Raw genomic sequence first — 72,089 nt, 5'->3', positions numbered from 1 at the left:
GCGCAGTCCTTGGCAGATTTTGTTACTGAAGTGCAAAAGCTCGAGCCCGAAGCTATGTGGAAAATATTTGTGGATGGATCGTCGACTCGGCTCGGGAGCGGGATTGGTGTATTATTACTCTCTCCCCAAGAAGAAAGGATGTACCTATCCATCCGATTGGATTACAAGGCCTCAAATAATGAAGCGGAGTATGAGGCTCTCATAGCCGGTTTGCAGGCAGCTCGGCATGTAGGCGGCGGTCGGATGACACTCCATTCAGACTCCCAGTTGGCCGCTCAGCAGCTCTCGGGCACTTTTGAGATTAACAATGCTCGGCTCAAGCTTTACGCTGAGGCCTTTGAAAAGCTCAAGGCCCACTTCAGAGAGGTCATTATCCAGAAGATACCCCGAGCGGAAAACCAGGCAGCAGACGAGTTAGCCAAGCTTGCAAGTTCAATATCACCGGTCGTCATTCAGTAGCCAATTGAACAAGTATCTTTGGTGGCGCACGTCGACCGGACGCAGGGCATCGCGTTTCCGAGCGATTGGAGGACAGCCATCATGGAGTTTCTGAGATCAGGGGTAACACCGTCCGATCGGGAAGAAGCCCAGCTATTACGGAGGAGAGCCGGTCGGTTCACACTCATTGGAGACCAACTCTACAAGAAGGCTTTCTCCCACCCACTGTTGAAGTGTGTGAGCTCGGAGGACGCGGAGTACATCCTCCACGAAGTGCACCAAGGATCGTGCAGGGGACATCCGGGTGGTCGATCGTTGGCTAGGAAGATCCTGCTAGCCGGGTACTTCTGGCCAACACTGCAAGCAGACGCCGCTCGGACCGTCGCGACGTGCCTCTCCTGCCAGAAGTACCACAACTTCTCCCACCGACCGGCAGAGGAGATGAAAGCGTCTGCGGTATCCTGTCGGTTCGATCAGTGGGGAATGGATATCGTGGGTCCGTTCCCTATGGCGACCGGTCAGCGGAAGTTTCTACTGGTGGCAGTCGACTACTTTTCCAAATGGGTGGAGGCCGAGCCACTGGCCAAGATCACCGAGCAGATGGTCAAAAAGTTTATTTGGCAGCATATAATCTGTCGGTTCGGTGTTCCTCGTCGACTCATATCTGATAACGGGCGATAGTTCGTCGGGAAGTAGCTCAAAAAATGGTGCAAAAGTTATGGCATTGAGCAGCACTTTACTTCCGTGGCGTATCCCCAAAGCAACGGACAGGCGGAAGTAACCAACAGAGAAATACTCAGAATTCTTCGGGCTCGACTTGACCACAAAGAAGGAAGTTGGGTGGACGAGCTGTCTGGCGTCTTATGGGCTATCCGCACGACTCCAAAGGAAGGAACGGGCGTCACGCCGTTCCATTTAGTGTACGACGGCGAAGCGGTTATCCCGGTTGAAGTTGGCATAGAGTCCGTCCGGATCCAGAACTATGATGACGACAATGCTGAGCGGAGGAACATGGAGCTGGACTTAATCGACGAAGAACGAGCCAAGGCTTCTGTCCGGCTGATGGCTTACCGGCAGAGGATGAAGCAGAATTACAACCAGCGCGTGATCCCCAGAGCGTTCCAGGTCGACGACCTAGTCTGGAAGAAAGTAAAGTCGGTCGGGGACGTTGGCAAGCTGGAGGCTCCTTGGGCGAGTCCCTTCAAGGTCATCAAAAAGCTCCGCTCGGGTGCTTATTATTTGGAGGATGAAGACGGACGGCGGCTGGATCGACCATGGAGCGCAAATCATCTCCAGCCGTACCGAGCTGGGTGAGAGGTGCGCTGATGTAATTCATTTTGTGTTTCTCTTGGTCGCCTGTGTTCTTTTAATGCAGGAAGCAAAATGATAAAAAATGCATTTGGCAATCTTCGCCGAACGGCAGTGTTGAAATTAGCCTTAAAAAGGTCGTCGAGCTCCGACGTTAAATATCGAGAGTCGCGCCGGCGACTATAAACCCTCCGGCCGGAAGACGGTCGAGCTCCGACGTTAAATATCGAGAGTCGCGCCGGCGACTATAAACCCTCCGGTCGGAAGACCATCGAGCTACGACGTTAAATATCGAGAGTCGCACCGGCGACTATAAACCCTCCGGCCGGAAGACCGTCGAGCTCCGACGTTAAATATCGAGAGTCGCGCCGGTGACTATAAACCCTCCGGCCGGAAGACCGTCGAGCTTCGACGTTAAATATCGAGAGTCGCACCGGCGACTATAAACCCTACGGCCGAAAGACCGTCGAGCTCCGATGTTAAAATCGAGAGTCGCACCAGCGACTATAAACCCTCCGGCCGGAAGACCGTCGAGCTCCGACGTTAAATATCGAGAGTCGCGCCGGCGACTATAAACCCTCCGGCCGGAAGACCGTCGAGCTCCGACGTTAAATATCGAGAGTCGCGCCGGCGACTATAAACCCTCCGGCCGGAAGACCGTCGAGCTCCGACGTTAAATATCGAGAGTTGCGCCGGCGACTATAAACTCTCTGGCCTGAAGACTGTCGAGCTCCGAGGTTAAATATCGAGAGTCGCGCTGGCGACTATAAACCCTCCGGCTGGAAGAGCGTCGAGCTCCGACATTAAATATCGAGAGTCGTGCCGGTGACTATAAACCCTCCGGCCGGAAGACCGTCGAGCTCCGACGTTAAATATCGAGAGTCGCGCCAGTGACTATAAACCCTCCAGCCGGAAGAAGACAATAAAGAGGTCGACTCTTAAGTCGTTTGTCCAATCGTCCAATTAACCAAAAGTACTTCGTGAACATCTGGAGAAAATCCTGTTTGCGAAACAGGATATATTCCACCGAGCGGACTAGCTACACAAAATACTTCGTAAAAACCCCTTTCGAGCACAAGAAAGGTGGGATGAGAGGCGAATAACGAGGAGAAGCAAAGGAACATGAACAACGGTAGTTGGCGAGCCGAGCGGACAACACTCATATTGATTAGCAAAAGAAAAAGAAAAAGCAAATAAAAGGATAGCATTCAAAAAATTAAGGTCGAGCGGCAGAATTACAAAAATAGATAAGTGTTTGGCTGAGCGGCCGAGTTACATAAAAACTTCCTATTCAAGGAAATCATAAATGTCCTGGGGGATGGTGCCGAGAAGCGCCGCTTGGTCTTGGGCCGGGATGAGGACGGAGTCGGCAAGATGACCCTTGGACTTCAAATAAGTTGTGGTGGCAGTCATAACGAGCTCGAAGGCAATGTACATCCGTTCGCAGACTTTCTCCGAGAACACTTCCGAACGGATGTAATTCAGCCTCAGGGCTGCAACTCGGCCAGCAGGCTCAGCTTCTTGATACTCCTTGAAGGCCGCTTGGGAGGCTGCGAGGGACTCTTGCAGAGTTTTCAGCTCCTCCTTATGCTTATTTGCCTCCGCCGAGCGGGCCACCTTCTCGCCGGCCAGCTGGTCCATCAGCTCTTTAACTTTTTGCTCCAGGCCCCGAGCTTCGAGATTCTTCTTCTCCATATCAGAGATAGCCGTCTTCTTCCGCTCGGTCGCCAGGCTTATTTTGCGATCCAGTGATTTGTTCTGGCGATCAAGTTCGGCCAGAGTGTGAGCCTGGTCGGCCGTCTTCTTTCGTTCGGCCTCCAACAGATTTTGGGTCTTTTTAAGCTCCTTCTATAGCTCGGCATATGATGGGCCTTGGGAAGGAGCGTCGCCCAAACTCCGTAACCTCTTGAGCTCCTCGTCCACCATCGCCAGATGATTGGAGACAGCAATCTCCTCCACCCATCTCTGATAAAAAGAAAGATTGTTAATAGCCGATCGGAAAGAATGCGTAAAGGACTTGAGAAAAGAAACTTACCCCCGTGGCCTGCTGCATGTGGCTGTTGGCCAGATTGCTGAGGGGGATCATTGTGACGCGCCCTCGAGCGTCGGCCCACATCTCGGCTAAGGGCCCCTTCATTGTGATCATGTGCTCGGGCGCGGTTGGCCGATCGGCCTCGGGCATTAATTCCTCGGCGGGGAGATGCAAAGATACCCGGATGGTACGGTGCCGACCGGGGGTCGTCTGGGCAGAAGCTGGGGAAGGATCGGAGGCCGGCGCAGATATCTGGGACAAAATTGCTGAACGTTGAACTCGGCGGGCAGTAGGCGGAAGGACGCTGACTGGAACGACCTCGAGGGGGTCCGCGGACGCGTCCAATTGTGACGGGGTCCGATCGGACGAGATGGCCTCCACCGCTGGGGCTTTTCCGTGGGAATCAGCGGTGGTCCGCTCGGAAGGCTGGACCGCGGAAGTCGCCGATCGAAGGGGTGTCTCCACTCGGCGCCTCTTTTGTCGAAGAGGGCGCTCGTCCTCCTGAGCCAAGCCTTTCTCCCGGACGGAAGGCTCTCGACTAGCAGTTGTGCCAGCCTCTTGTTCCGGGAGAGAAGCCTGAGCGGCCGATTCCCCCGTGTTCGTGTCGCTCTCCCCTTCATTAGAGCCGATCGGCTGAATGCCAAGCATCTCCATCTCTTTGGCCGCCGCGGCCTCGAACGCCGCCGCCTTCCTCTTCAAAATTCCAGCCATCACCGACTCCATGACAATGTTCGCTGCAAAGGAAAAAGGAGAAAATCAGTTAGCAATCAAGGCAAATGTACAAGCAAGATTCTTACCGAAGCCGCTCGGGAGGGGGGTCCTGATCGGACTCAGGCCGAATATGTACATCACCCCTTCTGGCAGGAACTTATTGATGTCAAACCTCAGACCTGCTAGCATGTTGGCTGCGTGAAGATAGTCCGGTAGGGTCTTGAATCTTCTTAGTTCAGGGGAGGTTGGTGGTCCGATCTGCCACTGCGTTCGGAAGGGGGCTAACTCGGGCATCCGAATGTAGAAGTAGAATTCTTTCCAATGCTTATTGGAAGAGGGCAATTTATTGAAGAAAACTAAACCGGGTCGAGCCTGGAACATATATGTGCCCAGCTCGGACTGTTTAGGGTAATAAAAAAAGTAGAAAACCTCCGGTCGGAGGGGGATATGGTGGATTTTAAACAGGACGACAATGCCGCATAAAAGGCGGAAAGTGTTGGGGACTAGGCTTCCGAGCGGAATGCCGAAAAAGTTGCAAACTTCAACGATGAAGGGATGAATGGGAAATCGTAGACTGGCTATGAACTGGTCGCAGAAAACACAAAAAGCTCCACGCGGCGGTTTGTGTGGCCGAGCGGAGGGAGAGGGTAAGATAATTTCGAAGTCGGATGGGATGTCAAAATTATCCATCAAAATATCGGCATCACGCCGATCGAAGCGCGACTCCATGGTGGTATACCATGGGCAGAGAGTTTGGTCTTGAGGCTGAGAGGAACTAGCCATTGTCCGAGCGGACGAAACCAAAAAAGGGCGAAGAAAGGCAGAGGATAGAAGAAAGAAGATGGCAAATGAAATAGTGCCCCGAGGACCAAAACTTGGGAAAAGAAAGGCAAAGAAAACACAAAAACCAAAGATAGAACAGGAAAAGAGCCTTACAGAGAAGAAGGAGGATCGACGAAGAACGAGGGATCGCCGAAAAAAGAGAACCGAAGCTGCCGGAGCACTGAAACGCCGAAGGAAGCTTTTGGGGCACGCGAGAGCAGAAATGCGGCGAAGGCAGAGAAGGCGAAGGATTTATAGGGTTGAGGCCGAGCGGCCTCCACCGTCGGATTCAGGTCACGAGAACCGGAGCACGCATCGCGCCATCCATTTCGAACTAAGGCGGTCCCATCGAAGGTAAGGCCGCCGCCGTACGCTGACAACATCAGGGGTGCCACGTGGCATTCCATCACGGGAGAGCATTTAATAAGCGTCTTATCGAGGCACAGAGCGCGTGCTTGGCCTTAATGTCGAAGGTTAGCGCAAATGCCGAAGAGATCCGAGGAATGTTGCCGTTGACTGAACGCCGTAGCTACCCACGTGGGGGTCGAGCGGAAGATAGTTTCACGGAGACGCCGCTCGGTGCTACTAACAGTCCAGTCAGTCGGACTAATCGCCTCCTTTGACTAGACTTGAAGGGGAGGCAAGTGATCCGGCAGTAAGGACGGGGGACCCCTTTTGAGGGAAGTCAACGTCACGTGGAGGTCAAAGGTCAAACGGCCGACCGGAAAAGGGGGGGCCGACCGGCCGAATGGGGACTAAGCGGAAGCAAAGAACCCGACGGGGAGTCAGGTCTCTGACGCTCATGGTGAACAGGGTCGCCGGGCCGATCGGGTAGCCCGCTCGGCCGAAGCATAAAGCAGTAATGCTGTGAACAGTTTCATCTGAGCACACGACTTGAAATCTCCCGAGCGGATCAGTACCTACGTCCGGTCAGACGTGATGGGACTGCCAAGCGGCCAGACGCTCGGCGCGGGAACAGAAGAGACAAAAGGACACATCGGGGGACATCTTCTGACAACAAGCGTGTTCGACGACTAACCCATATGCAGAAGTCTATGACGGAAGGTTTTACTGTCCCATCAGAGTGGTGCTCGGACTGTAGCAGTATGGTGTCAGACAAGCTCCTCTGACAAGCCCATACTGAGGTATGGTAAGAGGACACGTATTCACCTCGGTATGTGTGCATAAGCTTCTTCACAGCCCTATATAAGGGTCCTCACACTTCGCCGGAGGTACGCATTCTCCGATATTCGAAGCCACTTCCTAGTTTCCTCTTGTCTGACTTGAGCGTCGGAGGGTCGTCGCCGGGAACCCCTTCCCGGCCCGACTTCCTTACAGGTTCGCCGGAGACCCCTACGACCGGTCGGAGATCCACGTCATCAGTTCGGAGAGCGCCACGTGCCCAGCGTCCGTTGATTCAGTGTTTGGACAGGATCAATTGTGAAGGGCAAAGAGCATCTTATATGTAAGCTCAATCTGTCTATCTATGGACTGAAGCAAGCTTCGAGATCTTAGAACATCCGGTTTAATGAAGTGATCCAATCTTATGGATTTATTCAGTATCCGGATGAGTCTTGTGTATACAAGAAGAGTGACGGAAACGTGGTGGTATTTCTTGTACTATATGTAGATGATATTTTGCTCATTGCCAACAATGTCAAAGTGTTGTCAAACGTAAGGGTATGGTTGTCCAAGCAGTTTGATATGAAGGATTTGGGAGAATGTGAACATATTCTTGGGATCAAAGTAATAAGGGATCGTAGGAAAATAATGTTGTGCTTATCCCAAGCTTCATACATCGATATTATTCTAGCTCGTTTTAGCATGCAAAACTCCAAGAAAGGTTTTCTACCTTTTCGGCGTGGAGTACCTTTATCTAAAGAGATGTCTCCTAAAACATTAAAGGAAATAGAGGACATGTGTTGGCTGCTACTCAGAATATCATTCTAGTTTTCCCTGTACAAAAATTTGTACAAGTATAGAACTATTCTAGCTACTCATGTGTTCTAGTAAAGTTAAATTTGGATTGCAAACGATGCTTAACATTATTAATCCAAATTTTCCTTTAGAAGTTAAACTTGCATTAGGAACGAAACTTAACATTCTTACTCCAAATTCAACCGATGTGATCTTTCTAAGTGAAACCATATTACAGAAGTTATCAAATATCTATTTCAAAGATCGGCTTCCAGGTTAAACACGGCGAGGCACTAGGCCTTCTTGGGTATGGGATCATCCACCACATCCTAGACAAAGTCTCACAAAGAAATCAGATATTTAACTTCTTACAGTAAACTAGGTTTAACTATAGAGACCTTAATAGAAACACATTATCGAAAAATGAAATCGAAAAATAAAATCGATAACAAAAATGATAACTTAAAACCGATAACCTCTTGTGTTTGATTTTTCAAGATATATACAAAAGATGAATTAGTTGTTGGGTTTTTCGGGCCGCGAAAACCGCTTTTTCGCGTCGCGGAAACCCCGAAACCCTAAGCCACCGGATCCGTGCGAAGTAAAATAAAACAAAAAATACGAGTACGAGTTTCATAAAGCCTAGATCTACACTAGAGAAGGAAGTTACCCTCGATGTGAAGCCCTTCGCAATCCCGCTCGTCCAACGGTTCCCCGGATCTCAAGATCGTCAAGCGTACGATCCTCTAGAAGTATCCACACGAACAAACTAGGTGGAGAGGCCAAACAAAAAAGGTGTGCTAGCACCTATGGAGTGTTCGGCCAAGAGAGGAGGAGAGGGAGAAGAGAATGAGAGAAAAGAGGAAGATGAAGGAATAAAATGCCTTGAATGAAAAATGAATTTCATTCACTAACAAAAGTGGTCGGCCACCTCTTAGAGTTGTAACCTCCATTCTCTTTAATGTGGTCATTAAAGAGGGAATTTGTAACCTCCATGAGGTGGCACACACATGTGCCAACTATGATGATGTGGCACATCATCATTAGTCCTCGTAATGTCAACTCACAAATGAGGTGGCAAATAGTCAAGTCAAACATGACTCTTCCTCTTCCTCTCAAGTCAAGTCAAACTTGACCAAATCTCTCTCATGGTTGATCAAATCCAACCATTTGATTCAAGACAATTTAATATAATGAATCTAATTCATTTAATTAAATTGATTCAATGAGTCATAATCTAAATTAGACTCATTGAACACATGAATCAACTCGAGTCCAACTTAATTAGCCTAACTTGGATTACTCTTAATCCAATTTGGTTCAATGCATGAACCTAATTCTCTTGGTTCATCATATGAATCTAATCTCCATCTAATTGTCCTTAGTGTGTGACCCTATAGGTTCTTGTAACGTTAGCAATGCCCCTAAACCCATTTAGGAGCACAAGTAATGAGCGGTATCTAGCAACACATCATTAATACCCAAGTTACAAGAATGTTGAGATCCAATATCACCTTGTGACTACTAATTGTGACTCCTCACAATATATGACAAGTGTCCTTCTATCCTAGACATCTAGATTGATCAATGTGAGGCATAGACCGTGTCATCCTCTAATCAATCTAAATCTTGAACTCCAAGTAGACTCACTAAATCAAATGAGCTCAATATCTCATATTGACTCATTTGGGCATGGTCATGCACTTCGTGGTCTCACTCTATCAAGAATATCGATGTCACTCCCGTCATATAGGAGGGATAGATCCCATCTACATCACTCACATTCCTCCGCATAATTTGTTACATACCCAGTAATCGCCTTTATAGTCCACCCAGTTACGGGTGACGTTTGACGAAACCAAAGTACGTAACTTCTTATGTAGGGATCCATGGTGACTTCTGGTCCAAAGACTAGTAGTCATACTAATAGCCACATGAGAAAGTATATGACACTCATATAACGATCCATGATACTTTCTCATGGCGGGTCATTCAGTATACATTCTCCAATGCATACCCATGTGTCAACTTGATATCTCTATATCCATGACTTGTGAGATCAAGTCATCGAGTTGACCTACATGCTAGTCTCGTCGTATTAACATTGTCCCTGAATGTTAATACTCGACTAGGAATGATTAAGAGTAGTGTGTTAGAGTGTATACTAAAAGCCTAGCTTTTGTAAACATTTATTTGTTGAAATAAAAGAATCACATTGGTCAATATCTACATTTATTTATTAAATGTAATTGTTCAATTAATTTATATAGTAGACAACATGGAGTGTGGTGTCACACTCAGAAGATCATGTTGTCGGTTCTCTATAAATTATAAACAAGTTGCTCACGACTAAAATGGAAAGGAACAAACCATCATAATAGTCGTAGTGTAATTAAGTATTAGTTTATCTTGACTAATAAATTACACTGATACACTTTAAGTGTAATGAGTAGGATCATTTAGGTATGTTCTTTTTGTACTGACTTAGTAAAAGAACTAGACCTTAGTTATTATGGAAGTGTGTGCTCTTAATCCTAATATAATAACAAGCACATATATTTAATATTTATTTCTTTGACTTATCAAAGGGTGAGGTTTAGCTCGATAAATCAATATGCCCGATAAGTTGGGAAATGATATTACTTATAGTGTGTATTGTTGATTATAGAAGAAATCTGTGTCCTAGTTATCTAGGTTGAGAATGTCCCCAAGAGGAGCTCATAAGGATTGTCATGTTAAACCCTGCAGGTGGACCTAGTCCGACATGACAATAAAGTTGAGTGGTACTACTCTTGGAGCTAGATATTAATTAAGTGAGTTGTCAGTAACTTACTTAATTAATGGACATTCGTAATCTTAAACACAGGGAGACTAACACACTCATGATAAGAAGGAGCCCATAATGTAATTTGGGATTGGTGCGGTAGTGCGGTAATAACTCTCTAGTGGAATGAGTTGTTATCGATGAACTTGAGTTGTGTGTTCGGCGCGAGCACGGGATACTCAAGCTCATCGGAAGGCCAAAACCAATTTCTCCTCTAGGTCCCTGTCGTAGCCTCATTATAGCCTCAAGTCCATCCAAATGTAAGACTCTTCTTGGTGTCCAAGAAGGGGGTCGGACCATTGCTTGGTGACCAAGCAATGGCCAGCCACATCCTCTTGTAGGGGCCGGCCCTATAGCTTGGTGACCAAGCTTGTAGGGGCCGGCCATAATAATTCAAAAAGGGAGGGTTGTTTTGAATTTTTAAAATCTTCTCTTTGTAGAAAACTATAAGTTTTAAAAGAGAGATTTTAATTTTTAAAATTTTTCTTATTTGAATTAGGCCACATGTTTAAATAGAGAGTTTAAAAGATTTTAAAACTTTCCTTTTTTAACCATCCTCATGGTTTAAGAAAAAAGGGAAAAGAAGTTTTAAAATTTAAATTTTCTATCACCATGTTAAAAAAGGAAATTTTATAAGAGAGTTTTTAAATTTAAAACATGGTTTTAATTTTTAGAAACTTTCCTTTTTTAACTCCTACTTTAGGAAAGAGAGCTTGTAAAATTTTATAAGAGTTTTTCTCTTGTAAAATTTTTTAAAAAAATTATTATTCCTTTCCTAAAACATGGTGGCCGGCCACCTTGCTTGGTGCCCAAGCAAGGGGCCGGCCAAGCTTAATCCTAAACCAAATAGGATTGATCTCAACCATTGATTGATGATTGATTCAATCAAGAGGAAAGAAAAGGAAAAATATAAAAGGGAAAAGGAAAAACTCTTCGATGATTTTATTTTTATAAAAGGTTTTTCCTTATCTAACTTGGGCAAGTAATATAAAAGAAGGGGTGAGGGGGCTTCATGAGACACAACTCTTATTCTTTTGCTTGGGTGATCTCTTGGTGTGGCCGGCCCTCTCCCTTCTTCCTCTCCCTTTGCTCTCTTCTCCTTGGTGGTGGTGGTGGACGGATTTTAGAAGAAGAAGGAAGAAGCTTTTGGGTGATGTTCATCTTGGAGGATCGTCGCCCACACGACGTCCAAGGCGAGGCGAGGAATACGGCAGAAGATCTCGAGGTCATTAGCATACAAAGAGAAGGTATAATTAGCAATTGTTTTCCGCATCATGCTAGTTTTTCTCTTTGTAAGAATTCTAAATACAAGAGGCAATTAGATCTAGTTTTTCAAAATAGTTTTTCGAGTTTGTGTTTTCTTCTTTTTCGAACTTGTGATTCGATTGTTCCTTTTGTTTAACCTAGAGTTATTTAAGGAAATAAATATTAGCTTTCCTTAAAAGGCTTTGCCTAGGCGGTGGTGGTTGCTCCCCTATCCAAGAAGGCCATGTGCCTCGCCATGCAGTCCTGGAAGCCAATTTTAGAAATTAATATTTATGGAATTAATAGCCTAGGTAGATTTGAATCAATAGTGTTAAGTTCCGCTTGCGATTCAAACCTAAACCATTAAGAACAGATAAGTTAAATTTGGAATCAATGATGTTAAGTTCCGTCTGCGATTCCTTATTTAACTTCTAAAGAACACAATAGGTTATTTAAGGAAAGGTTCGACACTTGTACAAAATTTTTTGTACAGTGGAACCGGTACATTTTCCTAGGTTTAACCAACAATTGGTATCAGAGCGAGGGTTTGCCTCTGTGTAATTTTAGAATTCAAATAGGTTATGCACATGTCATACATAATTTAGGCAGGAAAATAGTAGGATGTGCTAACTCTTTGGTTGCAGACTCCAACTATTATGGCTTATTGATATTGTGTGTGATTTGACCCTTGGACATGTCAAGGGCATTATTTGTGTGCATGATTGTATGTATAAAATACAGCAGGAGCTGTATTATTTTTAGAATTTTATTTTTGTTCGATCTAGAATACATGTACATTCCCTCGTGGAATATAGGATCGATATATGTAAAATTCTATTTTTGTCGCGGATCAGATTCTTGCGAGGCGAGGTACTTTTGGAGCACCAGAGGCGCAGCGAAATAAGAAGCAAGAAGGATGTGACAACTCGACCCCATGGCGGTGGCTAAAGATGGCAGCAGCTAGGGTTGGAGCATACTGAAGACAATGATGGAAAAGGCCATAATAGTTGGAAAATTAATTTCTAAATTTATTGCTTTTATTTACTGTGATGTTTATAAGCATGTGATGAATGCTAGCATAGGTTAAAATCCTCATTTTTAAATAACTAAGTGGGAGAGGGATTTTAATAAATCCCATGGTCTCCATTACTGGTTTGTAAGTGATGCAACAAGCTTGCGTGTTGGCTCTGAGTGCCATCCTCCACAACGGATGGGTTTGTTGCGGATCACTAGATCAAACTTCCTTTTATGGATGGTTAAAGGAAATTATTTAGGAGCGTGTGATCTTCTCCAACTGAAGGGGCACAATCCTATTTAATGGACTTAGTATCAAGTAATGGTATACACTTAGACGCATTCAATAGTATCCTCCCCAACGGAGTCACTGCTATTGTATTGTGTGACCAAAGTGAAACCAACTATTAATTTTATTTGTCATGAAGTTATGATGACAAGATAATAAAATTAATGGGTCACACCCTCCTCTTACAAATGTTGAACTTGTATACGTCCACACTAACGTGGCATGCAATATTCACGGTGATTTGAGGTGTTGGTTAATTTATAATAGTATTATTTGAGGAATCAATATTATTCTAAATTTAGAGTCTTGACCAAAGTTTATTTTTATGATTCTTAGGATGACTTTCAACCCACTAGCCATTATACTGAAAGAGAACAAACTTACTGGTCCCAACTATATTGATTGGAAAAGAAACCTGGACATTGTTCTTACTGCAGAAAGCTATAAGTTTGTACTAACTAAGGCTTGTCCTGATGCACTTGACGGTGACTCTACCCCAGAGGAGATTGAGTATCATAAGAAATGGGTAAAAGCTGATGAGATGGCGCGGTGTTATATTTTGGCATCTATGTCAAATGTATTGCAACATCAGCATCAAGATTTACCAACAGCTTATGATATAATGAACAATCTCAAAGAACTCTTTGGGCACCAGAGTCGGACTGCTAGGCAAGAAGCAATGATGAAGCTAATGATAGCCACCATGTCTGAGGGGACACCCGTAAGGGATCATATCCTCAAAATGATGGCTTATCTGAATGAAATACAAGTCCTTGGAGGAGAAATCGATGGGGAAACCCAGGTCGATATAATTCTCCAAACGCTACCCAGAAGTTTTGAGCAGTTCCGCCTGAAGTATAACATGAACAAAAGAGAGTATACGTTGGCAGAACTTCTGACAGAACTACAGGCAGCACAAGGAATATTTCGTCATAGTTCTCTGATTCACTATGCTGAAAATGGTTCTACTTCTAAGTCTAAAGGCAAGAAGAAGAAGAAACAGGTCTTTTCAGCAAAGAAGGTGAATAAACCTCAAAGTACAGGACAGAAAGCTGGAATGAAGAAGCCGATGGGCAAATGCTTCATCTGCAAGCAGTCTGGACATTGGAAAGCAGACTGTCCTCGTAGGAACCAGAACAATAAAGGTATATCTCATACTCTAGTAGTTGAAACATGTTTAGCGGTGTTATCTACCAGCACCTGGTGTGTAGATACGGGAGCCACTGATCATGTCTGCAATTCTTTGTAGGGTTCCAGGAAACCCGGCGACTATTTGATGGAGAGATAACTGTCTACATGGGCAATGCTACTAAGGTGGCGGCTGTTGCAGTGGGAGACGTCTACTTATCTTTTGATAGGAATAGAAATTTGATTTTAAGAAATTGTCTTTATGTACCCAGTTTTAGAAAGAATTTAATTTCAGTTTCTAAACTGTATTTGGATGGATATTCAGTCTCTTTTAGTAACATGTCGTTATAAAGAGAAATAAGGCGATTATCTGTTCTGGTACATTAGTTGGCAATTTATACACTTTAAATCCAATTTTTCCCACAAAGCAAAATATGGAAATTAATAACACATCTTCTAACTCTAATAAGAGAAAAGAACATTCGGAAATGAACCAAACATATCTTTGGCATCTAAGGCTTGGACATATTAACCTAAGTAGGATTCAAAGGCTTGTAGCCGATGGACTCTTGAGTTCATTAGAGTTGGAAAACTTTCCAACATGTAAATCTTGCTTGGAAGGTAAAATGACCAAGAGACCTTTTAAGGCCAAGGGGTATAGAGCTAAAGATGCGTTAGAACTGGTTCATTCTGATTTGTGTGGTCCTATGTCTATCCAGGCAAGAGGAGGTTATGAATACTTCGTCTCCTTTATAGACGATTATTCAAGATACGGATACATTTACCTGATGCGCCGTAAGTCTGAATGCTTTGACAAGTTCAAAGAATATAGGGCTGATGTGGAGAAATGTCTTGGTAAAAGTATCAAGACACTACGGTCTGACCGTGGTGGCGAATACCTCTTTAGAGAGTTTAGGAATTACTTATCAAAGGTCGGGATTCAATCCCAATTGTCTGCACCTGGTACACCCCAGCAGAATGGTGTGGCAGAACGAAGGAATAGGACTCTTATGGAAATGGTTAGATCAATGATGAGTTATTCAGAATTACCGAATTCGTTTTGGGGATATGCTTTATAAATAGCAGTGTACATTCTGAATATGGTACCTTCTAAAATAGTTCCTTCTACTCCCATGAAATTATGGAATGGGCGTAAGCCTAGTCTGAATCATATCCGGATATGGGGTAGTCCAGCACATGTGCTGAAGGGAGATACTGACAAGTTGGAATCACGTATATAAGTTTGTCTGTTTGTGGGATATCCTAAGGGAACGAATGGTGGTTTGTTTTATAATCCTAAAAATCAGAAGATCATTGTTAGCACCAATGCTTGATTTTTAGAAGAAGATTATATAATGAACTATAAGCCCATGAGTGAAATAGTTCTAGAAGAAACTAGAGAGGACACGTCTACTTTAGTACCAACAGTACAAGATGAAGTACCACAAGAAACTGCAACACGTGTCACACATGATACACAGCCAGAGACAATGCCTCGTCGTAGTGGGAGGGTTGTGAGGCAACCTGAGAGATTCATGTTTTTGGGTGAGTCTTCGGACTTGATCCCAGGTAAACATGAACCAGATCCCCGAACATATGACGAAGCACTCCAAGATTTAGATGCAGTATCTTGGCAAAAGGCAATGAATTCCGAAATAGAATCTATGTATTCTAATAAGGTCTGGGAGCTTGTAGAACCACTTAATGATGTAAAAGCCATTGGATGCAAGTGGATCTACAAAAGGAAAAGAGGGATAGATGGGAAGGTAGAAACCTTCAAAGCAAGGCTTGTTGCGAAAGGGTATACTCAGAAAGAGGGAATCGATTATGAGGAGACTTTTTCACCGGTAGTCATGCTTAAGTCTATCCGGATACTCTTATCCATTGCCACTCATATGGACTATGAGATTTGGCAAATGGATGTCAAGACAGCTTTCCTTAACGGAAGTCTTGAAGAAAACATCCATATGAAGCAACCAGAAGGGTTCATTGAAAAGGGCAAAGAGCATCTAGTGTGTAAGCTCAATTGGTCCATTTATGGACCAAAGCAAGCTTCAAGATCTCGGAACATCCAGTTTAACGAAGTAATCCAATCATATGGATTTATTCAGTGTCCGGATGAGTCTTGTGTATACAAGAAGTGTACCGGAAACATGGTGGTATTTCTTGTACTATACGTAGATGATATTTTGTTAATTGGCAACAATGTCAAGGTATTATCAGATGTAAGGGTATGGTTGTTCAAACAATTTGATATGAAGGACTTAGGAGAATGTGCACACATTCTTGGGATCAAAGTTATAAGGGATCGCAAGAAAAGAATGTTGTGTCTATCCCAAGCTTTATATATAGATGCAATCCTTGCTCGTTTTAGCATGCAAAACTCCAAGAAAGGTTTCTTACCTTTTTGGCATGGAGTAGCCTTATCTAAAGATATGTCCCCAAAGACATCAAAGGAGATTGAGGACATGAAGGTAATTCCTTATGCTTCGGCTGTAGGAAGCCTTATGTATGCAATGCTGTGTACGATACCTGATATTTGTTTTGCCATGGGCATGGTTAGCAGATATCAGAGTAACCCTGGACAAGGACATTGGACTGCAGTAAAGCACATATTAAAGTACCTGAGAAGGACTAGAGATTATATGCTAGTCTACCAAGCAAACGATTTGCTCCCTGTGGGGTACACGGATTCAGATTTCCAATCAGATAGGGATAATCGAAAGTCTACGTCAGGCTATGTGTTTACTCTAGGAGGTGGAGCCATTGCATGGAGGAGTGTTAAAAAGAAATGCGTCTCGGACTCAACCATGGAAGCTGAGTATGTGGTAGCCTCTGAGGCAGCCAAAGAAGCTGTATGACTCATGAGCTTTCTAATGGACTTAGATGTGATTCCTGGTTTGCCCAAGATCATCACAATTTATTGTGATAATAGCGGTGCAGTTGCAAACTCGAAGGAACCACGAGCTCATAAGGCAAGTAAACATATAGAGCGCAAGTACCACCTGATACGAGACATCGTCAAGCGAGGAGAAGTTGTCGTCGCCAAAATTGCATCAGAAGATAACCTAGCAGATCCTTTCACAAAGGCCCTTCCGGCGAAAGCTTTTGATCGGCATGGGGAGGGGATGGGTAAACATTTATTTGTTGAAATAAAAGAATCACATTGGTCAATATCTACATTTATTTGTTAAATGTAATTGTTCAATTAATTTATATAGTAGACAACATGGAGTGTGGTGTCATACTCAGAAGATCATGTTGTTGGTTCTCTATAAATTATAAATAAGTTGCTCACGACTAAAATGGAAAGGAACAAACCATCAGAATAGTCGTAGTGTAATTAAATATTAGTTTATCTTGACTAATAAATTACACTGATACACTTTAAGTGTATTGAGTAGGATCATTTAGGTATGTTCTTTTTGTACTGACTTAGTAAAAGAACTAGACCTTAGTTATTATGGAAGTGTGTGCTCTTAATCTTAATATAATAACAAGCACATATATTTAATATTTATTTTTTTGACTTATCAAAGGGTGATGTTTAGCTCGATAAATCAATATGTCTGATAAGTTGGGAAATGATATTACTTATAGTGTGTATTGTTGATTATAGAAGGAATCTGTGTTAAAAAAGGAAATTTTATAAGAGAGTTTTTAAATTTAAAACATGGTTTTAATTTTTAGAAACTTTCCTTTTTTAACTCCTACTTTAGGAAAGAGAGCTTATAAAATTTTATAAGAGTTTTTCTCTTGTAAATTTTTTTTAAAAAATTATTATTCCTTTCCTAAAACATGGTGGCCGGCCACCTTGCTTGGTGCCCAAGCAAGGGGCCGGCCAAGCTTAATCCTAAACCAAATAGGATTGATCTCAACCATTGATTGATGATTGATTCAATCAAGAGGAGAGAAAAGGAAAAATATAAAAGGGAAAAGGAAAAACTCTTGGATGATTTTATTTTTATAAAAGGTTTTTCCTTATCTGTCTTGGGCAAGTAATATAAAAGAAGGGGTGAGGGGGCTTCATGAGACACAACTCTTATTCTTTTGCTTGGGTGATCTCTTGGTGTGGCCGACCCTCTCCCTTCTTCCTCTCCCTTTGCTCTCTTCTCCTTGGTGGTGGTGGTGGCCGGATTTTAGAAGAAAAGGAAGAAGCTTTTGGGTGGTGTTCATCTTGGAGGATCGTCGCCCACACGACGTCCAAGGCGAGGCGAGGAATACGGCAGAAGATCTCGAGGTCATTAGCATACAAAGAGAAGGTATAATTAGCAATTATTTTCCGCATCATGCTAGTTTTTCTCTTTGTAAGAATTCTAAATACAAGAGGCAATTAGATCTAGTTTTCGAAATAGTTTTTCGAGTTTGTGTTTTCTTCTTTTTCGAACTTGTGATTCGATTGTTCCTTTTGGTTAACCTAGAGTTATTTAAGGAAATAAATATTAGCTTTCCTTAAAAGGCTTTGCCTAGGCGGTGGTGGTTGCTCCCATATCCAAGAAGGTCATGTGCCTCGCCATGCAGTCCTAGAAGCCAATTTTGGAAATTGATATTTATGGAATTAATAACCTAGGTAGATTTGAATCAATAGTGTTAAGTTCCGCTTGCAATTCAAACCTAAACCATTAAGAACAGATAAGTTAAATTTGGAATGAATGATGTTAAGTTCCGTCTGCGATTCCTTATTTAACTTCTAAAGAACACAATAGGTTATTTAAGGAAAGGTTCGACACTTGTACAAAAATTTTTGTACAGTGGAACCGGTACGTTTTCCTAGGTTTAACCAACATAGTGTTCCCTATATCATCTCACTATCGGTTCAACTAACCGATTGATATAGGTAAGAACCTTCTACTCAAGGACGCTATTATACTTAGTTTATTTGGCACCAATACAAGTAAGTATAATAACCAAAAATAAATGCCTTTATTTATATAAGAATATGATACAACAAGTCCATAATACAATCATCAAATGATTGGCTCTAGGGCTCTAACTAACAATCTCCCACTAGCACTAGTGCCAATCAGTGTAGGCTCTAAGCCCCAATGACCTAGTGTGACCATCATGCTTCCTCTGTGCCAAAGCCTTGGTCAAGGGATCTGCGATGTTAGCCTCTGTAGGCACTCTACAAATCTTCACATATCCTCTCTCGATAATCTCTCGAATGAGATGGAAGCGCCGTAGTATGTGTTTGGTCCACTGGTGTGAGCGAGGTTCCTTAGCCTGTGCTATAGCTCCATTATTGTCACAATAGAGCTCAATAGGGTCAGCGATGCTAGGAACAACCCCAAGTTCAGTGATGAACTTGCGGATCCAAACTTTCTCGCCTCCGATGCGAAGCAATGTACTCGACCTCTTTCGTAGAATCGCTATTGTCCTTGAACTCTTCCACTCACGGCACCACCATTTATGCAAAACACGAACCCACGACTACGATCGATAATCATCACAGTCGATGGGAAGCTAGCATCATCAGTAACCCTTTACAGCTAGCTCATCATCGCCTCCATATATCAAGAAATATTCTTTAGTCCTTCTTAAGTACTTAAGAATATTCTTGACCGCTATCCAGTGACTTTCACCTAGATCTGACTAGTATCTGCTCGTCATGCTCAAAGCATATGAGACATCAGGTCGAGTACATAGCATGGCGTACATGATAGATCCTATGGCTGAGGCATAAGGGATCTGATCCATGCGGTCTCTCTCCTCTCTAGAAGAGGGATCTTGAGTCTTCGAAAGACTCATGCCATGTGACATCGGCAGAAATCCCTTCTTGGAGTTCTGCATGGAAAACCGTAGGAGTACCTTGTCAATATATATACTCTGACTTAGGCCAAGAAATCTCTTAGATCTATCTCTATAGATCTGTATCCCTAGAATGCGGGATGCCTCACCTAAGTCCTTCATTGAGAAACATGTCCCTAGCCAAGTCTTGACAGACTGTAGCAAAGGGATGTCTTTCCCAATGAGCAGTATGTCATCCACATACAATATGAGGAAGACAACTATGTCTCCTACAACCTTCTTATAGACACAAGGCATATCTTCATTCTTGATGAAACCAAACTGTTTGATTGCATCATCGAATTGAAGATTCAGCTCCGAGAAGCTTGCTTTAGTCCATAAATGGACCTATGCAGCTTGCATACTCTGCTAGTATGCTGTGGATCTACAAAACCCTCAGGTTGTGTCATGTACACATCGTCGAGCAGGTTTTCATTCAGAAATACGGTTTTGACATCCATCTGCCATATCTCATAGTCATGGTATGCTGCAATAGCAAGCATGATCGGAATGGACTTAAACATCGCTACTGGAGAAAAGGTTTCATCATAGTCAATACCATGAATCTGTTTGAAAACTTTAGCTACCAAGTGACCTTTATAGATAAGTCCATCTATGTCAGTCTTTCTCTTAAAGACCCACTTACACCCTATGGGTTTTACCCCTTCAGGTGGATCAACCAAAGTCCATACTTGGTTGGTGTACATGGATTCCATTTAGGATCTCATGGCCTCTAGTCACTTCTCGGAATCTGGTCTCATCACAGCTTCCTGATAGGTGGTGGGCTCATCCTCTATGAGCACAACGTCATCATGGTCAGACAAGAGAAATGAGTATCTCTCAGGCTGACGACGTACCCTATCAGACCTGTGAAGAGGTATGTCTACTTGAACTGGTTGTTGATCCTCAACTCTTTGTGGAACAATATCATCCACAACACTTTGTGGTTTCAGTTCAACTTCCATCGAGGCTTCAGTGCTATTGTTCGCATCTTGAACTTCTTCAAGATCGAACGTGCTCCCACTAGTCTTTCTAGAAACAAAGTCCCTTTCTAGAAAGACCCCAGTCTTTGCCACAACTACCTTGTGCTGACTGGGAATGTAGAAGTAATATCCCTTAGTTTCCTTGAGATATCCAACAAAGTAGCACTTGTCAGATTTGGGTCCTAATTTGTCTGAAACTTGACGTCGAACGTAAGCCTCACAACCCCAAATCCTCATAAAAGACACCTGGGCATCTCTCCTAGTCCATATCCTACATGGTGTCTTTATCACGGCCTTGGATGGAACTCGGTTGAGTATAAAAGTTATCGTGTCTAGAGCATAGCCCCAAAGAAATGTAGGAAGATATGTGTGACTCATCATAGATCGTACCATATCTAATAGGGTGTGATTCCTCCTTTCGGTTACACCATTCCACTGTGGTGTTCAAGGAGGAGTGAGTTGGGATAGGATCCCACACTCAGCTAGATAGTCACGAAACTCATGGATAAGGTATTCACCACCTCGATCTGATCGAAGTATCTTAATACTCTTGCCAAGCTGGTTATGTACTTCATTCTTGAATTATTTGAACTTTTCAAAGGATTCAGACTTATGTGTCATCAAGTACACATAACTATATCTACTGAAGTCATCAGTAAATGTGATGAAGTACCTATAACCGCCTCTAGCAGTGACATTGAAAGGGCCACATACATCACTATGTATAAGTCCTAACAAATCAGTCGCTCTTTCACTGTGCCCACTAAAGGGAGTCTTGGTCATCTTGCCTAGTAGGCATGACTCACACGTCTCATAAGATTCAAAATCAAATGAGTCCAGCAAACCATCCTTATGGAGCTGGGATAAGCGCTTGTCATTTATATGACCTAAGCGACAGTGCCAGAGATAGGTTTGATTCATGTCATTTGACTTGAACCTCTTGGTATTTATGTTATAGATAGGGCTTTCAAGGTCTAGAATGTAGAGTCCGTTCATCATAGGTGCACTACAATAGAACATATCTTTTAAATAAATAGAACAACATTTGTCCTTTATTATAAAAGAGAAACCTTTCTTGTCCAAATAAGAAACTGAAATTATGTTCTTAGTTAAAGCAGGCACATAACAACAATCATCCAACTCTAGTACAAGCCCAGAGGGCAGAGATAGAAAATAAGTCCCTACAGCAACAGCAGCAACAGCAGCAACCCGTGCTCCATTGCCTACGCGTAGGTCCACCTCGCCCTTTGCCAATGCCCTGCTATTTCTGAGCGCCTGCACATTAGTACAAATGTGAGAAGCACATCCGGTATCTAATACTCATGATGAAGAAATAGATAGATTGACTTCTATAACATATATACCTGAAGTGGAAGTCTCACTTTGCTTCTTCTTAAGATCTTCTAGGTACACCTTGCAGTTCCTCTTTTAGTGCCCGGTCTGACTGCAGTGGAAACAGGTAGCATCCTTGGCGACCCCTCCTTTAGAATTCAATGCCTTGCCTTTGCCCTTGTCTTGGGACTTTCCCTTGCCTTTGGGCTTGCCCTTGCCCTTATGTTTCTGAACCATCAGAATAGAGTTGGGCTTAACCTTCTTAAGGTTCAGCTCAGCAGTTGTTAACATGCTAAGCAGCTCAGGCAGTGGCTTGTCAATTTCATTCATGTTGTAGTTTAGAATGAATTGACTATAGCTATCCGGCAAGGATTGCAAGATCAGGTCAGTGGCCAGCTCTTGGCCAAGCGGGAACCCCAACCTCTGTAGGTTTTCTATGTACCCAATCATTTTGAGTACATATGGGCCTACGGGAGCTCCATCTGACATCTTGCACTGAAATAGTGCCCTTGAGATCTCAAATCTCTCATGCCTCGCTTGTCCTTGATACAGTTGACGAAGATGTTCAACCATATCGTAAGCGCCCATCAACTCATGTTGCTTCTGAAGCTCAGAGTTCATGGTCGCGAGCATTAGACAGGACACATCTAATGCATCATCTTGATGCTTCTTGTAAGCATCTTTGTCTGCTCGCGTGGCATTGGCAGGAGGAGCCTCTGGAATGGGCTGCTCCAGAATGTACAGTTTACGTTCCTGGGTGAGAACTATTCTCAGATTCCTGTACCAGTCTAGGAAATTTGCTCCGTTGAGCTTGTCTTTGTTAAGGGCAGAACGCAGAGAGAAGGTGTTCGTGTTTGACGTCATGGTTATCTACAACAGAAAAATGCAGAAAATAAATATCATATTCTTTTAAATCATTTAATTAGGTCTTTAACTAAATAATGCTCCCACTGAATTCTATAACGCATGTGGGACAAGATCCACATCATACTAACCCTTGAGTTAGCTTTGGCTAAAACGCCCAAGACTTAGTATGATCGGTAGGTAACGATTTACCAATTACATCTCTATGCAACTCTTGTTTATAGGATCAAGATCCGCATTTATATTAAAACTCGAGTTAGCTTTGGCTAATATGCCCAAGGATTAATATAAATGTGATTTTGACCTATCTACCAACCATTGGAAAATGCCTATAGTTAAACTCGATCCAATTGAGTTAACTAGTTACTCAATCTAATTGAGTTGTACTCACCCATGCGTTGATAAGCGGGACCAAGATTGTCCCTCCGTATCCTACCAAGATAATATGTGTTGCTCTGCTTTGGCAGATTCAACAACACATGTGATCGAGGTAGTGATAGGTATCATGGCATGGTAGGCATTTGAGTTGACGCGATTGAGATCTAATCTAATCGAGAGGGTGCATCTTGTACACGATTTAGATCTAATCTAATCGATAGGCACTAATTAATTACTAATTATGCATCACATACACACAAGCAATTAATTAAATTATTTGTGATTAGTCATGGCCCTACTACGATCTTCTCAAGCCAATGAGAAGATCGGATGGTCAACCTAAGGTCAACAGCTTCTCAAGCTCCTCCCTTTGACCACCTTGTGTTGCTCGCGCTCTCCTCGTAACTCCGTCTCGAGTGGACCTTCCACCGCTCCAATTTTGTACATTACAATCTTGAAACTCGAGTTACATTCGAGTCTAAACTAATTTACAACAAGAATATAAAAATAGAGAAAGGCACGACGCGCAGGTCGCGAATCAAATATACAACACGCACATCACATGACGGCACGCAGGTCGTATTATTAATTACAACACATTTTCAATCAGATTGGGTCATTTTGGGCCATGACTATCACAAAATAATACATAATTCAAAATTATGTATTTTCTATAATTTTCTGTAATTTTTACTATAAGTTTTACAATTTTTATGAGTAAAATTCCCGGTGGTTCCGTTTAGCGGGTTTTCGGGCGCAATCGCGGAACGAATCCCCTTGCGGGGCCAGGGGCAGCGACCTACCCACGATCTAACCATCACGAGTGTTCCTTAACGATCCTACAGCGCCTTAGCCCGCTGTCCCAAAAAGATTTGGGGTGAAACCTTGCCGTTTCAGAAAAATCTTCTCGGTAGTCGAAGCCTACAAGTGTCGAAACACTTGTGCTTCTCTTCTACGAGAAAAATACCCATAAAAACTATAAAAATAGGAAATTTACAAAATATTACAGAACTTCTATTTTTCATAAAAATACAAAATAAACTCGTACAAGACTTCGCACGTGGCTCTGATACCACTGTTGGGTTTTTCGGGCCGCGATAACCGCTTTTTCGCGTCGCGGAAACCCCGAAACCCCAAGCCACCAGATCCGTGCGAAGTAAAATAAAACAAAAAATATGAGTACGAGTTTCATAAAGCCTAGATCTACACTAGAGAAGGAAGTTACCCTCGATGTGAAGCCCTTCGCAATCCCGCTCGTCCAACGGTTCGCCGGATCTCAAGATCGTCAAGCGTACGATCCTCTAGAAGTATCCACACGAACAAACTAGGTGGAGAGGCCAAACAAAAAAGGTGTGCTAGCACCTATGGAGTGTTCGGCCAAGAGAGGAGGAGAGGGAGAAGAGAATGAGAGAAAAGAGGAAGATGAAGGAATAAAATGCCTTGAATGAAAAATGAATTTCATTCACTAACAAAAGTGGTCGGCCACCTCTTAGAGTTGTAACCTCCATTCTCTTTAATGTGGTCATTAAAGAGGGAATTTGTAACCTCCATGAGGTGGCACACACATGTGCCAACTATGATGATGTGGCACATCATCATTAGTCCTCCTAACGCCAACTCACAAATGAGGTGACAAATAGTCAAGTCAAACTTGACTCTTCCTCTTCCTCTCAAGTCAAGTCAAACTTGACCAAATCTCTCTCATGGTTGATCTAATCTAACCATTTGATTCAAACCAACTTAATATAATGAATCTAATTCATTTAATTAAATTGATTCAATGAGTCATAATCTAAATTAGACTCATTGAATACATGAATCAACTTGAGTCCAACTCAATTAGCCTAACTTAGATTACTCTTAATCCAATTTGGTTCAATACATGAACCTAATCCTCTTGGTTCATCATATAAACCTAATCTCCATCTAATTGTCCTTAGTGTGTGAACCTATAGGTTCTTGTAACGTTGGCAATGCCCCTAAACCCATTTAGGAGCATAAGTAATGAGCGGTATCTAACAACACATCATTACTACCCAAGTTACAAGAATGTTGAGATCCAACATCACCTTGTGACTACTAATTGTGACTCCTCACAATATATGACAAGTGTCCTTCTACCCTAGACATCTAGATTGATCAATATGAGGCATAGACCGTGTCATCCTCTAATCAATCTAAATCTTGAACTCCAAGTAGACTCACTCAATCAAATGAGCTCAATATCTCATATTGACTCATTTGGGCATGGCAATGCACTTCGTGGTCTCACTCTATCAAGAATATCGATGTCCCTCTCGTCATATAGGAGGGATAGATCTCATCTTCATCACTCACATCCCTCTGCATAATTCGTTACATACCCAGTAATCGCCTTTATAGTCCACCCAGTTACGGGTGACGTTTGACGAAACCAAAGTACGTAACTCCTTATGTAGGGATCCATGGTGACTTCAGGTCCAAGGACTAGTATTCATACTAATAGCCACATAAGAAAGTATATGACACTCATATAGCGATCCATGATACTTTCTCATGGCGGGTCATTCAGTATACATTCTCCAATGCATACTCATGTGTCAACTTGATATCTCTATATCCATGACTTGTGAGATCAAGTCATCGAGTTGACCTACATGCTAGTCTCGTCGCATTAACATTGTCCCTGAATGTTAATACTCGACTAGGAATGATTAAAAGTAGTGTTCCCTATATCATCTCACTATCGGTTCAACTAACCGATTGATATAGGTAAGAACCTTCTACTCAAGGATGCTATTATACTTAGTTTATTTGGCACCAATACAAGTAAGTATAATAACTAAAAAACAAATGCCCTTATTTTTATAAGAATATGATACAACAAGTCCATAATACAATTATCAAATGATTGACTCTAGGGCTCTAACTAACATTAGTTATGATGTGGAAAACTAATAACTAGTTATACCTTTTGTAGCTTATAGACCTTTTGATCTTCTATTGTATTCCACTCCTTCTCTTGGACGTCGTGTGGACGACGATCTTCCAAGATGAAATCCACTCAAGCTTCTTCCAAGGCTTCCAAGATCCGACCACCAACTAACCTCCAAGGGATGCTAGACAATAGAGCTTCCTTCTCTTCTTCTTCTCCTTCAAGCAATCGGCTACCAAGAGATCTCCCATAATTGATGTCGCCGGCTTCCAAGGAAGAAAACGAAAGGAGAAGAGAAAAGGAACAAGGGTCGACCACCAAGGATTGGAAGAGAGGAATAGAAGATGTGTTATTGGGTGAGGCACACCCTCCTTCTCTTTTATAATCCTTGGTCTTGGCAAAAAAGGAAAGTTTTGTAACAAAAAATAAAACTTCCTTATTATCATGACATGGTCGACCACAAGCTTGTGCTCCAAGCAAGGAACGATTTTAATCAAAATTAAAATCTCTCTTTTAAAATCTCTTTTGTGGATAGTTATAAAAGGAATGTTTTATAAATTAAAATCTCTCTCTTTTAAATCTTTTTATGGATATCTATAAAAGAAAAGATTTAAAATAAAACATGGTTACAAAAAAGGAAAGTTTTATAACAAAAATTAAAATCTTTCTTTCACATTATAAATAAATACAAATAAAGAAAGATTTCAACTCTTTCTTTTATTCCTTTGTAGAAAGATATAAAAGGAAATATTTTAAAATTTAAAACTCTCTTTTAAAACATCATAAAAGGAAAGTTTTTAACAAAATAAAAACTTCTTTTATTTCCTTTTGTGACCAATATAAAAAAGGAAAGTTTTATATTAAAATCATCCTTTTAAATATTTTTTATGGATCTCTATAAAAGGAAAGATTTTTAAAAAAATAAAACTTTCTTCTCTTCTTGTGTGTGGTTGGCCCCTTGCTTGGGCACCAAGCAAGGCTTGGCCAGCCCTAGCTTGGGCTCCAAGCTTAGCTTGGCAGACCCCTTGCTTGGTCTCCAAGCAAGGCTTGGCCGGCCCTAGCTTGGGCCTTAAGAAGCTAGGCTTTTGGGTGGATATAAGACTTTATATAAGAGGCTACAATAGGGACCTAGAGGAGGAATTGGCTTTGGTCTCCCGATGAGCTTGAGCTTCCCGTGTTCGTCCCGAGCACTCAACTCAAGTTCATCAATAATAACTCATACCACTAAAAAGTTATTAATGCACTACCGCATCAATCCCATATTACAATATGGGCTCCTTCTTATCATGAGTGTGTTAGTCTCCCTGTGTTTAAGATATTGAATGCCCACTAATTAAATGAGTTACTGACAACTCACTTAATTAATATCTAGCTCCAAGAGTAGTACCACTCAACCTTATCATCATGTCGGACTGAGTCCACATGCAGGGTTTACATGATAATCCTTATGAGCTCCTCAAGGGGACATTATCAACATAGATTACTAGGACACAGTTTCATTCTATAATCAACAACACACCATATAAATAATATCATTTCCCAACTTATTGGACCTATTGATTTAACGAACTAAATCACACCCTTTGATAAATTAAAGAAATAAATATTAAGTATACGTGCTTATTATTATATCATGATTAAAAGTACACACTTCCATAATAATAGAGGTTTTGTTCTTTTATATAGTCAGTATAAAAAAAAACTACCACAAATGGTCCTGCTCAATACACTCATAGTGTACTAGTGTAATTTTATAGTCAAGATAAATTAATACCCAATTACACTACAACCACTCCAATGGTTTGTCCCATTCCATCTTGGTTGTGAGCTGCTATTTATAGTTTATAAGGAACTGATAACATGATCTTCTGCGTGTCTCCTCACACCATGTTATCGATAATATAAATTAAATGGACAACTACACTTGGCATAAATATAGACATTTGACCAATGTGATTCTTATTTTAAAATAAATATTTATACAAAAAGCTAGACTTTTAGTATACACTCTAGACATGAAGGCAGTTCCTTATGCTTCGGCTATAGGAAGCTTAATGTATATGATGCTATGTATGAGACCGGATATCTATTTTGCCGTGGGCATGATTAGCAGATATCAAAGTAAGTCAGGACAAGGATATTGGACTGTCGTAAAGCATATATTGAAGTACCTGAAAAGGACTAGAGATTATATACTAGTTTACCAGGCAGATGATTTGCTCCCTGTGGGTTACACGGATTCAGACTTCCAATCAGATACGGACAATAGTAAGTTGACCTCAGGGTATATGTTTCCTTTGGGAGGTGGAGCCATAGCATGAAGGAGTGTTAAGCAGAAATATGTTTCAGACTCCACTATGGAAGCTGAGTATGTGGCAGCCTCTGAGGCAGCTAAAGAAGCTGTATGGCTCAGAAACTTCTTGATGGACTTAGAAGTGATTTCTGGTTTTCCCAAAATTATCACACTTTATTGTGATAATAGTGGTGCAGTAGCAAACTTGAAGGAACCATGAGCCCATAAGGCAAGTAAACACATTAAGCGCAAGTACCACCTGATACGAGACATCGTAAAGCGAGGAGAAGTTGTTGTCGCCAAGATTGCATCAGAAGATTACCTGGCAGATCCTTTCACTAAGGCCCTTCCGGAGAGAGCTTTTGATGGGCATGTTGAGGGGATGAGGATCAGATGTATGACAGCATATATGGTAATATAGTCTTTTAGTATAAGTGAGAGATTGTTAAAATGTATACTAAAAGCCTAACTTTTTGTATAAACATTTATTTTGAAATGAGAATCACATTGGTCAAATGTCTGCATTTAGTTAAATGCAGTTGTCCATTTAATTTATATTATAGATAATATAGTGTGTGGTGTCATACAGAAGATCATGTTATTGTTGGTGCGGTTAGCACTAACGGTCTAACTCAGGTTTTGATGAATGACAAATCAGGTTAAATTAGGTTTGTCGTTGTCTAACATTCTGATTGAGTGTACAGGCGAAGTCCAGACAGGTTGACGGACTGACCGGATGTCTGGTACGAAGCCCAGCTAGGTCGACAGGCCGACCGGATAGTTGGCACGAAGTCCAAATGGGTCGAAGGGTTGACCGGACATTTGGCACGAAGTCCAGCTAGGTCGACGGGCTGACCGGATAGCTGGCACGAAGTCCAGACGGGTCGAAGGGTTGACCGAACATCTGGCAGGTAAGTCACTGGAAGGGAGTTACTGTGAGGACGCATTCCCGGGAAGGGAACTTAGACGTCGATCTGACTTAAAACCATTTCGGAACTCTAAGTCGAGATCATGACTAGATTCCGGTCTCGAAAAGACGGAATCTAAGTCATACTCTTTTTCTGTTAAATTATAAACTACTCTAATACTTTGTTTTGCAGGATATACATTATATATTTTCCTCGGACTAACCTTGTCTTGCAGGAGAAGGAGTTTCTGGAGAAAGGTAGGTCCGGGGGTCCGGAAGGGATGCGGGCGCCCGGAGGCAAGTCTTATCCCTTAACGCGACGTCGACATGTGGAGCACGCTAGTTGGGTTAGCCACGTCATGATCGAGGCGCCCTGAAGGTTCCAGGTGCCCCGAACCCTCCTATATAAGGAGGGTCAAGGCTGAAGCTTCAATACAACTCAGAACTCTCATACTACTCTCTTGTGCTCTTGCGACGCCGCGAGGCTACTCCGACAAAGTGCTGTCTTCAGTTTATTTCTTTTCATTTTGTCGGTATTTATTTTCTTACTAGCATTCCTATAATTCATTATTGTAACATTCTTCGAATTGCTAGTGGATTGCCCAACGAAAGCACCCTTGTGTGCGGGCCTTGGAGTAGGAGTCGCCAAAGGCTCCGAACTAAGTAAAATTGGTTTGTGTTAGCTTTGTCTCATTTTCGTACTTTCTGTTACGTACTCGTTAGAAATTTTAGATCGATATTCACCCCCCCCCCCTCTATCGAAATTCATGATCCAACAAGTGGTATCAGAGCGGTACCTCTCTGATTTGATGCAACCACCAATCAGACAAGGGGGTGATCTGTTTTAAAATCTTTTTTCTCTTCTTTTGGTTTTCAGTTTTTCGTATAATTCCAAACTGGTATTATTACCTTTTTGGAAATTTTTTCTGTTACAGTTAATCTAAATTGGTGCAACACCAATTTAGTTTTCTTTATTAATTCTATTTCTTCCCGCACTACTAAATCAAAGACCAAATCTTGGGATTTTTTTGTCGCTACTCTCTTATGTGCAGGATGTCTCAGATCGAAGGCTTCAGCACAGTGCGACCTCCCTGTTGGACTTTTCAAGCCACGAAAATCGCTTTTTCGCGTCACGGAAACCTCGAAATCCCCGTCACTGGATCCGTGCGAAGAATAAAATTTCGAAAACCCTTCGAGTACGAGTTTACTAACTCTAGATCTACATTAGAGTTCTAGATGGTTAAGAGTTTTTACCCTTGATGCGCGCCCTTCGCGAATCCCGCTCGTCCAAGGTGCCAGATCTTAAGATTGTCAAAGTAGACAATCCTCTACACGTATCCACACGAACAAAAGAGGGAGAAAACCAAACTAAAGTGTGCTAGCACCTTAGTAGGGTTCAGCCAAGGTAGGATGAGAGGGAGAGAAGAAAGAGCTCAAGGAGGAAGAAGATAGAATGAATGCCTTGAATAAAAAAAAAATTCATTCTCATTCATTTTGAGTGGTCGGCCACAATTGTAACTCCCTTACAATTAATGTGGCCGGCCACATTAAATGGAAAGGGGTTTGTAACCTCCATGATGTGGCACACACATGTGCTAGCTTTGATGATGTGGCACATAATCATTAGTCCTCCTATTGCCAACTCACAAATGAGGTGGCAAATAGTCAAGTCAAACTTGACCATTCATCTTCCTTCTCAAGTCAAGTCTGTTGGTGCAACCTTAGGTCAAGGTTGACCTGGTTGACCTGACTCGAGTTGACCTGACTCGAGTTATATTTTGATGTTTGACTTAGGAAGATTGTCGGTGCAACCTTAGGTCAAGGTTGACCTAGTTGAGTTGCATGTTGATGTTTGACACTCGTGGAAGAGTTGTATTCTTGATATGGGACAAGAATAGATGTTTGGGAGATTATTGGTGCAACCGTAGGTCAAGGTTGACCTGGTTGACCTGATTCGGGAAAAAGTCAAAGCATGGAGACTTGACACTGGAAAAGTCCAAGCAGGGAGCTTGGCACGCGAAAAGTCCAAGTATGGAGACTTGGCACGGGAAAAGTCCAAGTATGGAGACTTGGCACTGGAAAAGTCCAAGTATGGAGACTTGGCACGGAAAAGTCCTAACTGGGATGTTAGGCTAGGTGAAAGTCCCTGGTGAGTGAAGCCAGCAATGGAAATTCGGTGAGTGAATCCGGTGAAAATCCTAGTGAGTGAAGCTAGGTGAAGGTGAAAGTCGTGAGTGAAGCCGGGCATTCGGAAAATCTGGTGAGTGAAGCGGTGAAAATCCTAGTGAGTGAAGTTAGGTGAATGGGAAAGTCCTAACTGGGATGTTAGGCAGTTGGAAAGTCCTGGTGAGTGAAGCCAGGCAGTTGTGGAAATCCTGGTGAGTGAAGCCAGGTGAAAACCCTAGTGAGTGAAGCTAGGTGAAAGTCCTGGTAAGTGAAGCCGGGCAAGGGAAAATCCAGATGGATCAAGGGTGATCGGACATCTGGTGATGGGAAGTCCAAGTAGGTCATAGGAGTGACCGGATACTTGGTACGGAGAGAAAAGTCTAAGTGGGTCAAAGGGATTGACCGGACACTTAGCGGGGAGTCCTAGCAGGTCAAGAGAGTGACCGGATGCTAGGCGCAATGTACCAACAGGTCAAGATTGACCGGATGTTGGTTTGGACTTGGTTTGGGCAAAAACCAAGCTCTGGATCGATCAGTGGATCGATCCAGCGATACGCTGGGTATCTGATCGGTCTGGTGACCGATCAGATAACGATCAGTGGCTTACTGAGGCTCTTCTGATCGATCTGGAGACCGATCAGAGATGAGCCAACTCTCACAGAGAGTTGGCTGATCGGTCTGGGGACCGATCAGCCTAGAGCCTGATCGGTCCACAGACCGATCAGAGCACGATCAGTGGCTCTGTGAAGATATGGCTGATCGGTCTGGGGACCGATCAGACTAGAGCCTGATCGGTCCCATGACCGATCAGAGAGGCTCTGGACCGATCAGGGTGGAGCCTGATCGGTCCAGGTCCTAGCCGTTGCGACACAACGGCTAGTTTCTGTGTCTTCTTCTTCACAGGTTATAAAAGGAGATCGAGCCTCTGCTTCTACAGCTGCTTCTTCCTGATTACGGCGATTAGAGCTTTGCTGAGCTCTCATTGTGCTGAAGCTTTGCGTGAGTTTCCTGCTGGTTTTCTAGCTGAGTTTGGATCCTAGAAGCTGCTGTTTCATCTGGGTTCCAATCGACAACAAGAGGCAAGCAAGTGTTTTTACATTCCTGTTGTTCTTGTGTTCTTGTTCTTCTTGTACTCCTTATTGCTGTTGCAAAGATTGTGGTGAGGTTTCTCCACCCCGAAGGAGTTTATATTAGCCGGTTCTCCGGGGACTCATCCACCGACGGATTGATAGGGCTCGTCCACCTTACGGACACGCCGAGGAGTAGGAGTATCATCTCCGAACCTCGTACATCGCTGTGTTAAGGTTTGATATTCTTCCTTTCGTTTCTAGTTTAGTTTTCCGCTGCGCTAACGAATTGTAGGAAGAAACGAGCGATTTGGGGCGGCTATTCACACCCCCCCTCTCTAGCCGCGATCATCGATTCCAACAAAGTCAAACTTGACCAAATCCCTCTCATGGTTGATCTAATCTAACCATTTGATTTAAACCAACTTAATATAATGAATCTAATTCATTTAATTAAATTGATTCAATGAGTCATAATCTAAATTAGACTCATTGAACACATGAATCAACTTGAGTCCAACTCAATTAGTCTAACTTGGATTACTCTTAATCCAATTTGGTTCAATACATGAACCTAATCCTCTTGGTTCATCATATGAACCTAATCTCTATCTAATTGTCCTTAGTGTGTGACCCTATAGGTTCTTGTAACGTTGGCAATGCCCCTAAACCATTTAGGAGCATAAGTAATGAGCGGTATCTAGCAACACATCATTACTACCCAAGTTACAAGAATGTTGAGATCCAACATCACCTTGTGACTACTAATTGTGACTCCTCACAATATATGACAAGTGTCCTTCCACCCTAGACATCTAGATTGATCAATATGAGGCATTGACCGTGTCATCCTCTAATCAATCTAAATCTTGAACTCCAAGTAGACTCACTCAATCAAATGAGCTCAATATCTCATATTGACTCATTTGGGCATGGCAATGCACTTCGTGGTCTCACTCTATCAAGAATATCGATGTCCCTCCCGTCATATAGGAGGGATAGATCTCATCTACATCACTCACATCCCTCTGCATAATTCGTTACATACCCAGTAATCACCTTTATAGTCCACCCAGTTACGGGTGACGTTTGACGAAGCCAAAGTACGTAACTTCTTATGTAGGGATCCATGGTGACTTCAGGTCCAAGACTAGTAGTCATACTAATAGCCACATGAGAAAGTATATGACACTCATATAATGATCCATGATACTTTCTCATGGCGAGTCATTCAGTATACATTCTCCAATGCATACCCATGTGTCAACTTGATATCTCTATATCCATGACTTGTGAGATTAAGTCATCGAGTTGACCTACATGCTAGTCTCGTCGCATTAACATTGTCCCTGAATGTTAACACTCGACTAGGAATGATTAAGAGTAGGGTTCCCTATATCATCTCACTATCGGTTCAACTAACCGATTGATATAGGTAAGAACCCTCTACTCAAGGACGCTATTATACTTAGTTATTTGGCACCAATACAAGTAAGTATAATAACCAAAACAAATGCCTTTATTTATATAAGAATATGATACAATAAGTCCATAATACAATCATCAAATGATTGACTCTAGGTCTCTAACTAACAATCTCCCACTAGTACTAGTGCCAATCAATGCAGGCTCTATGCCCCAATGACCTAGTGTGACCATCATGTTTTCTCTGTGCCAAAGCCTTGGTCAAGGGATCTGCGATGTTAGCCTCTGTGGGTACTCTACAAATCTTCACATCTGCTCTCTCGATAATCTCTCAAATGAGATGGAAGCGCCGTAGTATGTGTTTGGTCCGTTGGTGTGAGAGAGGTTCCTTCTCCTGTTGTAAAATACCGAAAATGGTAGAAAATAATAAGGGAATTTTTCAGAATTTTTGGAAATTTTTCGGGAATTTTTCGGAGCTCGTATGGACGAGTTAATGGGGATAAAAACGGGGCCCGGGAAAAAGCCTGTTTGGGTTACCCCATTTAAGCGAGGAAAAGTTGCTTTCTTTTACTTTTTTATTTCTTTTTCTTTTCTCTCTCGCTGAACCTGCGCGCCCGAGCCATCCCGACGCCGCCCTTCCCTCTTCTCCGATCCCTTGCCCTAACCGTACACGGCGGTTTTCTCCTCCCCCGAGCTTCCAAACCCGTGGTCGATCACTTCCTTTTCTCTCCTCCTTCCTCCCCGAGCCCTAGATCCTCCTTTCCCTTCATTTTCTTTACCGAATCACTCCACTGCCGCCGTCGATCGGTCGGCACAGCCTAGAGCCACCGGCCACAGGAACCCTAGTGTCAAATCCTCCCTCTCCTCTCCTGGTCGCGGGCATTTGGAGATCGCCGGGAATCAAACATCCGAGCCTTCTTCTTGTGGACCCGTGCCCTAGATCGCCGGGAGCCGGGAGATGGGAGCGTGAGTCGAGCATCCATTGTCGCATTTTCACCGGAACCCGAGTTCCTTTCTTGTTGTGTTGCCCTAGATCGACGCCCAACGCGAGAGGTACATTTCCATGCCCTAAATTTGCTGTTGCTGCTAGACTAGGTACCATTCAGCCACCACTAGATTCTGTTCTGCAGGATTGTGTACTGTGGAACAACAATCAAGGCTGTGAGGTAGAGATATTTTGTTGCTTTGGTGCTAGAATTAAGATCGTGAGGTGAAGTAAGACTTGCGGTGGAGTTGTTCTTGGTTTCCAGCAGTGATTTCTCTATCTGGCAGTAAACATCCATGCTGTGGATCAACAGTCACGGCTGTGAATTGAGGTATGGAATTAGAGATGATATGAATTACTAGACGGTTAATATATCACTAGTTGATACATGATTAGTGCGATTGATTAGTTAAATGTAATTTATGATCTTAGATGTAGATCATAGTGAATTTGGATTATTTGGTTAGTTGATATATGTGTTGAATTAGGACTAAATTGGGTAAGTTGCTATGATTGATTATGCTTATTGCTAGTCCTAGTTCAAATGGATTAGTTAGAATCGATTGAGGAATTAAATGATCCAATTAGGGTTTATAATTGGATTAGGATTTATGTTAGCTTTTCGGAGATTTGATTTAGTTAATTGATTTATATTTAATTAGCTAAATCTGTATACCAGGTATTACAGGACTTTGACGCGAGATGAGCTTCTCGACGTCAGATTTGGACTGGATTGGACCTTCCTATTAGAGGCGGGTACCTATTGACTTATCTTTTATAATATTGTCAATTAGATATGCATAGTATTTTATAGCTACAAGCAATGATCATGTTTGCCTTTGGTATGCCACTGTTTGATACCCATAGCATGTTCTGTTTGTCGCTGGTTATGTATCCATGTTTATGCCTTGTGATCATTGCCATGAGTACCTTAGTTCCTAGAGTAAGTGACATATCATGCTTTACTGAGTTTAGGACTAGATTCTGGATTTTTATTATCTAGCATGTGTACCTATATTTTTATATCATATCTGATCTGTGTACCTAGACCATTTTTCTTTAATCCATGTATATTGATGGTACATATTTTATGGAGGTGGATATGTTCAGGATCTAGGGTTTTTGATTCCTTATCTGACCGGTGTACCTAGACCATTGATTAGGTCAATTTATTCTAGGGTACACATTTTATATATATGGATTGGTACAGGATATTGCCATGCTTAGTGTCATGCACCATTCGCATGATTGCATGCTGTGCGATTGTCGGCTCCATTATTGTTGAGCACATCGCCAGTTACATGTATCTGCACACATGACCACTAATGGGTTAGTGGTATATTCAGGCAGGGTGTGTTGCAGCAGGTGCTCTGTCAAGGGCTCCATTGGTCCACTCATGGGTTAGTGTGACGCAGCGTTGTAGCAGGACAGGGATCCCTCCCCGTCATCGTGTATCGGGAGATGAGAGCATTGAGCTCCCCCATTTATGATTTGGGGTAGGAGGATAGGTGTACTCCGACAGCATCCCATCCACTCGGTCACTCATCAGGAGCAGTGACGTCAGAGTGCACGGTTGTCACAGCCCTACCCACTCGGTCTCACCATCATGTGTGAGACGGCTGAATGGAGAGTAGGGGTGACCAGGACATGTCATTGGCATCATACGCATTGATGCATTTATTACTTGTGCTTGCTGCATTTGGTTGGATGCATATGTTTGACATGCATACAGGATTTATGACACTCTCGGTTTGACGACCTTTTTGTTCTGGATAGGAGTTCCTGGTGAGTACAGCTTCCTCAATTACCTTTCAGTTTTGTATTTTTCCTATATATGATTAGGAAGTTGTATTCCATGTTTATTGCTGTTAGATATATCTTACTAGGCATGTCTATTGGTATTCGCTGAGTTGTTGAACTCACCCCCCGTGGACACTATCTTTTTCAGGTACCTAGTTGTTATGGAGTTGCTTGGAGTATCCTACGTACCGGTCCCCACGTCACATCAGAAGACCTGTCTCCGTTTTTGTTTATTTGTATTTTGGTAGATGAATGTGTGTATTTGTCTTTATGTTCCAGTTTTGTTTTCCGGAGTGTTATGTTGTTGTGTGGTGTAAGCCTAGCCGGCTAGCAGTGTTTTGTTTTGTTTTGTATGGGCTTGTCTTTATGTTTTTTCCGCTGTGTTGGTTTTGATTTTAGCCAAGTGGGCTGATAAAAATATATATAACTGCGTGGTTGTTGTTATATTTGTCCAGCCGTGTAGGCTGAGATTATTAACTGTGTGGTTGTGTATATATTCCAGCCGCATGTGGCTGATGTATATTATGTCTGTAGAAATGCTTCAGATTGTCACCCGTATAGGGGAGGTGCTGCCGAAATTTCTTCGGGCAGGGATTTTCCCAGGGTGTGACAATTTAGTGGTATCAGAGCAGGTGTACGATACTTGCTATGTGTTCTGGATTTTCGAGATTTATCTGATACTAATTTATTTGGTATCAAAGCACGGTACGAGTTTTATATCCCGTGTTTTAGATTTCGTGTTTTAGTTTTCTCGATGTGACTTTTCAGGTTTTGGGACCTGGTAGCAGTAAGACATCTCCAAGCTATAGGAGGTATGTTGGTATACTGTTATCCTACCTTTTTGTTAGTATATGCATCGTTGACTATTACAGTTTATGACATGTATTAGCATTCTTTATTAGTACCTGTCGAGTTGATATAACATATATTTTATGTGTTAGGTAAACCCCTGATCATGGTCGACTTTAATAGAGATCGAGGATTACAGTCTCTGGTGATTTTCCATATCATATCACCAGTAGTTTTAGCTTCTGTTACTACTAGTTGGTTAGAAGATCGAGGCGCATACCAACCTTTGTTATTATTAGCTATGTAGTGGATAGTATCTACATATTCATGTTGACTTAGCCAGTAGTATACCATTTTATCTTAGTTAATTTCATTAGTAGATAATTGATCTACTCTTGTTAGATCGGTCAGTAGAAGTTTGATTTACCATAGTTGCTTGAAGAGGATTAATGTAATCTTGATCAGTTGGTAGATGACCGATTTAGTTTTGTTGGTCCGATCAGTAGAGGACCATCATACTCTATTTTATAGAGATGCTGATCTTTGGGTTATTCGTGCTTAGTTGGATATTTGGAGCACATTTGAGTACATGTTTTGTACTGACGTGGAAAGACTGAATTGAGCGTATACCATTGTCGATTTCGATCAGTCTATAGAGGATCGATGTATCCTATTCCATGTGGACTTTTATTTTTGACTGTATGTACCTAGTTGGATAACTTAGAAGGTGACCCTGTCGTTTCAAAATGTAAGGTTGATTGGATTAAATATGCTGATTTTGCATATCTATGTAGTGGGTACATATGATTGTTATGTGTTATAGGAGTGTTATGATGGGTGATCAAATTGCATATAGTGAGTATATATTTTTCCAGTTATGATGGTTGTGGGTTTCTGGTAGACTATACCCGAGTGGTCTGATTGGTTTATTGGAGGTATTTTATCTATTAAATCTATGTTGTGAAATGTGCACATGTGTTTGAGTGTTTTATTTGAGGTATCTTATCGATTTAATCCGAGTTGTGATATGTGCAGATGTGTTCAGTGTAATATTCGAGGTATCTTGTTCATTATATTTGTTCTGTGTGTACACTCGTGTCGATTATGATTTGTTGGAAGTATTACGTTGATTATACTCTTGGCATAGGTGTATATATGTCATGTGAGTGTTGTTTGAGGTGTACTGTTGATTATACCTATGTTGATATATGCACACGGGTTCGGAATGCATTGTTGGAGGTATCACGATGATTTATACCTATGCTGTGAGTATGTTTGGTGTGTACTAATTGGAGGATTATGTCGATCATCCATATGTTGTGTGTGCACGTGTGCCAGGTGTATGGTTGGTAGTATCATGATGATTCTACCTATGTTAAATGTAGAATGTTAAATATCTACATTATGATATTTGTTATATTACCCTGTCAACTAATTCTCCTATTAGTGGGTGACCGACCCACTAGGATGATGATAGAGTTAACTATGGATTTAATTTGCTTACTAGGTTGTTATACCCTAGGCTACCCACAGTGATCTGTGGTAGAGAAGATCTCGTGCAGTCTCTAGCTGGATAGTTAGGTGCCTTGGGCACTTATGTATTGTTTGTGGTGGAGCGTTGCTCCCACAGGTTATGGATCGTTTGTGGTGGAGCGTAGCTCCCACATATTATTGTTTGTTGTGGTAGAGTGTTGCTCCCACATATTGCGGATTGCTTGTAGCGGAGCATTGCTCCCATATCTATTGCAAATACATGTTATGGATTATTTGTAGTGGAGTGTTACTCCTACATATTGAGGATTTCTTGTGGTAGAGCGTTACTCCCACATATGTGGTATTTTTTGTGATGGAGCGTTGCTCTCACACTGGAGGATCTATTCTTAGATGATTTATATCGTTGGTGATCAGATTCCTGACTTGTTGTCGAGGATCTTATGGTTAGGAATGCCTGTGATACAAACATTATGTGTCTTGGTGTTACCATTAGGGCTTGCGGAGCCTTAGATGTTTTCATGGACTAGATGATTTGGGTATCCCTAGGATATTGGATCAGAATTCGTTATCGTTATTGACGACGTGATGTTTTATTCCTGATCTGAGGTGTATCACGTACACCATCTTCGCATAGTTCTAGAGATGTTTCGACAGAAACGTCTATATGTGAAAATCAGTAGTGCGTATTTTGATTGTCTTCTGTGAGATGATTAAGACACATGGTCACCAGTAGGGGTATACTGGGGATACACAGGAGATAGAGGTTGTTACCAGTTGGGAGTTACCATAGTTTATACATGAGACTCGCAACTCCCTTTATCGAGCTAGGAATTACCGGAGGCTCGTTGGGGGGTTTTCCACGCGTTAGTATGCCACTGACACACTTGACCAGGAAAGGCGTGAAGTTTAGGAGGTTCGAGGACTACGAGACCAGCTTCCAGGAGTTGAAGCGGAGATTAGTGTCGGCTCCAGTTTTGATTTTTACCTTCTGGAAAGGACGGATTCGTGCTCTATACTGACGCATCTCTACAGGGTTTGGGCGCTGTTTTAATGCAGCATGGTAGGGTAGTCTCCTACTTTTCGACAGTTGAAGGAGCATGAGGAGAACTACCCAGTACATGACTTGTGGCTGATCGCCATTATTTTTGCCTTGAAGATTTGACAGTGTTATCTGTACGGTGTTACATTTGAGATTCTCACTGACCATAAGAGTCTCAAATATCTGTTCACTTAGAAAGAAACTTAATCTCCGACTGAGGAGATGAATGGAATTTCTGAAGGATTACGATTATACCATTAGCTATCACCCGGGGAAAAGCTAATGTGGTTGCCGATGCACTTAGCCGAAAGTCTAGAGGGACTTTGGCTTGCCACCGAGTTATGGTTACGGACTTGATTCAGGGATTCTCCGAATTGGGCCTTGAGGAGCAGGGACAGACAGAGCAGGGTATTCTTGTTACCATGATTGCTCAGTCGTCGATCAGGACGAGGATCCGAGAGGCCAGGCTGGTGATCAGCATTTGCAATTTATAGGCAGCCAGATAGCTTCCAGGCAGCAGACCGAGTTCACACGAGACGAGGAGGGTATTTTATACTTCCGAGGCAGATTATGCGTACCTCAGTCTCATCCGGTCTTACAGGAGCTAATTCAGGAGGCTCATCGCTCTCGATTTGTGGTCCACCCAGGAGGGACCGCATGTATCGAGATTTGAGGCGTTCCTATTGGTGGAATTGTATGAAGAAAGACATCGCGTAATTTGTAGCGAGAGGTCTTGTTTGTCAGCAGGTGAAGGCAGAGCACCAGATACCTGCCGGATCATTTTAGCGGATCCCTATTCCTGAGTGGAAATGGGAACATATTACCATGGACTTAGTGGTGAGTCTGCCTAGAACACGATGAGGTCATGACGCGATTTGGGTAATTATTGATCAATTAACCAAATCCGTGCACTCGTTAGCGATCCGGAAGACGGATTTCCTGGATCGATTGGTAGATCTGTTTTGCCAGGAGATCATCAGATCACGTGGTGTTCCGTTGACTATTATTTCGGATAGAGACCCCCGGTTCACGTCTCATTTTTGACAGAGTCTGCAGCGGGCCTTGGGCACACAGCTCTGTTTCAGTACAACTTTCCATCCGCAGACAGATGGACAGTTAGAGCGGACCATTCAGACTCTAGAGGACTTGCTGAGGTCTTGTGTATTGGATTTTGGAGGCAGTTGGGAGGACCATTTGCCATTGGTAGAGTTCGCCTACAACAACGGTTGCATTTGGTTATGCAGATGCCACCGTTTGAAGCGTTGTATGGTAGGCCTTGTCGGACACCCACCCTCTGGGATGAGGTTGGGGAGGCTTAGTTGTTGGGACCTCATAGAGCTCAATATAAGGCAGAGTTGGTCCGTACTATCAGACGGAGGATGTCAGAGTCACAGGACCGCCAGAAGGGTTATGCTGATCAGAGACACAGACCCTTGGAGTTCTCTACATGCGACACATGTGCTGACAGATATCTTAGTTCCTGTTCAACCTGACGTCACTTATAAGAAGATTTCGGTACGAATTCTGGACCAGAAAGAGCTTCAATTGCGGAACAAGACTATCTGACTGGTTAAAGTCGGATGACAGCATCATTTGGACGAGGAGGCTACTTGGGAGCTCAAGGATACGATCCGAGCTCAATGCCCCCATCTTTTCACTTAAGGTATGTGATTTAATTTACCGGTCAGCATTTATACTCTATATCTGTTGTTAGTACTTGCTGATGGTAGATAACGAAATTTGGGGACCAAATTTTTATTAGTGGGGGAGAATGTAAAATACCGAAAAATGGTAGAAAATAATAAGGGAATTTTCTTGAATTTTTGAAAAATTTTCGGAAATTTTTCGGAGCTCGTATGGACGAGTTAATGGAGCTAAAAACGGGGCCCTGGAAAAAGCCTGTTTGGGTTACCCCATTTAAGCGAGGAAAAGTTGCTTTCTTTTTCTTTTTTATTTCTTTTTCTTTTCTCTCTCGCCGAACCTGCGCACCCGAGCCATCCCAACGCCGCCCTTCCCTCTTCTCCGATCCCTCGCCCTAACCGCACACGGCGATTTTCTCCTCCCCCGAGCTTCCAAACCCGTGGCCGATCACTTCCTTTTCTCTCCTCCTTCCTCCCCGAGCCCTAGATCCTCCTTTCCCTTCATTTTCTTTACTGAATCAATCCACTACCGCCGCAGATCGGTCGGCACAGCCCAGAGCCGCCGGCCACAGGAACCCTAGTGTCAAATCCTCCCTCTCCTCTCCTGGTCGCGGGCATTTGGAGATCGCCAGGAATCAAGCATCCGAGCCTTCTTCTTGTGGACCCGTACCCTAGATCGTCGGGAGCCGGGAGCTGGGAGCGTGAGTCGAGCATCCACTGTCGCATTTTCGCCGGAACCCGAGTTCCTTTCTTGTTGTGTTGCCCTAGATCGACGCCCAACACGAGAGGTACATTTCCATGCCCTAGATTTGCTATTACTGCTGGACTAGGTACCATTCAACCACCACTAGATTATGTTCTGCAAGATTGTGTACTGTGGAACAACAATCAAGGCTGTGAGGTAGAGATATTTTGTTGCTCTGGTGCTGGAATTGAGATCGTGAGGTGAAGTAAGACTTACAGTGGAGTTGTTCTTGGTTTCCAGCAGCGATTTCTATATCTTGCAGTAAACATCCTTGTTGTGGATCAACAGTCACGGCTGTGAATTGAGGTATGGAATTAGAGATGATATGGATTACTAGACGGTTAATATATCACTAGTTGATACATGATTAGTGCGATTGATTAGTTAAATGTAATTTATGATCTTAGATGTAGATCATAGTGAATTTGGATTATTTGGTTAGTTGATATATGTGTTGAATTAGGACTAAATTGGGTAAGTTGCTATGATTGATTATGCTTATTGCTAGTCCTAGTTCGAATGGATTAGTTAGAATCGATTGAGGAATTAAATGATCCAATTAGGGTTTATAATTGGATTTGGATTTATGTTTGCTTTTCGGGGATTTGATTTAGTTAATTGATTTATATTTAATTAGCTAAATCTGTATACCAGGTATTACAGGACTTTGACGCGAGACGAGCATCTCGACGTCGGATTTGGACTGGATTGGACCTTCCTATTGGAGGCGGGTACCTCTTGACTTATCTTTTATGATATTGTCAATTGGATATGCATAGTATTTTATAGCTACAAGCAATGATCATGTTTGCCTTTGGTATGCCACTGTTTGATACCCATAGCATGTTCTGTTTGTCGCTGGTTATGTATCCATGTTTACGCCTTGTGATCATTGCCATGAGTACCTTAGTTCCTAGAGTAAGTGACATACCATGCCTTACTGAGTTTAGGACTAGATTCTGGATTTTTATTATCTGGCATGTGTACCTATATTTTTATATCATATCTGATCTGTGTACCTAGACCATTTTTCTTTGATCCATGTATATTGATGGTACATATTTTATGGAGGTGGATATGTTCAGGATCTAGGGTTTTTTATTCCTTATCTGACCGGTGTACCTAGACCATTGATTAGGTCAATTTATTCTAGGGTACATATTTTATATATATGGATTGGTACAGGATATTGCCATGCTTAATGTCATGCATCATTCGCATGATTGCATGCTGTGTGATTGTCAGCTCCATTATTGTTGAGCACATCGTCAGTTACATGTATCTGCACATACGACCACTCATGGGTTAGTGGTATATTCAGGCAGGGTGTGTTGCAGCAGGTGCTCTGTCAAGGGCTCTGTTGGTCCACTCATGGATTAGTGTGACGCAGCGTTGTAGCAGGACAGGGATCCCTCCCCGTCATCGTGTACCGGGAGATGAGAGCATTGAGCTCCCCCATTTAAAATTTGGGGTAGGAGGATAGGTGTACTCCGACAGCATCCCGTCCACTCGGTCACTCATCAGGAGCAGTGACGTCAGAGTGCACGGTTGTCATAGCCATACCCACTCGGTCTCACCATCATGTGTGAGACGGCTGACTGGAGAGTACGGGTGACCAGGACATGTCATTGGCATCATACGCATTGATACATTTATTGCTTGTGCTTGCTGCATTTATTTACTGCATTTGGTTGGATGCATATGTTTGACATGCATACAGGATTTATGACACTCTCGGTTTGACGACCTTTTTGTTCTGGATAGGAATTCCTGGTGAGTACAGCTTCCTCAGTTACCTTTCAGTTTTGCATTTTTCCTATATATGATTAGGAAGCTGTATTCCATGTTTATTGTTGTTAGATATATCTTACTAGGCATGTCTATTGGTATTCGCAGAGTTGTTGAACTCACCCCCTGTGGACACTATCTTTTTCAGGTACCTGGTTGTTATGGAGTTGCTTGGAGTATCCTGCCTGCCGGTCCCCACGTCACATCAGAAGATCTGTCTCCGTTTTTGTTTATTTGTATTTTGGTAGATGAATGTGTGTATTTGGCTTTGTGTTCCGGTTTTATTTTCCGGAGTGTTATGTTGTTGTGTGGTGTAAGCCTAGCCGACTAGCAGTATTTTGTTTTGTTTTGTATGGGCTTGTCTTTATGTTTTTTCCAGCCAAGTCGGCTGATAAAAATATATATAACTGCGTGGTTGTTGTTATATTTGTCCAGCCGTGTTGGCTGAGATTATTAACTGCGTGGTTATGTATATATTCCAGCCGCATGTGGCTGATGTATATTATGTCTATAGAAATGCTTCAGATTGTCACCCGTATAGGGGAGGTGCTGCCGAAATTTCTTCGGACAGGGATTTTCCTGGGGCGTGACACCTGTGCTATAGCTCCATTGTTGTCACAATAGAGCTCAATAGGCTCAGCAATGCTAGGAACCACCCCAAGTTCAGTGATGAACTTGCGGATCCAAACTGCCTCTTTTGCTGCTTTTGATGCAGCAATATACTCGTCATCTGTCGTAGAATCAGCTACTATGTCCTGCTTCGAACTCTTCCAACTCACAGCACCACCATTTATGCAAAACACGAACCCTGACTGCGATCGATAATCGTCCTAGTCGGTCTGGAAGCTAGCATCACTGTAACCCTTTATAGCTAGCTCGTCATCGCCTCCATATATCAAGAAATATTCTTTAGTTCTTCTTAAGTACTTAAGAATATTCTTGGCCGCTATCCAATGACTTTCACCTGGATCTGACTGGTATCTGCTCGTCATGCTCAAAGCATACGAGACGTCAGGACGAGTACATAGCATGGCGTACATGATAGATCCTATGGCTGAGGCATAAGGGATCTGATCCATGTGGTCTCTCTCCTCTCTAGAAGAGGGATCTTGAGTCTTCGAAAGACTCACGCCATGTGACATTGGCAGAAATCCCTTCTTGGAGTTCTGCATGGCAAACCGAAGGAGTACCTTGTCAATGTATGTACTCTGACTTAGGCCAAGCAATCTCTTAGATATATCTCTATAGATCTGTATGCCTAGAATGCGGGATGCCTCACCTAAGTCCTTCATTGAGAAACATGTCCCTAGCCAAGTATTGACAGACTGTAGCAAAGGGATGTCTTTCCCAATGAGTAGTATGTCATCCATATGTAATATGAGGAAGACAACTATATCCCCTACAACCTTCTTGTAGACACAAGGTTCATCTTCATTCTTGATGAAACCAAACTGTTTGATTGCATCATCGAATCAAAGATTCCAGCTCCGAAAAACTTGCTTTAGTCCATAAATGGACCTATGCAGCTTGCATACTCTACTAGTATGCTGTGGATCTACAAAACCCTCAGGTTGTGTCATGTACACATCCTCGAGTAGGTTTCCATTCAGAAACACGGTTTTGACATCCATCTGCCATATCTCATAGTTATGGTATGCTGCAATAGCAAGCATGATCCGAATGGACTTAAACATCGCTATTGGAGAAAAGGTTTCATCATAGTCAATACCATGAATTTGCTTGAAACCTTTAGCTACCAAGCGACCCTTATAGATAAGTCCATCTATGTCAGTCTTTCTCTTAAAGACCCACTTACACCCAATGGGTTTTACCCCTTCAGGTGGATCAACCAAAGTCCATACTTGGTTGGTGTACATGGATTCCATTTCGGATCTCATGGCCTCTAGTCATTTCTCGGAATCTGGTCTCATCACAACTTCCTGATAGGTGGTAGGCTCATCCTGTTGGATTTTTCGGGCCGCGAAAACCACTTTTTTGCGTCATAGAAACCCCGAAACCCCGCCACCGGATCCGTGCGAAGAATAAAACTTTCAAAAAAAATACGAGTACGAGTTTACCAACCTATAGATCTACACTAGAACTATATGTTAAAGAGTTTTTACCCTCGTTGTGTGCCCTTCGCGAGTCCCGTTTGTCCAAGGAGATGCCGGATCTCAAGTTGTCAAGGTAGATAACTCTCTCTGCGTATCCACACGAACAAATCGATGGAGGGAGAACCTTAGAGTGTGCTAGCACTCCAAGAAGGTCTCGGCAAGATGAGGAAAAGGGGAGCAAGAAGAGAGAGCTCTGGGAGGAAGAAGATGATGTAAATGAGCCTTGAATGAAAATCAAATTTCATTCCTCTACAAAAGTGGTCGGCCACTCATGAAGTGTGTAACCCCCTTTTTGCATTAAGTGGTCATTAAAGAGGGAATTTGTAACCTCCATGAGGTGGCACACACATGTGCTAAACATAATGATGTGGCACATCATCATTGGCCACTTAATGCCAAGTCACAAATGATGTGGCATAAAGTCAAGTCAAACTTGACTCTTCCTCTTATTCTCAAGTCAAGTCAAACTTGACTTAATCTCTCTCATGGTTGATCTAATCCAATCATTTAATTCAAACCAATTTAATATAATGAATCTAATGTATTTAATTAAATTGATTCAATGAGTCATAATCTAAATTAGACTCATTGAACACATGAATCAACTTGAGTCCAACTCAATTAACCCAATTAGAATTACTCTTAATCCAATTTGATTCATCACATGAATCTAATCCTCTTGGTTCATCATAAGAACCTAATCTCCATCTAATTGTCCTTTGTGTGTGACCCTATAGGTTCTTGTAACTTTGGCAATGCCCCTAAACCCATTTAGGAGCATAAGTAATGAGCGGTATCTAGCAACACATCATTACTACCCAAGTTACAAGAATGTTGAGATCCAACATCACCTTGTGACTCCTCACAATATATGACAAGTGTCCTTCTATCCTAGACATCTAGATTGATCAATGTGAGGCATAGACCGTGTCATCCTCTGACCAATCTAAATCTTGATCTCCAAGTAGACTCACTAAATCAAATGAGCTCAATATCTCATATTGACTCATTTGAGCATGGTCATGCACTTCGTGGTCTCACTCTATTAAGAATATCGATGTCGCTCCCGTCATATAGGAGGGATAGATCCCATCTACATCACTTACATCCCTCTGCATAATTCGTTATATACCCAGTAATCGCCTTTATAGTCCACCCAGTTACGGGTGACGTTTGACAAAACCAAAGTACATAACTCCTTATGTAGGGATCCATGGTGACTTCAGGTCCAAGGACTAGTAGTCATACTAATAGCCACATGAGAAAGTATATGACACTCATATAACGATCCATGATACTTTCTCATAGCGGGTCATTCAGTATACATTCTCCAATGCATACCCATGTGTCAACTTGATATCTCTATATCCATGACTTGTGAGATCAAGTCATCGAGTTGACCAACATGCTAGTCTTATTGCATTAACATTGTCCCTGAATGTTAATACTCGACTAGGAATGATTAAGAGTAGTGTTCCCTATATCATCTCACTATCAGTTCAACTAACCGATTGATATAGGTGAGAACCTTCTACTCAAGGACACTATTATACTTAGTTTATTTGGCACCAATACAAGTAAGTATAATAACCAAAATAAATGCCTTTATTTATATAAGAATATGATACAACAAGTCCATAATACAATCATCAAATGATTGGCTCTAGGGCTCTAACTAACACATCCTCTATGAGCACAACGTCATCATGGTCAGACAAGAGAAATGAGTATCTCTCAGGCTGACGACGTACCCTATCAGACCTGCGAAGAGGTATGTCTACTTAAACTGGTTGTTGTTCCTCAACTCCTTGTGGAACAACATCATCCATAACACTTTATTGTTCCAGTTCAACTTCCATCGAGACTTCAGTGCTATGGTCCGCATCTTGAACTTCTTCAAGATCGAACGTACTCCCACTAGTCTTTCTAGAAACAAAGTCCCTTTCTAGAAAGACCCCAGTCTTTGCCACAACTACCTTGTGCTGACTGGGAATGTAGAAGTAATATCCCTTAGTTTCCTTGGGATATCTAATAAAGTAGCACTTGTCAATTTTGGGTACCAATTTGTCTGAGACTTGACGTCTAACGTAAGCCTCACAACCCTAAATCATCATAAAAGACACCTGGGCATCTCTCCCAATCCATATCCTATATGGTGTCTTTATCACGGCCTTGGATGGAACTCGATTGAGTATAAAAGCTATCGTGTCTAGAGCATAGCCCCAAAGAAATGTAGGAAGATCTGTGTGACTCATCATAGACCGTACCATATCTAATAGGGTACGATTCCTCCTTTCGGATACACCATTCCACTGTGATATTTCAGGAGTAGTGAGTTGGGATAGGATCTCACACTCAGCTAGATAGTCACGAAACTCATGGCTAAGGTATTCACCACCTCGATCTGATCGAAGTATCTTAATACTCTTGCCAAGCTGGTTCTATACTTCATTCTTGAATTCTTTGAACATTTCAAAGGATTCAGACTTATGTGTCATTAAGTACACATAACCATATCTACTGAAGTCATCAGTAAATGTGATGAAGAACCTATAACCGCCTCTAGCAGCGACATTGAAAAGGCCACATACATCACTATGTATAAGTCCTAACAAATCAGTCGCTCTTTCGCTGTGCCCACTAAAGGAAGTCTTGGTCATCTTACCTAGTAGGCATAACTCGCACGTCTCATAAGATTCAAAATCAAATGAGTCCAGCAAACCATCCTTATGGAGCTGGGATAAATACTTGTCATTTATATGACCTAAGCGACAGTGCCAGAGATAGGTTTGGTTCATGTCATTTGACTTGAACCTTTTGGTATTTAAGTTATATATAGGGCTTTCAAGGTCTAGAATGTAGAGTTCGTTCATCAGAGGTGCACTACAATAGAACATATCTCTTAAATAAACAGAACAACATTTGTCCTTTATTATAAAAGAGAAACCTTTCTTGTCCAAACAAGAAACTGAATTATGTGCTTAGTTAAAGCAGGCACATAACAACATTCATCTAATTCTAATACAAGCCCAGAGGGCAGAGATAGAAAATTAGTCCCTACAGCAACAGTAGCAACAGCAGCAACCCGTGCTCCATTGCCTACGCGTAGGTCCACCTCACCCTTTGCCAATACCCTGCTATTTCTCAGCGCCTGCACATTAGTACAAATGTGAGAAGCACATCCGGTATCTAATACCCATGATGAAGAAATAGATAGATTGACTTCTATAACATATATACCTAAAGTGGAAGTCTCACTTCGCTTCTTCTTAAGATCTTCCAGGTACACTTTGCAGTTCCTCTTCCAGTGCCCGGTCTGACCGCAGTGGAAGCAGGTAGCATCCTTGGCGACCCCTCCTTTAGGCTTCAGTGCCTTGCCTTTGCCCTTGGCTTGGGACTTTCCTTTGCCTTTGGGATAGATTGACTTCTATAACATATATACCTAAAGTGGAAGTCTCACTTCGCTTCTTCTTAAGATCTTCCAGGTACACTTTGCAGTTCCTCTTCCAGTGCCCGGTCTGACCGCAGTGGAAGCAGGTAGCATCCTTGGCGACCCCTCCTTTAGGCTTCAGTGCCTTGCCTTTGCCCTTGGCTTGGGACTTTCCTTTGCCTTTGGGCTTGCCCTTGCCCTTGTGTTTCTGAACCATCAGAATAGAGTTGGGCTTAATCTTCTTAAGGTTCAGCTCAGCAGTTCTTAACATGCTAAGCAGCTCAGGCAGTGGCTTGTCAATTTCGTTCATGTTGTAATTTAGAACGAATTGACTATAGCTATCTGGCAAGGATTGCAAGATCAGGTCAGTGGCCAGCTCTTGGCCAAGCAGGAATCCCAACCTCTGTAGGTTTTCTATGTACTCAATCATTTTGAGTACATATGGGCCTACGGGAGCCCCATTTGACATCTTGCACTTAAATAGTGCCTTAGAGATCTCGAATCTCTCGTGCCTCGCTTGTCCTTGATACAGTTGACGAAGATGTTCAACCATATCGTAAGCGCCCATCAATTCATGTTGCTTCTGAAGCTCAGAGTTCATGGTCGTGAGCATCAGACATGACACATCTAATGCGTCATCTTGATGCTTCTTGTAAGCATCTCAGTCAGCTCGCGTGGCAGTGGCAGGAGGAGCCTCCGGAATGGGCTGCTCCAGAACGTACAGTTTACGTTCCTGAGTGAGAACTATTCTCAATTTCCTGTACTAGTCCAGGAAATTTGCTCCGTTGAGCTTGTCCTTCTCAAGGACAGAACGCAGGGAGAAAGAGTTCGTATTCGACGTCATGGTTATCTACAACAAAAAAATGCAGAAAATAAATATCATATTCTTTTAAATCATTTAATTAGGCCTTTAACTAAATGATGCTCCCACTGAATTCTATAATTCATGTGGGACAAGATCCACATCATACTTCGCCTTGAATTAGCTTTGGCTAAATCGCCCAAGACTTAGTATGATCGGTAGGTAGCAATTTACCAATTACATCTTTATGCAACTCTTGTTTATAAGATCAAGATCCGTATTTATATTAAAACTCGAGTTAGCTTTGGCTAATACGCCCAAGAATTAATATAAATGTGATTTTGACCTATCTACCAACCATTGGAAAATGCCTATAGTTAAACTCGATCCAATTGAGTTAACTAGTTACTCAATCTAATTGAGTTGTACTCACCCATGCGTTGATAAGCGGAACCAAGATTGTCCCTCCGTACCCTACCAAGATAATATGTGTTGCTCTACTTTGGCAGATTCAATAACACATGTGATCGAGGTAGTGATAGGTATCACGGCAATGTAGGCATTTGAGTTGACGCAATTGAGATTTAATCTAATCTAGAGGGTGCATCTTGTACACGATTTAGATCTAATCTAATCGTTAAGGCGCTAATTAACTACTTTACTAGCATGCATCACACATACACACACAAGCAATTAATTAAATTATTTGTGATTAGTCATGTCCCTACTACGATCTTCTCAAGCTAATGAGAAGATCGGATGGTCAACTTAGGGTCAACAGCTTCTCCAAGCTTCTCCCTTTGACCACCTTATGTTGCTCGCGCCCTCCTCGTAACTCCGTCTCGAGTGGACCTTCCACGGCTCCAATTTTGTACATTACAATTTTGAAACTCGAGTTACATTCGAGTCTAAACTAATTTACAACAAGAATAAATGGAGAAAGGCACGACGCGCAGGTCGCGTATTAAGTATACAGCACACACAACACAAATGACGGCGCGCAGGCCGTAATATGAATTACAACACAATTTTCAAATCCAATTTGGATCTTTTTGGGCCATGACTATCACAAAATAATACATAATTCTAAATTATGTATTTTCTATAATTTTCTGTAATTTTTACTACAATTTTTATGAGTAAAATACCCGGCGGTTCCGTTTAGCGGGTTTTCGAGCCCAATCGCGGAACGAATCCCCTTGCGGGGCCAGGGGCAGTACCCCTACCCGCGATATAACTATCGCGAGTGTTCCTTAGCGATCCTACAGCGCCTTAGCCCACTGTCCCAAAACGTTTTGGGGCGAAACCTTGCCGTTTCGAAAAAATCTTCTCAGTAGTCGAAGCCTACAAGTGTTGAAACACTTGTGCTTCGCTTCTACGAGAAAAATACCCATAAAAACCATAAAATTATAGAAAGTTACAGAACTCATATTTTTCTAATAAATGCAAATTAAACTAGTACAAGACTTTGCACGTGGCTCTGATACCACTGTTGGACTTTTCGGGCTGCGAAAACTACTTTTTCGTGTCGCGGAAACCCCGAAATCGCCGTCACCGGATCCGTGCGAAGAATAAAATTTCGAAAAACCTTCGAGTATGAGTTTACTAACTCTAGATCTACATTAGAGTTCTAGATGGTTAAGAGTTTTTACCCTTGATGCGCGCCCTTCGCGAATCCCGCTCGTCCAAGGTGCCGGATCTCAAGATTGTCAAAGTAGACAATCCTCTACACGTATCCACACGAACAAAAGAGGGAGAAAACCAAACTAAAGTGTTCTAGCACCTTAGTAGGGTTTGGCCAAGGTTGGATGAGAGGGAGAGAAGAAAGGGCTCAAGGAGGAAGAAGATAGAATGAATGCCTTGAATAAAAAAAAAAAAATCATTCTCATTCATTTTGAGTGGTCGGCCACAATTGTAACTCCCTTACAATTAATGTGGTCGGCCACATTAAATGGAAAGGGGTTTGTAACCTCCATGATGTGGCACACACATGTGCTAGCTTTGATAATGTGGCATATCATCATTAGTCCTCCTATTGCCAACTCACAAATGAGGTGGCAAATGGTCAAGTCAAACTTGACCTTTCATCTTCCTTCTCAAGTCAAGTCAAACTTGACCAAATCTCTCTCATGGTTGATCTAATCTAACCATTTGATTCAAACCAACTTAATATAATGAATCTAATTCATTTAATTAAATTGATTCAATGAGTCATAATCTAAATTAGACTCATTGAACACATGAATCAACTTGAGTCCAACTCAATTAGCCTAACTTGGATTACTCTTAATCCAATTTGGTTCAATACATGAACCTAATCCTCTTGGTTCATCATATGAACATAATCTCCATCTAATTGTCCTTAGTGTGTGACCCTATAGGTTCTTGTAATGTTGGCAATGCCCCTAAACCCATTTAGGAGCATAAGTAATGAGCGGTATCTAGCAACACATCATTACTACCCAAGTTATAAGAATGTTGAGATCCAACATCACCTTGTGACTACTAATTGTGACTCCTCGCAATATATGACAAGTGTCCTTCTATCCTAGACATCTAGATTGATCAATATGAGGCATAGACCGTGTCATCCTCTAATCAATCTAAATCTTGAACTCCAAGTAGACTCACTCAATCAAATGAGCTCAATATCTCATATTGACTCATTTGGGCATGGCCATGCACTTCGTGGTCTCACTCTATCAAGAAATCGATGTCCCTCCTATCATATAGGAGGGATAGATCCCATCTACATCACTCACATCCCTCTGCATAATTTGTTACATACCCAGTAATCGCCTTTATAGTCCACCCAGTTACGGGTGACGTTTGACGAAGCCAAAGTACGTAACTCCTTATATAGGGATCCATGGTGACTTCAGGTCCAAGGACTAGTAGTTATACTAATAGCCACATGAGAAAGTATATGACACTCATATAACGATCCATGATACTTTCTCATGGCGGGTCATTCAGTATACATTCTCCAATGCATACCCATGTGTCAACTTGATATCTCTATATCCATGACTTGTGAAATCAAGTCATCGAGTTGACCTACATGCTAGTCTCGTCGCATTAACATTATCCCTGAATATTAATACTCGACTAGGAATGATTAAGAGTAGTGTTCCCTATATCATTTCACTATCGGTTCAGCTAACCGATTGATATAGGTAAGAACCCTCTACTCAAGGACGCTATTATACTTAGTTATTTGGCACAAATACAAGTAAGTATAATAACCAAAACAAATGTCTTTATTTATATAAGAATATGATACAACAAGTCCATAATATAATCATCAAATGATTGGCTCTAGGACTCTAACTAATAATCCCCTGTTCAAAGGGGATGATTTCCTGTACTGGAAGAAGTGGATGGAGGTGTATCTCAAGACGGATTTCGACCAGTGGCTTAGCGTCACAAAAGCCTACAAAGCACCAGTTGACAGCTCCGGGAATCTACTAGATCTTGAACAATGGACGTCAGACATAAAGAAGAAGGCATCAATGGAGAACAAGGAGATCAACACGCTACAATGTGGATTGATAAGGGAAGAGTTGAACTGGGTCGGACCGCATCAGAATGCGAAAGAGCTATGAGATAAATTGATAGAACTGCATGAAGGAACTAGTGATGCTAAGGTAACAAAAAGGGATTTGTTGTTAAATAAAATTTTTAATATAAAAATGCAGGAAGGAGAAACAACAAGTCAGCTCCACGCGAGGATCAAAGACATCCTCAACGGGCTCCACGCGATAGGCCACCAGATGGACAACAGAGACCTAATCAGGTATGCATTAAACGCGTTTCCACGCAACAATTTGTGAGCATCCATCGTGGATTCTTACAAAATTTCTAAGAACCTCTCTAAACTTAAATTAGATGAATTATTCTGTGAATTAGAGTTACATGAGCAGACTAACGCTGGAGCCGAGAAAGGTATTGCTTTATTTGCAGGTTCCTCTAAAGAAAAGAAAATCAAGCCTGAACCTGAAGAAGACTCTGACCAAGACTCCGAAAACGAAGAGTACCTGGTGAACTGTTAGGATGTATACTAAAAGCCTAGCTTTTGGTATAAACATTTATCTTGAAATAAGAATCACATTGGTCAAATGTCTACATTTATGATAAATGTAGTTGCTCAATTAATTTATATTGTAGATAACATGGTGTGTGGTGTCACACACAGAAGATCATGTTATCGGTTCCTTATAAATTATAAACAGTAGCTCACGACCAAGATGGAAAGGAACAAACCATTGGAAGTGTTGGTTGCTACTCGGAAAACCTATAGGTTCCACTGTACAAAATTTTGTACAAAGGTCTGAACCTTTTCCTAGCTACCATGTGTTCTTTTAAATTAAATTTTGGATCGCCTGCGGAACTTAACACGTTTGATCCAAAACTTAATCTATTTGTTCTTTTAGGTTTTGACTTGGATCTCCTGCGGAACTTAACACGTTCGACACAAGTCTCCTTAAGTTATTAATTCCATTAAATATTAATTTCCATAAAAGGTTCCCAGTACTGACGTGGCGAGGCACATGGCCTTCTTGGATATGGGAGCAACCACCACCGACTAGACAAAACCTTTAATAGAAAGCTAATATTTAATTTCCTAAAATAACTTTAGGTTAACCAAAGAGAACAATCAAATCACAAGGAAAAGAAAGAAAATAAAGAACACAACATCGAAAAACATATTCGAAATACTAGAACGTAAGCCTCTTGTATTTGGTATTATTTCCATAAATAACTAGCATGATGCGGAAAAGGAAAAACTACTAGTTATACCTTCTAGAAAGACCTCTTGATCTTCTACCGTATTCCTCTTCTAACCTCGGACGTTGTGTGGGCAACGATCTACCAAGATGAGAAACCACCAACCACCTTCTTCTCCTCCAAGCAAGGTTCGGCCACAAAGGAAAACTTCACCAAGGAGAAAAATCAAAATACTAACCAAGCTCCAAGAGATGCTAGCTTCCTCTCCTTCTTCTTCTTCTTCTCCTAGTAGTATCCGGCCACCACAAGAGCTCCAAGGGAGAGGGAGAGGTTCGGCCACCACAAGAGGAAGAGAAGGAGATGATGGTCGGCCACACCAAGGAACAAAAGAGGGAGAGAAATAATAGATGTTGTGTCTCTTGAAGGCACCCTCACCCCTTCTTTTATATTCCTTGGCCTAGGCAAATTAGGAAATTTAATTACAATAAAATTTCCTTAATTTTCCTTGACATGAATTAATTGAGAAAAATAAAAAAAAAATTCCCAATTAACTTGAGATGGCCGGCCACATCATTGGAAAACAAAAGAGGACAAGTTTTAATCAACAATTAAAACTTCCTAATTTGTTTCCGGAAATTTTAAAAAATAAAATTTCTCTTTAAAATCTCTTCATGGTTGATAAAAGGAAATTTCTATAATTTTAATTTTATCAACATGTGAATAATTTTTAAAGAAAAAATAAAACATCTCTCCAATCTACAAATAAGGAAAGAGATCTAATCTCTTTCTTTAATCTTTTGTAGATCTTTTACAAGAGAGATATTTTAATTTTAATTCTCTTTAAAATATATCTTCCACATAATAATAAAAATTAAAATTAAATTTTTTTTTAATTTTATTTGGCAGGCCCTAATCGCTTGGGTTCATACTAGGGCCGGCCACCCACTTTTATACCTAGGCCGGCCCTAGCCTGTTCCCAAGCTAGCTTGGCCGGCCCCCATTGGGTGGGTATAGAAGGTGGGTATAGGTGGATATAGAACTCTATAAATAAGAGGCTACGATAGGGACCGAGAGGAGGAATTGGTTTTGGTCTCCCGATAAAATTAAGCATCCCGTGTTCGCCCCGAACACACAACTTAATTTTATCAATGATAATTCATTCCACTAGAGAACTATCATTGAACTACCGCACCAATCCCAAATTACATTTTTGGGCTCCTTCTTATTATGAGTGTGTTAGTCTCCCTGTGTTTAAGATATCGAATGTCCACTAATTAAGTGAGTTACTGACAACTCATTTAATTAATGTCTAAGTCCAAGAGTAGTACCACTCAACCTTATCGTCATGTCGGACTAAGTCCACCTGCAGGGTTTAACATGACAATCCTTATGAGCTCCTCTTGGGGACATTATTAACCTAGTATCTCTAGGACACAGTTTCCTTCTATAATCAACAACACACACTATAAGTGATATCATTTCCCAATTTATCGGGCTTATTGATTCATTGAACTAAATCTCACCCATTGATAAATTAAAGAAATAAATATCAAATATATGTGCTTGTTATTATATTAGGATTAAGAGCACACACTTTCATAATAACCGAGGTCTTTGTTTCTTTATAAAGTCAGTATAAAAGAAACGACCTCAAATGGTCCTACTCAATACACTCTGAGTGTACTAGTGTAATTATATAGTCAAGATAAACTAATACCTAATTACACTACGACCTTCTAATGGTTTGTTCCTTTCCATTCTGGTCGTGAGCTACTGTTTATAATTTATAAGGTACTGATAACATCATCTTCTGTATGTGACACCACATACTATGTTATCTACAATATAAATTAAATGAACAACTACAAACAAATGTAGATAATTAGACCAAATGTGATTCTTTATTCATAATGAATGTTTACAAAGCTTAGGCTTTCAGTATACACTCCAACAATCTCCCACTTATACTAATGACTAAGCCGCCATATCTTCTACCATACATCTGATTCCCATTCCCTCCACATGCCGATCGAAAGCTTTCGCCTTAGTGAAAGGATCTGCCAGTTATCCGCCGATGCAATCTTGGCGATGACAACTTCTCCTCGCTTCACGATATCTCGTATCGGGTGGTTGCGCCTATATGTTTACTTGCCTTATGAGCTCGTGGTTCCTTCGAGTTTGCAATCGCATCACTATTATCACAATAAATTTTGATGATTTTGGGCAAACCAGAATCACATCTAAATCCATTAGAAAGTTCCCGAGCCATACCGCTTCTTTAGCCGCCTGCTACATACTCAGCTTCCATGGTTGAGTCCGAAACGCATTTCTTCTTAACACTCCTCCATGAAATGGCTCCACCTCCTAAAGTAAACACATAGCGATGTAGACTTATCGTTATCCCTATCTCGATTGGAAATCGAATCAGATAACCCACAGAAGCGTATCGTCGCTTGGTAAACTAGCATATAATCTCTAGTCCTTCTCGTGTACTTTAATATATGCTTTACCGCAGTCCAATGTCCTTGTCCAGGGTTACTCGATATTACGACCATGCCCACGGAAACATGATATCGTGTCTCGTCATATAGCATTGCATACATTAGGCTTCCTACACCAAGCATAAGGAACTGCTTTCATGTCCTCTATCTCTTTTGATGTCTTTGAGACATCTCTTTAGATAAAGCTACTCCATGTCTAAAAGGTAAGAAACCTTTCTTGAATCCGCATGCTAAAACGAGCAAGGATTGTATCTATATATGAAGCTTGGGATAGACACAACATTCTTTTCTTACGATCCCTTATAACTTTGATCCCAAGGATGTGTGCACATTCTCCTAAGTCCTTCATATCAAATTGTTTGGACAACCATACCCTTATGTCTGATAATACCTTGACATTGTTGTCAATTAACAAAATATCATCTACGTATAGTACAAGAAATACCACCATGTTTCCGTTACACTTCTTGTATACACAAGACTCATCCAGACACTGAATAAATCCATATGACTGTATTACTTCATTAAACCGGATGTTCCAAGATCTTGAAGCTTGCTTCAGTCCATAAATGGACCGATTAAGCTTGCACACTAGATGCTCTTTGCTCTTTTCAATGAACCCTTCTGGTTGCTTCATATAGATGTTTTCTTCAAGACTTCTTTTAAGGAAAGCTGTCTTGACATCCATTTGCCAAATCTCATAATCCATATGAGCGGCAATGCATAAGAGTATCCGGATAGACTTAAGCATAGCTACCGGCGAAAAGGTCTCCTCATAATGGATTCCCTCTTTCTGAGTGTACCCCTTCGCAACAAGCCTTGCTTTGAAGGTTTCTACCTTCCCATATGTCCCTCTTTTCCTTTTATAGATCCACTTGCATCTAATGGCTTTTACACCATCAGGTGGTTCTACAAGCTCCCAGACCTTATTAGAATACATAGATTCTATTTCGGAATTCATTGCCTTTTGCCAAGATACTGCATCTATATCTTGGAGTGCTTCATCATATGTCCGGGGATCTGGTTCATGTTTGTCTGGGATCAAGTCCGAAGGCTCACCCAAAAACATAAATCTCTCGGGCTGCCTTACAACCCTCCCACTACGACGAGGCACCGTCTGTGGTTGTGTATCATGTGTGACACGTGTTGCAGTCTCTTGTAGTACTTCATCTTGTACTCTTGGTACTGAAGTAGACGTGTTCTCTCTAAGTTCTTCTAGAATAATTTTACTACTGGGCTTGTGATCCATTATATAGTCTTCTTCTAAAAACTGGGCATTGGTGCTAACAATGACCTTCTGGTCTTTAGGACTATAAAATAAACCTCCTTTCGTTCCTTTGGGATATCCCACAAACACGCGAACTTCTGTACGAGATTCTAACTTATCAGCATCTGGTTTCAGCACATGTGCTGGACTACCCCAAATCCGAATATGTCTTAGACTGGGCTTTCGCCCATTCCACAATTCTATGGGAGTAGAAGAAACTGATTTAGAAGGTACTAAGTTCAGAACGTATACTGCTGTTTCCAGAGCATATCCCCAAAACGAATTTGGTAATTCTGAATAACTCATCATTGATCTAACCATCTCCATAAGAGTCCTATTCCTTCGTTCTGCTACACCATTCTGTTGGGGTGTTCCAGGTGCAGACAATTGGGATTGAATCCCGACCTCTGATAAGTAATTCCTAAACTCTCCTAAGAGGTATTCGCCACCACGATCAGATCGTAGTGTCTTGATACTTTTACCTAATCATTTTTCCACATCAGCCTTGTATTCTTTGAACTTATCAAAGCACTCGGACTTGCGGCGCATTAGGTAAATATATCCATATCTTGAATAATCATCTATAAAAGAGACAAAATATTCAAAACCTCCTCTTGCCTGGACAGACATAGGACCACACAAATCAGAGTGAACCAATTCTAACACTTCTTTGGCTCTATACCCCTTGGCCTTGAACGGCATCTTACCTTCTAAGCAAGATTCACAAGTTGGAAAATTTTCCAACTCTAATGAACTTAAAAGTCCATCGGCTATAAGCCTCTGAATCCTACTTAAGTTAATATGACCAAGCCTTAGATGCCAAAGATATGCTTGGTTCATTTCTGAAGGTTCTTTTCTCTTATTAGAATTAGAAGATGAATTATAAATTTCCATGTTTTGCTTTGTGGAAGAATTTGGATTTAAAATATACAAATTGCCAACTAATGCACCGGAACAGATAATCACTTTATTTCTTTTAATAACTACATCGTTATTGAAAGAAACTGAATATCCATCTAAAAACAGTTTAGAAACTGAAATTAAATTCTTTCTAAAACTGGGTACATAAAGAAAATTTCTTAAAACCAAATTTCTATTTCTACTAAAAGATAAGTAGACGTCTCCCACTGCAATAACTGCCACCTTAGTAGCATTGCCCATGTAGACAGTAATCTCCCCTTCAGTCTGGAACCCCTGCAAGGAATTGCAGACATGATCATGGCTCCCGTATCTACACACCAGTGTTGGTAGATAACACCGCTAAACATGTTTCAACAACTAGAGCATGAGATATACCTTTGTTTTGGTTCCTACGAGGACCAGCCTTCCAATGTCCCGCTGCAGATGAAGCATTTGCCTTCTTCTTCACCCAAATTTTAAACCGTGACTGAGATTTATTCACTTTCTTTCCTGAGCCAGCTTCTTCTTCCTTTCCTCTTAGAAGTAGAACCATTTTCAGAAAGTGAATTTGAGAATTGTGATGAAATAATCTTTCTGCTGCTCAATAGTTCCCTAATGAATAAATCCTTTTATTCATAATATAGTTCAGGAACCGCTCAAAACTTCTAGGTAGCGTTTGAGAATCATATCGATCCGGGTTTCCCATCAATTTCTCCAAGGATCTGTATCTCGTTCGGATAAGCCATCATCTTTAGGATATGATCACTAGAGTACCCTCTTGCATGGTGGCGTCATTATCTTTCTCATGGCTTCTTGCCTAGAAGCCCTATCCCGATGACCAAAGAGTTCCTTGAGATTGTTCATAATATCATAAGTCGTTGGTAAATCTTTATGTCGATGTTGCAATACATTTGACATTGAAGCCAAAATGTAACACGCGCCATCTCATCCGCCTTTACCCATCTCTTATGATATTCAATCTCCTCTTGGGTAGATTCACCAGTGGGTGGACAAGGTTCATCAAGATAAATTTATAGCTTTCAGCAATAACAATATCCGTGTTTCTTTTCCAATCTATGTAATTTGGTCCAGTAAGTCTATTTTATGATGGACAATGGGTTGAAAGTCATCCTAAGAATCACAAATAACTTTTGGTCGAACTCTAAATTTAGAATAATATTGATTCCTCAAACAATACTATTTTAAATTAACCAACACCTCATAACACCGTGAATTTTGTATGCCACGTTAGTGTGGACGATACAATTTCAACATTTGTAAAGGAGGGTTTTAACCCATTAATTTTATTATCTTGTCAACCTAACTTTTGACAAATAAAATTAATAGTTGGTATTATTTGGTCACACAAATAATTCCGTTGGGGAGGATACTATTAGATGTGTCTAAGTGTACAACATTACTTGACACTAAGTCCATTAATAAGATTATGCCCCTTCCGCTGGGGAAGATCACACGCCTTAATTAACTTCCTATAGTCATCCAAAATCCGTCTCTAGTGATCCGCAAACAAGCTCATCCGTTATGGAGGAAGGCACTCAGAGCCAACGCGCAAGCTTGTTTGCATCACTTACAAACCAGTAATGGAGACCATGGGATTTACTTAAAAATCCCTCTCCCACTTAGTTATTTATAAATGAGGAATTTTAACTATGCTAGCCTACTAAACTTGTAAACTAACATGCACACACAGCACAATATAAAAGCAATAAATAGAAAATCTAATTTTCAACTATTATGGCTTTTATCTTTAATTGTCTTCCGTGTGTTGTCATCCGAAGCTGCTGCCATATTTGGCCACCGCCACCGGGTCTAACTGTTTCCGTTGCGCCTCTGGTCCTTAGAAGGTTCCACGCTTTGCAAGATTCGATCCGTGACATAAATAGAATTTTACATTTTTGATCCTATATTCCATAAAAGGAATGTACATGTATCTAGATCAAAAATAAAATCCTAATAAAACTAAATACAGCTCCTGTTGTATTTTAATACAATCATGCACACACATATAAATGCCCTTGACATGTCCAAGGGTCCAATCACACACATAATAACTAAAAGCCATAATAGTTGGATCCTGCATCCATAGAGTTAGCACATCCTACTATTAACCTGCCTAAATTATGTATGACATGTGCATAATTAAACTAAATACCAAATATACAGAGGCAAAACCCTTGCTCTGATACCAATTGTTGGTTGCTACTGAAAACCTATAGGTTCCACTGCATAAAAATTTTGTACAAAGGTCTGAACCTTTTCCTAGCTACCATGTGTTCTTTTAAATTAAATTTTGGATCGCTCATGAACTTAACACGCTTGATCCAAAACTTAATCTATTTGTTCTTTAGGTTTTGACTTGGATCTCCGCGGAACTTAACACGCTCGCCCAAGTCTCCTTAAGTTATTAATTCCATTAAATATTAATTTCCAAAAGGGTTCAGGATCGACGTGGCGAGGCACATGGCCTTCTTGGATATGGGAGCAACCACCACCGACTAGACAAAACCTTTAATAGAAAGCTAATATTTAATTTCCTAAAATAACTTTAGGTTAACCAAAGAGAACAATCAAATCACAAGGAAAAGAAAGAAACAAAAGAACACAGCATCGAAAAACATATTCGAAATACTAGAACGTAAGCCTCTTGTATTTGGTATTATTTCCATAAATAACTAGCATGATGCGGAAAAGGAAAAACTACTAGTTATACCTTCTAGAAAGACCTCTTGATCTTCTACCGTATTCCTCTTCTAACCTCGGACGTTGTGTGGGCAACGATCTACCAAGATGAGAAACCACCAACCACCTTCTTCTCCTCCAAGCAAGGTTCGGCCACAAAGGAAAACTTCACCAAGGAGAAAAATCAAAATACTAACCAAGCTCCAAGAGATGCTAGCTTCCTCTCCTTCTTCTTCTTCTTCTCCTAGTAGTATCCGGCCACCACAAGAGCTCCAAGGGAGAGGGAGAGGTTCGGCCACCACAAGAGGAAGAGAAGGAGATGATGGCCGGCCACACCAAGGAACAAAAGAGGGAGAGAAATAATAGATGTTGTGTCTCTTGAAGGCACCCTCACCCCTTCTTTTATATTCCTTGGCCTAGGCAAATTAGGAAATTTAATTACAATAAAATTTCCTTAATTTTCCTTGACATGAATTAATTGAGAAAAATAAAAAAAAATTTCCCAATTAACTTGAGATGGCCGGCCACATCATTGGAAAACAAAAGAGGACAAGTTTTAATCAACAATTAAAACTTCCTAATTTGTTTCCGGAAATTTTAAAAAATAAAAAATAAAATTAAAATCTCATCATGGTTGATAAAAGGAAATTTCTATAATTTTAATTTTATCAGTATGTGAATAATTTTAAAGAAAAATAAAACATCTCTCCAATCTATAAATAAGGAAAGAGATCTAATCTCTTTCTTTAATCTTTGTAGATCTTTTACAAGAGAGATATTTTAATTTTAATTCTCTTTAAAATATATCTTCCACATAATAATAAAAATTAAAATTAAATTTCTTTTTATTTTATTTGGCCGGCCCTACTAGCTTGGGTTCAAGCTAGGGCCGGCTACCTAGGCCGGCCCTAGCTTGTTCCCAAGCTAGCTTGGCTGGCCCCCATTGGGTGGGTATAGAAGGTGGGTATAGGTGGGTATAGAACTCTATAAATAAGAGGCTACGATAGGACCGAGAGGAGGAATTGGTTTTGGTCTCCCGATAAAATTACATCCCGTGTTCGCCCCTAACACACAACTTAATTTTATCAATGATAATTCATTCCACTAGAGAACTATCATTGAACATCGCACCAATCCCAAATTACATTTTGGGCTCCTTCTTATTATGAGTGTGTTAGTCTCCTGTTTAAGATATCGAATGTCCACTAATTAAGTGAGTTATCGACAACTCATTTAATTAATGTCTAAGTCCAAGAGTAGTACCACTCAACCTTATCGCCATGTCGGACTACCTGCAGGGTTTAACATGACAATCCTTATGAGCTCCTCTTGGGGACATTATTAACCTAGTATCTCTAGGACACAGTTTCCTTCTATAATCAACAACACACACTATAAGTGATATCATTTCCCAATTTATCGGGCTTATTGATTCATTGAACTAAATCTCACCCATTGATAAATTAAAGAAATAAATATCAAATATATGTGCTTGTTATTATATTAGGATTAAGAGCACACACTTTCATAATAACCGAGGTCTTTGTTCCTTTATAAAGTCAGTATAAAAGAAACGACCTCAAATGGTCCTACTCAATACACTCTGAGTGTACTAGTGTAATTATATAGTCAAGATAAACTAATACCTAATTACACTACGACCTTCTAATGATTTGTTCCTTTCCATTCTGGTCGTGAGCTACTGTTTATAATTTATAAGGTACTGATAACATCATCTTCTGTATGTGACACCACATACTATGTTATCTACAATATAAATTAAATGAACAACTACAAACAAATGTAGATAATTAGACCAAATGTGATTCTTTATTCATAATGAATGTTTACAAAGCTTAGGCTTTCAGTATACACTCCAACAGGAAGGTCGTAGTGTAATTAGGTGTTAGTTTATCTTAACTATATAATTACACTAGTACACTTAGAGTGTATTGAGTAGGACCATTTGAGGTCGTTCCTTTTATACTGACTTTATGAAGGAACAAAGATATCAGTTATTATCGAAGTGTGTGCTCTTAATCCTAATATAATAACAAGCACATATATTTGATATTTATTGTAACGACCACCCTTCTTACTACTACTACTACTCTCTAAGGATGACCGTTACTTAACTACTAACTCTACTTAACCGGTACGCTACTTAACTACGAGGAATCCCTACCGAAAATTTCGGCAGAGTCTCCCCTGTACCGGTGACCCCAAACTGGGATACAAACACTATATACACAGCCACAGGCGGCTGGAACATATTTTTCACAACCACGCAGAAATAATAACACGACACTAAAAAGAAACTATTCTAGCAATAGAAAACTATATAGCTCCAACAATAGGAAATAACTCAACTAACAATGCGGAATAGACTCAATTAATCAACATAGACAAAGGAAACAACTAATACAATCTCTATCAACTTAATAACTGAAAGAAAACTCAAAGGAGTCTTGACAGTTTCCTTAGCAAACTCATGATCTCTCCATAGTCCTGGCATCACACACCTTCATCACCACCACCTTGTCGCCTTCCTTGCTAAATCTTTTCCTTTCCTTTATCTGCAGTAGGAGGAAGTGCAGTCTATAAGCATAAAGCTTAGTGAGCGCTATCTACTCACAAAAACTCGATATGCATGTATATAAATAAAAACATGCTAAAACTGAATGCTAACATGTAAAGCTACTCATGCTCATAAATAGCAAAGGAATCAAACTAACTGAAATACTAATCATGTATAGCTAATCATGCTCAAAATCCAATAAAGGAATCATACTAACTGAAATACTAAACATGTATAGCTAATCATGCTCATAATCCAATAAAGGAAGCATACTAACTGAAATATTAAACATGTATAGCTAATCATGCTCATAATCCAATAAAGGAAGCATACTAACTGAAATACTAAACATGTAAAGCTACTAAACTTGTAAAGCTACTCATGCTCACAAGAATAATATACTAACTGCATGCTGAAAGCAAATAAAGCTAAACATGTTGAATAATCTAATAGCAAGAAACAAATAAACTACTACTGCATGCTTCAAATAACAAGAAACTAAACTTTCTAATTCTAAACATATTTGAAGCTTGTTTCATTTGTTTCAAAACTTATACTTTAATACTTTAAAATAATAATCAACTTCTCTTGGGCCCGGCATTGTACCACTTCTTAATAAGAATCGAGGTAGCTAATCCCGAAACTACTAAGATACTTCTAGGCCATGTGTCTAGGGGCAACTTGGAGCCCATCCCTTCTAGGCCATGTGCCTAGGGGCAACTTGGAGCCCATCCCTTGGATCTTGTGTCCGGTACATGCCATTTAAAAGTAAAATACTTTTTATCTTTAAATACTTCTTATAATAAAATGCCTTGGCATTTAATAAGCACCTTGTGTGCCAAAATCCCTAAAGTCTTGAATTCGGGATTTTACTTAAGGCCTTAGCCTTTTCCCTTTCTTTTCTTTATCTTCCTTTTACTTGTTAATACTTCTAAAAGTATTTAATAGGATTCTTATTTTTCCATTAGAATACATGGCTGTTCATGCTTGTTAAAATAGCAAATGGAAATAACTTTGAGCTTACTAATCATGCTATAAAATAGAGCTAAAGAAAGCAACTTTAAGCTTACTAATCATGCTATAAAATAGAGCAAAGAAAGCAACTTTGAACTTACTAATCATGCTATAAAATAGAGCAAAAGAAGGTAACTTTAAGCTTTCTAAACATGCTGTAAAATAGGCAAAAGAATGCAACTTTGAGCTCCCTATACATGCTGTGATAAGAGCAAAGAAAGCTAATCTAATCTTACTAATCATGCTACAAAATAGAGCAAAAAGGAAACTAATCTGAACTTACTAATCATGCTATAAAATAGAGCAAAAGAAGGTAACTTTAAGCTTTCTAAACATGCTGTAAAATAGGCAAAAGGAAGTAACTTTAAGCTTTCTAAACATGCTGTGATAAAAGCAAAAGAAAGCTAATCTAATCTTACTAATCATGCTACAAAATAGAGCAAAAAGGAAACTAATCTGAACTTACTAATCATGCTATAAAATAGAGCAAAAGAAGGTAACTTTAAGCTTTCTAAACATGCTGTAAAATAGGCAAAAGAAAGTAACTTTAAGCTTTCTAAACATGCTGTGATAAAAGCAAAAGAAAGCTAATCTAATCTTACTAATCATGCTACAAAATAGAGCAAAAAGGAAACTAATCTGAACTTACTAATCATGCTATAAAATAGAGCAAAAGAAGGTAACTTTAAGCTTTCTAAACATGCTGTAAAATAGGCAAAAGAAAGTAACTTTAAGCTTTCTAAACATGCTGTGATAAAAGCAAAAGAAAGCTAATCTAATCTTACTAATCATGCTACAAAATAGAGCAAAAAGGAAACTAATCTGAACTTACTAATCATGCTATAAAATAGAGCAAAAGAAGGTAACTTTAAGCTTTCTAAACATGCTGTAAAATAGGCAAAAGAAAGTAACTTTAAGCTTTCTAAACATGCTGTGATAAAAGCAAAAGAAAGCTAATCTAACCAGGATTACCTAACTTGAAACGCTAAAGATCAAGGGCTGTTTATGTCCATTTGCATGGCCCAAAAGAAAACAACTTGCTGGAATTTATGGGCAGTAGGTAGATGCATAAGGAGACAACACTGAAATGCTACAGAACTGAAAACAGGAAGCAGAAATTGCAACTGAAATGCTGGAAATTCAGTAAGCACAGAACCTAGAGAAGGAAAACAACCTTACATGCTTAACTTAAATCATTCATCTTCTTCCTATAAGACTCACGGTAGAAAACTAAAGAACCCAAATAAAAACCTTTACAACATGCTTTGAATTCAAAATGAACAAAGAACACAATTTCTTGAGCTTAACATGCTATGCTCATGAAAAGAAAAGGGCAACTTGTTGTGCAGCCCAAGTACTAAGTCTAGGGTTCATGCTAGGCCTCGGAAGCAAGGAAAAATCAAAACGGAAAACCCGAAACAACTCCTACTGCAGGTGAGAAGCAACTCACCTTGGATTTCTTGGACTTACAGCCGAGATCGGCTTCTAGGGCTTGCAGAGACTTGAAATTCTTCGATCTCTTCGTGTCTGCGTGCTCCCCTCGACGAGCCGGTCACGAATGTGTGAAGAGCTCTCGAAGAAAGGTGCTCGTCGGCCGCCGGATCGAAGCCCTAACGCCGCTGCGTTTTCGCCCGAGGAGAGGAACAGCGCCGTCGGGAGAGAAAGGTGAGGAAAAATTAGGTCTCGGGTAAAACTCAAGTTCTCCTTTTAATACCTAAACATTTCCATTATTAACTACTATATAAATATATTCGCTCTATATATGTTTAACGAAACAATTACAGCACAGCTGGTTGGCTGTTGCTTGGCTCATACTTGAAGCCGCGGGTTCGAATCCTGTCGCACCCCCTTTTTATTCCTAATTCCCTAACTTCTGCTTAAATATACTTCGTTACATATATAGTTAACGAAACACTCGCAGCCCAGTTGGTTGCGTCGTGTCCGGTTGGGTCAGTCCGACCCGAGGTCGTGGGTTCGAGCTTCGGTTTTGACAAATTTTTTTGTCAACTTCCTTTCGTCTTGTAAAAATATCAAACGACCTCCAAAAATTACGTAAAAATACTCTAAAAATTCTTAAAAATCTCTAGAATATTTTAAAAGCATTTCCAAATATTTTTATGGACTTTTAAAACTTGAAATAGGGAAAATTGGGTCGTTACAATTCCCCATACCTTATAAAAAGTTCGTCCTCGAACTTAGAATAGCTCTGGATATTTCTGTCTCATGTTGTCCTCCCGCTCCCAAGTGACTTCCTCGTGCTTCTGGTTCTGCCAGATGACCTTCACTAGTGGTACTTCTTTGCTTCTTAGTCTCTTGACTGCTCTGTCCACTATCTGTGTAGGTCTACTCTCATAACTAAGATCCTCTTGGATCTGCACTGACTGAGGCTCAATCACTTGGCTAGGGTCGTGGAGGCACTTCTTTAACATGAAGACATGAAACACATTGTGTATTGCTGACATGTTTTGTGGTAAATCCAGCTTGTAAGCTACTTTCCCAATCCTTTCTGTGATCAGGTAAGGTCCTACATAACGAGGACTTAATTTGCCCTTCTTGCCAAATCTCATCACTCCCTTCATAGGAGCGACCTTGAGGAAAACTGAATCTCCTACTTGGAATTCCAATGGCCTACGGCGTGTGTCAGCATAACTCTTCTGTCTGCTCTGGGCAGTCTCAATTCTCTGTCTGATTTTCTGGATCGCCTGAGTGATCTCATCATTCATCTCAGTCTAAATGTCCAGCTCTACTTCCATTTCTTTTCTTTCACTCGCTTCTTGCCAGCAAATATGTGATCTGCACTTCCTGTCATACAGTGCCTCGTAAGGTGCCATCTTGATAGTGGCCTGATAACTATTGTTGTAGGCAAATTCAGCTAAGCACAGATACTTGCACCCACTTCCCTTGAAATCTAGTACACGAGCCCTGAGCATATCTTCTAAGATCTGATTTACTCGCTCTATCTGTCCATCAGTCTGAGGATGGAAGGCTGTGCTGAACTTGAGTTTGGTGCCTAGTGTCTTATGAACACACTCCCAAAGGTGAGAGGTGAAATGTCCATCTCTATCAGAAACAATAGATTTCGGAACTCGATGAAGTCTGATCACTTCCTTAACGTATATTTGTGTCAACTGCTCTATAGAGTGGGACACCTTGATGGCTCGAAAATGGGCAGACTTAGTCGATCTGTCCACTACTACCCATATTGCGTCATATCCATTCGTAGTTCTTGGAAGACCTTTTATGAAGTCCACGGATATGTCTTCCCACTTCCACTCTAGTATTGGAAGAGGTTGTAACATTCCTCCTGGTCTCTGGTGCTCTGCTTTGACTCACTGGCATGTCAGGCAGGCACTGACATATTTCGCAACATCTCTTTTGAGTCCAGACCACCAGAACCTCTGTTCATTAAGTCCATGAAGACCGCTGGTGCCTTAGTCACACCAAAAGGCATGACTATAAACTCGTAGTGTCCGTATCTGGTCCTGAAAGTCATTCTGGGTATATCCCTTTCTTTAACTTTCAACTGATGGTACCTAGAGCGCAGGTCTATCTTTGAGAACGTTGTTGCCCCTCTCAACTGATCAAATAAGTCGTCGATCCTGGGGAGGGGGTACTTGTCCTTAACTGTTACTTTGCTTAGCGCTCTAAAATCTATGCACATCCGCATAGATCCGTCTTTCTCCTTAACGAACAACTCTGGAGCTCCCTGAGGTGAATGACTAGGGCGGATGAAACCCTTGTCAAGTAGCTCCTGAAATTGTTCTTGTAACTCTTTTAGCTCTGCTAGAGACATTCGGTACGAAGCTTTTAAAATTGGACCGGTACCAGGAACCAATTCAATTTCAAACTCCACTTCTCTGTTGGGAGGTAGTCCAGGTAGCTCTTCTGGAAATACCTATGGATACTCACAGACTACCCGAACATCTTCCTGCTTGGGTCTTTCTTGTTATCTTTGTCCTTCTAGTTCTGATTACTTGACTGGGGTCTCTGTTTCCCCACTGTCTTGTCTTCTATCTTGACTGGCTTGTGTTGCGTTTGTTGTACCTTGATGTTGTTCAGATAGTGCTCACTAATGCCCTGCTGACCAGCTCTTTACCAATCTATGGTCGGTGAGTTTCACTACTCACATTAGGTGTTATTTCTGGTCTCAGCATTAGGAGCATCAGTCTGACTCATTCTTTCACTGTACTTACTAACTATAGGCAAAGGTGAGCTAGCCAGTTAAATCTTTTAATCGCTTCTTCTACTGGTAGGTCACCTTGTCTGAATTCTATAAGCTTCTCATACTGTTTATTGGTGATCCGTTGACGGAATACTTCTTCGTAAAACTCTGTCTCGAGGTCAACCCAGCTCATCTGGTTGATTGCTCTCTTACTCTTAATTCGCTCCCATCACATATAAGCATCTCCAGATAGGTAGAAAGAGGCACACTTAATGGTATCAACCTTCTCGACTTCTGGTCAGTCAAGAAACTCCATTGTGCTCTCAAATGTCTTGAACCAAGCCTGGACATTCCAGGGCTCAGCTTTATGGTTTCAGTTTCAGCCACTGGATGAGGTATGTTTCTTGTCTTCTAGGTGTTGTGACGACTTCAAGGGCAACTGATAGGACTTCAGTCACCACTGTGGTCTCCACATTGATGGTTGGGGGAGTGGGAGGAGCTGGCTGCTGATTTGCCATCAGGTTGGCAATCACTTGTTGCTGCTCTACTACTTGTCTCTGGAGTTGGGCAACAACTTCAGAGAGATTAGGCTCAGTTAATCTAAGCTTTTCGTTCTCCTGATCTTGGTTCTCAGTACGAACGGTACGGGAACGTTCTCTTCTTGCCATCAAGTCAGGCAGAGGAAAAGAAAACTTAAAATTATCACTATACTTTCTAGATATATCTTACTTATACATGATTCTTGACTTTCAACACCTATGAGTAGGTACTTCTAAACATTCCTTTATCCTTTCGAAACATACATATTTGTATATGAAGAAGGAAAAATAGCAAAAACTCTTATCTACTTAAGCACTTATAAGCAATCACTCTATACTGCAAATAATAATAAAGGAAAGCAATAAAGAAAGAAGTTAAATACTTTCTTACTTGGAGACAGCAAGGATGATGCTGATGTGTGTGTGATGCTGGAGAATGGAACACTGCTCTGATACCAACTGTAACGACCACCCTTCTTACTACTACTACTACTCTCTAAGGATGACCGTTACTTAACTACTAACTCTACTTAACCGGTACGCTACTTAACTACGAGGAATCCCTACCGAAAATTTCGGCAGAGTCTCCCCTGTACCGGTGACCCCAAACTGGGATACAAACACTATATACACAGCCACAGGCGGCTGGAACATATTTTTCACAACCACGCAGAAATAATAACACGACACTAAAAAGAAACTATTCTAGCAATAGAAAACTATATAGCTCCAACAATAGGAAATAACTCAACTAACAATGCGGAATAGACTCAATTAATCAACATAGACAAAGGAAACAACTAATACAATCTCTATCAACTTAATAACTGAAAGAAAACTCAAAGGAGTCTTGACAGTTTCCTTAGCAAACTCATGATCTCTCCATAGTCCTGGCATCACACACCTTCATCACCACCACCTTGTCGCCTTCCTTGCTAAATCTTTTCCTTTCCTTTATCTGCAGTAGGAGGAAGTGCAGTCTATAAGCATAAAGCTTAGTGAGCGCTATCTACTCACAAAAACTCGATATGCATGTATATAAATAAAAACATGCTAAAACTGAATGCTAACATGTAAAGCTACTCATGCTCATAAATAGCAAAGGAATCAAACTAACTGAAATACTAATCATGTATAGCTAATCATGCTCAAAATCCAATAAAGGAATCATACTAACTGAAATACTAAACATGTATAGCTAATCATGCTCATAATCCAATAAAGGAAGCA

Source organism: Zingiber officinale, chromosome 7B, assembly GCF_018446385.1.
Source record: "Zingiber officinale cultivar Zhangliang chromosome 7B, Zo_v1.1, whole genome shotgun sequence".
NCBI classification, from domain to species: Eukaryota; Viridiplantae; Streptophyta; class Magnoliopsida; order Zingiberales; family Zingiberaceae; genus Zingiber; species Zingiber officinale.
Note: the sequence above shows the minus strand (reverse complement) of the source record.